This window comes from Xenopus tropicalis, chromosome 5 (genome assembly GCF_000004195.4).
Source record: "Xenopus tropicalis strain Nigerian chromosome 5, UCB_Xtro_10.0, whole genome shotgun sequence".
In the NCBI taxonomy this organism is placed as follows: Eukaryota; Metazoa; Chordata; class Amphibia; order Anura; family Pipidae; genus Xenopus; species Xenopus tropicalis.
In genome coordinates, this window is record NC_030681.2 from 111,901,338 (window position 1) to 111,962,715 (window position 61,378).

Sequence of the window (61,378 nt, forward strand, 5' to 3'; positions counted from 1 at the left end):
TGCAAAGCTGGTTACATATTCTTTAATTATGCAAAAAACACTTTTTTGAATAGGGCTTGTGCGCCACATACTTTTTGCCTCTTGTTTAAATTAGGAAATATCTATGGTCATTTCTTGCACTAAAGGGGCAAAATCTAGTAAAGTCACATTCCACTTTCTGATCCCCTCTGAAGCCCCCAGCTGAGATAAGAAGCAGCTTGTTATACAGAGGCTTTTTTAGTGTGCTGCTCACTTGATTTGTCTGCTCCTAGGAGCAGGAAGCAGAATGTGACTTTAGTTCAATTTCATTTAGTGCTAAAAATTAAAGGGTAGATACAGGTATTTCTGGATTCAAATAGACAAAAAGCATGTTTGGTATAAGCCCTATTCATTGAACTCATGTTTAACAAGCAGGGCATATACTGACTCTGAAAGACTTGTTATATACCCATACATCCCAGCCATGGCATAAAACCAAAATCGAGCACAAGAGCATAGTTCGGCTGTGTCAGTTTATTATCTAATGAACAGTATAATCCTCATGTTGTGTGCCCACTTTCCTATAACAGCATAATTATCCCCTTTTCTAAGAAAAGGAGTCCTTTCCAGCGTTTAGCCATCTATAAAATCATGGATGAATTCCTTTCATCGTTAATCCCTAGACTAGTCTCATGTTATCTCATGGTTGTTATATAATGTCATACTTTGTGATAAAACTATTATTAACTATTACTAACCTCTTATTTCATCAATCAAGATAACCAGTCACATTACTTGCTCTGCCTGGAGCTTTTCCCTCTATGCCAGGTCCCAACTGTAGGGTAATATATTCCTTATATATTGATTTATTTTATTCCTTTTCCTTCTTGCAGAGTAATATGAGAGTAAACAGCAAAAATCTTGATGTGGCAGTAATTAGATTTTTACATTTATTCTGACATAAAACAAAACATGTATGAAACATTTTCTTGACAAGAACCAATAATTTCTTTCTTGTGGATGTCCCTAGGGCCATTGAGTCTGGATGAATCCTTCAGTGAGCAGCCAGCAAGGTGTTTTCATTACTTTTCTATATTTTCAGAGAAGGAGGAATTAGATTTTTCATCTCCTAGGACATGGGCTCAGCCCTGCAGGACAGTACATCAGTCAGGGTGTGCGGATGTGTATAATAGACGGGTTGCAATGCTATTTTTAAGGCTGCTATTTAAATGACTATTAAGAGGGAGCAGGTGCATCAGGCATACGTGCCATTTAGCTGCAGGTAAACAGGAAAGATTTGCCTTTGAAAACTAATTACTGAGGCCCAAAATCTCCAAGAGGAAAAAAAATATATATCGTTAGTTGAAACAACAACTCCCGACTATTTTCATACCCATAGCATGTTCCCTACAGCCATGATGCCTTGCAGCCTCTCCCAGACAGTGCCTATGTTTCAAAGGGTTCCTTATCCAATACAGATACATAAGGTGCTGATTACCCATGAGTCATCATTTATTTGCATCATTAATTAACAGCAAAAAATGATCTTACAGTTAACAAGCATTACAGAATAAAACACATGGATAAGAGGGTCCTGCTTGAAAAGGCGAACTCCACCCAAACTAGGGATGCACCGAATCCATTATTTTTAAGTTTGTCCTAACCTCGAATGCTTTGTGAAAGATTTGGCTGAATACCAAACCAAATCCGAATCCTAATTTGTATACAGAAATTAGACTAAGGTAGGGTTAAATAGAAGAGTGCAAATTTTTTTTTTACTTCTGTGTTCATGTAACCAAAAGTCACTTGATTTTAATCTTGAAAAAAGCAGAATCTTCACAGAATCCTGGACCAAATCCTGGATTTGGTGCATCCTTAGTTTGGGTGTAGTTACCCTTTAACTTTTTCAAGCAGGATCCTCTTATCCATATGTTTTATTCTGTAATGCTTGTCATTGACTGTCCTCAGCCTGCCTTCAGCCTGCATCCTCCAAATCCCACAATCCCCTGCACACATGATGTCAATAAGAAAAGGAATATCATAGTGCAATGCATTGTGGTTTGTGTAGTTCTTGCATACTGTCTGCAAGCTGTGGAGTAGTTGTCACAATTTGTAACATCCGTGTTTTAGTCCCTCCTCCCCTACCAGGATTTCAAATGATGCAGAAAGTGAACTGTTTTGCAGCTGGATTTCAGCATATAGAAATTAAATTTTTAATACTTTTTGAAGGAACAGATTACAGTGATAGGTATATTAGGGGTTTCTGTGTTATGTGAGGCTCTTTAACACATTTTGGTTTGGAAGCTAGAGTTTCCCTTTAAATGAAAATGAGTTGCAAAATATAAACTTATGGGGTTATGCAATAAAAGGCACTAAGTTTGCCCAGGTGCAGTAACCCATAGCAACCAGTCAGCATTTAATAAGAGCAAACCTTTTATTACTTATAGGGGTATAAGTTTATCAATCTATAAAGGTTGTTCCTTTTAGGCTCATGGCACTCATGATGTTTCTATACTGGCATTTCTGCGCTGGAATAACAGTTGCCTCAGCCCAGCCTGTCATAGATGAAAATCTACCTGACACCCCTAATGCAGGCAGATTTTGGGCAGATAATGTGCACATATTCCATCATGGATTTCAGTGTTAAATAATTCTAGATGGCTCTATGCTTATGTGCAGAGCTCCCCCTTACTTTTGAGAAGTGACTGCTTGACCAGGCAGTGGTTTGAATGAGACACTGGATGATGAATAGGAGAGGGCCTGAATAGAAAAATAAATAACAATATATGTGTAGCCCCACAGTGCAATCATTTTTATGGGTAATGGGGTAAGTGACCCCCATTTTAAAGCTGCAAAGAGGCAAAAGAGTAAGTCAAAACTTTAAAAAAAAGGCCAATTAAAATGTTTCTAGAAATGGGACATTCTATAACATGCTCATTTCTTTACTGGATGGATCCATTCTGCAGAACAGGCTCTTCAACCCTTTGGACACTGGATTCTTGGCTTTCTTTATTTGCACTCCCTATTTGTCTCCCTAATCTAGCACTGGCAGAATTGCTGCAGCTCATTTTCTTGCTTCTATTTAAGTCACGTCACGCATCATCCTAGTTTCCCCAGGTAAGTTGTATGCTGCTGCTGGGCTAGTTGGCATTTAGAGGGCTTAAAGGAACAGTAACACCAAAAAATGAAAGTGTATAAAAGTAACTAAAATATAATGTGCTGCTGCCCTGCACTGGTAAAAGTTGTGTGTTTACTTCAGAAAGACTACTATAATTTATATAAATAAGCTGCTATGTAGCCATGGAGGCAGCCATTCAAAGGAGAAAAGGCACAGGCACATAGCAGATAACAGATAAAACACTATTGCATTCTACAGAACTTGTCTGTTATCTGCTATGTAACCTGTGCCTTTTCTCCAGCTTGAATGGCTGCCCCCGTGCCTACACAGCAGCTTATTATATAACTTTCCACCAGCGCTTATATGCAAAACTAACTTCTGCTTAGTAAGCGCCCTGGGAAAAGAACTCCCGGGGTTAACAGCATACAAATAAAGATCTCCGAACTCTAAAGGCATTGTTCATGTGGAACATCCTTAAGGTGAAGAACCATTTGCACTGCTTTAGATCCTGTGCAACTTTATACACATAGGGTAACATTGTGGGTCATATTTATTATAGTGTGTAAGCCAACATCACTAGTGATCTTGCTCATAGCAACCAACCAGCAATTAGAATTTAACAGCCACCCAGTTACTAACTAACTTTGTCATTCTGCATAATCCAGGGCTTGGATACAAAAATCAATGGAGCCCTTGAGCAGACCAGGGTAATTCTTCTTCTGTATTCATAAAGAACTATCATGTTCCATCTCAGGCACATCTCCAAAAAATTAAACCCAACTTTGCAGGTTCTGAAACCCCCAGCAGAGACACGGTCAAATAAACTTTTCTTTCTGATGGTTTCTGAACTAGCTGGGACAGAAAGGTAGTATTTATTCAGATCCCTGTGTGCTTTCTCAGAATTGGGAACCCCATTACAGCAGTCTGGATAACTACATTTTTCTGTAATTACAGCGTGACCTATTCGTAAGCTTTTTTTCATTTGTAATAGTAGGTAAGCCTCAGTTTGCTCAATTATACAGGTATGGGACCTGTTATCCAGAATGCTTGGGACCTGGTTTTTCTGGATAAGGGGTCTTTAACATTAAATAAACCCAATAGGGTTGTTTTGCCTCCAATAAGGATAAGTAGTACAAGGTACTGTTTCATTATTACAGAAAAAAATAAAATCATTTTAAAAATTAGAGTTATTTGCTTATAATGAAGTCTATGGGAGGTGGCCTTCCCATAATTCAGAACTTTTTGGATAATAGGTTTCCCAATTATCTCCTGTACTGGCAGATTTGAAGCTTATTGTTATCCTTTGATTTATTTACCTTTTCTCTCATTCACATGAGTCCCTGTCCCAGTCTATGTTCGCTATCACACTATGGTCAATATGAACCTTTCTGCATGTAGGAGGACATACTGCACTATAGCGTACTAAATGGCATGACAGTGAACATATGAGACATTCTTACAGGATGATGTTCAATATTGTCATAGTCCCCATGGCACGGCAAACATTGTATTTACTTTCAGCTTTAGAGAAAACCAGTTTATCTGGGAAAACAACATGGTCTGTATCCAAGCATGGGAACGTATTTTCATTTTTAATAACAGTCCCTTCCTTCAGTGCATTGCTTTTAATTGCATTTGAGCATTTGTTTATGCATCTTTAATAAACCATCATTTATACAGTTAGAGACACAGGCGTAGGCAGGCTTGGGGACACTATTTTCATAAAACGCTGTATTAAATATTTGACTAAGATTTCAGACTGATTTAAAACAGGTTCAACAAAAGTGTTCCCTATTAAATAATTCAGTGTCATGAAAAGGCCAGAACATTCCTACTGTGAAATGATTAATACATGTGAAATCATTAATAGATCACAGTGTTTTTTTAAGGGGTTATTTGCGCATTATGTACAGAAAGCATCGCACCCTCCCATAAATTACCAGCCACATTCACAGTGCTCACTGTATCTGCAATGGCTGCCAAGCATTGCTAATAAAAATGTCTAATTCTAAAAGGAAGCCTTACGTTTATGCATTGTTTTAGGGATATTTCATTACTGAGAACAAGGATGGTTTGATAGTGATTTCTCCTTAATAGTAAGAGTAGCTGATCCCACACTTCCCCCACCTTGACACCCCATGATTATGGTGTGAAAACAATAAAATATGCATTTTTGTGCTGAATTTCGCCTGGCGCCTGCCAGTGCACATACAGTCAGGGAACAGAGGGAAGGGGATTGACCCATCTGCCATTGGCCTAAAGGTCCATACATTGGACCGATTCGGCAGCATATCGGCCCGTGTAGGGGCAGAAACGATGGGCCTGCCCGACCGATATCTGGCCTAAAATTGGCCAGATATCGATCGGGCAGGTTAGGAAATTCAGTTGGATCGGGGACTGCATCGGCTCGTTGATGCGGTCCCCGAACCGACTGCCCTATTGCCGCCCACATAATCCGATCGTTTGGCCCCGGGGCCAAACCATTGAATTATTTTTTTTTTTTTACCTAAACACTCCCCGTTATCGCCCACCCATAGGTGGGGATATTGGGTGAAGATCCGCTCGCTTGGCGACATCGCCAAGCGAGCGGATCTGCTCGTGTATGGGGAACTTAAGCATACCAGGATTTCTACCACTTTCATTGGTAATATATATACTGACCAATTTACAAATATAGGTGCTAAACTGCACCAGGGCAGTTACCCATAGCACCCAATCAAATCATTTCTTTCACATTCTATCTTCTCACAGATTACTTGTCTGGTAAGGGCAACTTCACTTGAGCATTATCTAGTAGAATTAAGTCTAAAACAACTGAGCATGTTAGTAAATGAGCCCTTCCTTAATCCCTCTATAAAGCTGGTCATAGATTGAAAGTTCTGGAAGGTGCCCAAACAAGCAGATCTTTCCCTGGTATACCCACCTTGAGATGGCTGTCGGGGCCAAATGAAGATATAGACCATTGGGAGGAGGACTGTATCTACAATCCAATGCGGTCAGCACCCCAACAAGTTTTTAAAGATGTCCAATCAATATCTGGTCAATTTCCTGGCAGATATCAGTCAGAGAGTGCCCCATACATGGGCAGATAAGCTGCCAACAAGGACTGAAGTAGCTGAATGGGAGGCTAAAATCTACCCATGTATGGCTACTTTAACACAGCAGTGATGCCATTTTCATAGCAAAGAATTTGATCATTCCACCATTTATAGTTGGAGAAACAGACGTCTTGTGGTACAGCTCGCAGAAGGGAACACAATGCAATATTTGTTTCCAATATGAAGATTTAAAGATGATTTTTTTTCTGGCAACGTGCCACTGAATGAGGCATTGTTAGATTGACTACATATATTCATTGTTTGTATAAACAATTTATTAAAAGGAAATATGCAATCACATGTTTTTATCTTCTGAACATGCAGGCATTGCTAATGAATATATGCTATATTACACAGTGACACACAGAATGTAACAATTCCTTGAAGGCATAATACCATCTTATTAAATGTCTCCAACAACTAAAGCCCCTGGAGCAACCAGAAGGATTTTAACTCTTTAGACGAGAGAGAGATATCAGACTGGTGATCCCCAGATCCCAATGCTATCCTTACACTGGCCAAGGAAGGAGAGGGATGTAGGTCAGCAAACGGCCAGGGGATCACATCTCTGCTGTCAAGGGTCTCCATTAATATACAGTAACTCGCTGACTAAACCCATATTCACATTCTGCAGATGCTAGAAAAATAGCCGGAGAGCTCGGGTGTAATTCAATATACTCTTGGCTTTAATGAAACTACACCGCCAACTTTATGGTATAAACAAAATCCGCAAACCATATCTACAGCCTGTCAGTTTTTACCTTCAGCAAGTCTTTTTCTCAGTAAAGGCATCTGAGCCTGAAATCTAGTTTAAACATTTAAGGCAACCTTAAATTCAGGGTAAAGTCCAGGTGTGTGTGATGCATGAAAGGCATCCCTGGAGTTGTATAGTCAGTTTAGAAAACCTATAAAGTAGGGTTGCCACCTTTGCTTGTTTTGAAATCCAGATGAGGGGTGGGTGGTGACATCTAAGGGATGGGGTGTTGACAATGTGGTGGGCATTGACACTTTGGGTGGGGCTATGATGTGGCAATTGGCCTTTGGCCAATCGCTGTGTTAATCTAGAAGAGTCCTAGAGGCAGACAGGCAGTTTTGACCCACACAGTCCTGAAAACTGGGCTGTCCAGGTCAAAACTGGACAGGTGGCAACCCTACTATAAAGTCCTATTTCTAAACCATGGCTCCCCAGATGTTACTGGAGTAATTCAGGGTGCCTTTGTAAGCACTTTTGCCATTTACATTCATGATATATTTTAGTTTTTATTAACTGCCAATATCAGAACATCAGGACACTCCTCTGTTTTCCTTCTGAAGGTTTATCTCTGTAACTGTACAGTTACAGAAACTGACTAGTAAGTGGCACTAGTGTTACAAAATTCATTATATTGACAGTTAATAAAAACAAACACCTGAAATGTTGGTTTCTGAAATGGAAACAAAATATATAATGAATGTAAATTGCCCTGAGCAATTTTACATTCATTTTTTTTTATGGTTTACATATACTTTAAGGAATGCTGGGAGTTGTAGTCTTAGCGAGATTTGGCGACTCAAAGTTAGGCTAACGTCCCCGAGCGAGTTAGTCGCCCACAATAGATCTCTGCTACAATGGGGACTAACCACTCCAAAATGCCTTTCCACCGGCAACAACAGGGGTCGTTGGTGGAAAGGCCTACTCATTGCTTTGGCTTTCCGAATTTGTGCAAAGTTGCCTGCAGGAGGAAACTTTGTGCAAATTTGGAAAGCCAAAGTGATGCACAGGCATTACCACTGGCAACTCCTATTGTTGGAAAGGCTTTTCAGGCAATTGGTAGCAGAGATCTACTGTGGGCGACTAACTCGCTCTGTGGGACATTAGCCTTAAGGACCAGGAACATTTCACTGATGGCTCTCCAGCTATAAGTGGCAATATTCTTGCACTACACATCAGAAGACACTTCCTACCATCCCATAAGCCACAAATCTTACATCCCTGAACTAAACCATAAAACATTTCCACAAACACAGTTGTGTGATTATAAAAAATAAACTTCATGTACAGCTGTACAGAGATACTGTGCAACAAATCCAGTATAAAAATGTATTAAACATAACCCCCCCCCCCCCAAAATACACAGAATAAAAAGAAACATAAAATGACCACAGTAAAATCAGCCAGCGAATGTGCCTATTGTCCTGGGAGCGTATTTTAGAGGGCCACTCTCTGTGCGCAATGCCTAAACTTTTGCTTAAAAGACACGGGGTGCATAAGGGATGTCGGTTATACAATGAGGGTTAGAAAACTTTCTGAAATCATTTCAGCGCAACACAGAAACCTTCCATGCAACATTAACTTCAAGGTAGAAACTTCAAATGCAGTTGCGTATGCTGAGCCATTGTGGTGTTCTATTGCATAATTATTCATAGCTCTGACTGGGGAAAAAAGCAGCTAAAGATTACTGCTACAGCCTTAGCCCCTGTGGCTGTGGTCATCAAAATGGTATCGCTTATTAAGGCTTTATTTTTAAGATTAAAGCTTGACTCTGGGTGCAAATGTATAATAGGTACACTAAACAGGTAATCTCATTCTTCATCTATAATATCCATGTGCAGCCTTGTATTGATAATGGAAACCTACATTTGCTGACTTACATTATTGGTCCAAGGCTTCACCCTTAAGGGTAGGGCAAATTATAAGAATTATTCACAAGAGTTACTAGGCAGGCACTTAGCAGAGCCCTATTCAGATTAATGTATATTATTCATTTGCAGTAAACATTCATTAGCTGTTGTGGTTTAGACCAATATGTTGCAAATACCATCACTTGTGTTTCATGTTACAACACGCATTTCATTTGGTTAACAGGTTGCTTGGGGCTGCTGCTTTACTGTATACTAAGAAACAGAAAGGAAATACGGCAGGCAAGTTGCAGACAAGCCTCAAGCCATCAATACTCAAGTACTAGCAGGATCATTCTGATTGGGTGTAATGTGAAATAAAACTAAAGCTGTTGGCATGCATTGCCATAGCCAGGAAATGAAGAACTAGTACTCATGGTTATGTATTGCCACCCAGGATCCTAAGATATTAGGGGTGGATTACATTATCCCGTGAGCCTTATTTCCAAAAGTGACACTATTTATGGCAACTCAAGCATGCTGGAAGCAAAATCTTTGAACAACATTACAATATATTGATAAACAAGAAAATCCCGATTGAATGCTGGCTTCTGGGCTATGTCTGTCTATCTGTAAAACATACAGTCTGGACCTTGATAAAGCTCACATTTTAGGGGAACAAAGATTTGATACATTTTGGTTTGAGTGCTTTGGACTAATATACAAATGTACATACACACAAACAGTTGCATGCAAGTAACCATCAGCAGTAAATGGTTCCAGTGACGCTAATAACCTAATCTGTACTGATTTAGTCCAACACCAACAGTGCCAGATGCCCAATAATCTTTTGGTCATCTGACTGTGAGTAGCCAGCTGAATAAAAGAGGACAGCAGATTCCCTTTACATTCATAGACTAATGAATGCACAGAATGAGAAAGACAGACAATATCCATGGGCAGCAATATATCACCGCTCCATGGGTTTTAAACTGACCTTCATTAATGTAAGACACATAGGGGCTCTGGTATGCCTGTGTAGTAAATATATATATATATATATATATATATATATATATATATTTGGTAAACTTTACTGTTAAAAGAAAACTAAGTGGGAAAAGAAGTGCAAAACTAATGGGTTAACATAAGACCTTGCAATGACAAGTTGCACTCTTGTTTCACAAGGGTTTAAGCTACACACGAGCCCTAACACACTAAGAATTCTGGCACTGAAGCCTTTAAAGTAAATGAGAAGTTTAAGACCATTCAGGCAGTAACAAAAAAAAATGCACATCTTTCCCTTAGAGACTTCAGGCATGTGCTTGCATCCATGAAGTTTTCCATTGAAATATCTCCAGGGACAGATGCGCCAAGGTCAAATTAAGTGAATTATTAAGCAGAAAGGGAACATGCATTTGGTTTGGCACCAGCATTATATTGTACTAAACATCTAAATCTTCTGATGTTGAACAGGCAGTTGGCACTATAGCAGCTGAGAGTAAAAGGCTGTGCAGCTGAATACATTACATTTAAGTATGAACGGGATAAAAGTTGTTTTATACATTCATTTAGATCACTATGATGAGATCGATTTAGATGCATTTAAAACATATATCTTATTTGAAATGATGCTTAAAGTGTTGCAGGGAGACAGGTGAGTACAAAAATATTTACAGTCACACCTCCTTGTCCCTTGGGTAAAAACAGTGTTAGACCTCGACACAAAGGCAATGTCCCCAGAAAACGAAAACATTGCATGACACCTCTGCTAGGGGAGCTTACACCATTTATTATGTCAGTCAAACCACAGGAGCAATGTGAAATGTTGATCCTGTATTTTGACTGGCATACTGAAGGGAGACAGCCAGCTGATACTCAGAAAGACAGTCCATTAATATCTTGCACATTAAGAGTGTTTTCTTACGAAGTACATTCTATAACATCCATAACAATGCTCTTCTACATCAGGCAAACGGTTATGAATAAGTTATATCTATCATCTCTTAATCCCATGAAGCAGATGTGAAACTGAATTTAGATAGTAAACAGCGGAATATGCAGTAATTATTAATTAGACACAGTGTAAAGGCTTCTGCAAAATATGCATTTTGCTTACATGGGCAGAAACTTGGATACAGCACCATAACAACAGTCCATATGCATTAATATAAAAGCCAGGGAAAAAATATATTTTTTTTGGGCGTCGGTAGCCAGTCTGTGATTGAATTATATCAGCTGAAATTATAATCTTATAACAGAGCAACAGGGTTTGCAAGGTAAACGGCACTATCCATGCACAGTAATGAACATGCACAGTAGCTTTCTATTTGGATTATAGGAACTCTTATCAGCTAGTGAAATGCACTACAAATGGAATGCTTAAAACAATAAAAAACATCTTTTGATTAATATTCTAATGAACTCTCTATTCTCTATTTACCAGAAATAAATATATATATATATATATATATATATATATATATATATATATATATATATATAAATATATATATATATATATATATATATATATATATATATATATATATATATATATATATATATATATATATATATATATATATTTTTTTTGTAGGCAAGATTCTACTAGACTATTTCTATCAACAGTGAAAGGTGTGAATGGGGAAGCAAATGGTTTATCGTATTCTTGGAAGTGCAAGATTGGAGAGAAAAAAAAAAACCCAGCACATTTTCAATTCCCGGGCGATCAGGATCCTCGGCAGATGATAGTGTGCGACTAGCAGATAAAAGGATTCCACGAACCCGGAGATGTCTCTTTTTTTTTTTTTTCTGTTCGTACAATAAACATATCCCATTTTACCGATCCAGAGCTTTAAATAGCTGATATACATTAGCACACAGCGGTACAGCAATACTGCAGATTGTGCTTTCCAGGATAATATTCACACAGTAGTTGTCCCTGCAGAAGAGAGACAGAGCCAGCCGAGGCTGATGTGTCCTGCGGAGCTGTCCTATAAATTATACACATTCTTCAGCAGACATCAGTAGTGGGTTGATATATTCAAAGCCTTCAAACTCTGACTGGTCAATCTTCCTCACCACATCCCTGTTAAAACAAAAACAAATCACTATAATGAGCTACAGGCTCTAGATGTGTTATACAGTTAGAACACTAAGCAGGGTGTCTGCAAGATCAGCTGAAAAAAGGCAATGCCTTGTTCTGTCTTATTAGTATTATCCGTTTATTATGGTGTAAAGGTAATTTGCAAGGGAAACTATGCTTATAAGCATCAGACTACTGAAAGAAAATTGATGATATAAGCAAGCAACCAACTGACAAATTTGTATATTAAAACCTAGCAGAATTTCAAGAGTAACTTGCACAAATATGACAGACACCTGTTTTACCTATTATTACCTGCCCTGCAGGTCAAGTAGCCACAAAACAGGTACCCTTTATGGGCAAAGGCATGTGGACACCCCTCGAATTATTGGGATTGGCAATATAAGCCACACCCATTATTGGTGACACAGGGGCCACTAAAGATAATAATGACATTTTTAATATTTTCTTGTTTCCTACTTTGTGGCAGCAGTCTGGGGAAGGCCCTCTTCCTGTTTAAGGCCCCATGCATAAGATAAGGTCCATACAGAATTGCTTTGATGAATTATACCACCTGCGGGCCAAGCACCAATCCTCAACATCGATACCCAGCCTTTTAAATATAAATGGAAGTCCCACCAACAACTAGAAAGCTTGCCCTGACGGTTAAAGGGTAAAGACTATTTTTGCAGTAAAGGGAAGAACAACTTGACGTTGGACAGGCTGATGTCAGGATACTTTTGGTTATATAGTGTAAAATGCATTAGTGAAATGATTTACAACTTAGTTATGAGTAGTTAAAAGAGTTTTTAAAATATGCCAAGATCCCATTTGGCTAGCAACTAATATCTACCACTTGTATTATCATAGTAATTCTTACGGTCACACTAAAATATAGGTTATTATTATTATTAACATTTATTTATAAAGCGCCAACATATTCCGCAGCGCTGGTTAATTATGTTAAAATCCCCTTTGGCTGATGTATGTGGGTGTGCCCTTCATAGCTCTTTTGTTGCAAAACCTATTACCAAAGGATATAGAGTAAAATCCCCAAAAAAGATCATAATACTGTCAAGTGTTCCTTTAGAATAAACTCCCAGAGAAATAGCAATAAATCCAATGACATATATCACTTACTCATCATCAGGGGTAAGCTGCACTGGTTCATTAGTGAACTGAGCATCAAAGTTATCCAAACCAAATTCCCCCGATATATTGGGCTTAAATGGAGGCACCACCTGTTTTTGCTCCATCTGAAAACATAAAATAATTGCATTCAAAGAACAGGCTAGGTATATACAGGTTAATTAATTAATGGCTCCTGTCCCAAGCTTTATTTTTGGACCTTACAATCTGAACATCACATACTAGGAGAGCAGGCACCAACAATGTACCAGGGATAGCTGCTTTGTAAAGATTGGGAGAGAAGACCACAGGGCAATGCAATACCATTTTTACCATAATCATGTATTCATTTTATAGATTGCATATTATTCTGTTCTGCATAAAAACTTTGCATAGAATTTACAAATTTTAAAAGAATATCATTTTTCATGCTTTAGTTAACCTATCTCACCCCCCTTATATCTCCCCCAAGCATTATAATTGTATTACAGGCTCAGTACAGTTCCAGACAATAGACTGCCCTGCGCAATCAGACAGAGGATCAATAGTATTTTAGTGCTAATCTCAGACTCTGCTATAAACCTGGATTTTCAGTTAGCAAGACTAGACTGTTGTTTGGCAGAAATAAATGAGGTTAAGTCCTGTGAGTGGAATTAATTCTTCCCCTAAAAGTAATTAGACTAAACTAGTTAATATAGCCTTTTTACCCAGACAATTTGTTAATTAAATATTATTTTTATGCAGGTTTATTCATAATTCATTTATTTGTTCTTTTCATTTTTGAGTTAAAGGAACAGTAACACCAAAAAATGAAAATATATCAAAGAAATTAAACTATAGTGTACTGTTGCCCTGCACTGGTAAAAGTTGTGTGTTTGTTTCAGAAACATTACTACAATTTATAGAAATACCCTGCTGTGTAGCCATGGGGGCGGTCATTCAAAAGGAGAAAAGGCACAGGTTGTATAGCAGATAACAGTTAAACTCTGTAGAATACAATGGTGTCTGTTATCTGCTATGTAACCTGTGGCTTTTCTTCTTTTTCCAGCTTGAATGGCTGCCCCGGGGCTACACAGCATCTTATTTATATAAACTGTAGTAATGTTCCTGGAGCAAACACCCCAGTTTTTCCAGTGCAGGGCAACAGTAAATTATATTTGAATTACTTTAAAACACTTTCATTTTGTGGTGTTACTGTTCCTTTAAAAACTGAGTTTATAAACTTTTCTGTATTCTCTGATGCACTTTGTATATTTTGCTCTTATATTTTCAGATTCCATTATCCTTTCGTATCTTTTCCTCTTTTTTCCAGTTCTGGTTTCTTCCTATCCCTTGACTCGTTTATGACTATGGGACGCAGCGTTTTTGGGATGTTTAAGGCACTAAAAAATACTTTTTACAAAATGTGCTGAAATAACTGCTGTCTCCAATTCTAATGTAATGGGAACTGTGTGAAAATGTTAAAATGTAAGCAATGAGCATCTAAATGGTAAAGTGAAACACTCCCTTGGCTTCATTCCAATCTCTTTATTTCCTATGTAGGATTATAACAGAGCTGACACCTTGCTCCAGTACAAATTGCAGAGAGTAAATAAAATGCATTCTCGGCAAGCTGAAAAACCCTTTGGTATATATGAGCCTACGTTTAAAAATCCTCTTACCTGTGCCCAAAAGCATTGGATACACTCGGGTGCAGGCACAAGTAGACGATATCCGCCAATATGAAGTCAAAATATATTGGCGGATATCGGCTACATGTGCCTGAACCCGAGCTATCGGGTGCAGGCACAGGATTTTGAAGCATACGTAGTATATTCTTGGGAAACGTTTTTCAGCTTGCCAAGAATACACTACCTAAGCTACATGTGGCAAAAAAAGCAAAAAAACATCTTCTCAAAAAGTCACCTTGGGTGCCATAGACCATTTAGTTGATTATTATTATTATTTCTTTTTCCTGCATTTTCATTTTCCTTGTCTTCAGCTTCTTATCCCTTTTGGGCAACTATTGCTATGTTCTGCTTTTTACAGACATTCCTTTATTAAGTTTCCTTGTTACTTTGTCATGCCTTTTCCTTCCTACACCTCTTGTGCATCTTTCCTTTGCCTGATTTCAGTTCTTAAAGTTTGTTTCCTTTCTCTCTTCTTATTTGCTATTAGTCTGTGTCCTTTTTTTCTGCCCTCGCTCTTTATTGTGCAAAGCCATAACCTGGGTTGTGTAGTCAATAGTGATGTGTGATGGGCCGGCCAGGTGGGTTGGTTCCAGTATATAATTTACTGAATAGTCATTACTATTGTGTATAATATTCTTAAAAACAGTGCTTAGCAATGTCATCCGTATGACTCCCTGAAACTTGCACATGATAAAGAATAATATATCCCTGTTGTAAAATATGAGGATATTAGAATTCATGCTTTTATGTGGTCATGGAACTTACTGGTAACTTATAATATCCTTATAATTTACAACAAGGGGTGCGTTATTCCCTATATATTTATTTATAACCAATCTTTTAAACCAAAAATGTAACTTACAAGATCCCAGTCTACATTGCGGAAAAACTGATGTCCCTGGATATCTGCAAATCCTGTCTGAGGGTGACAGCCAAGGCGATCCTTTGGATCCTAATATGATTCAAAATACATGATATCAAAATACATGATATATGCTGTAAATACATGATGTATATGTTTATATGCAAGTAGATCAGTGCTGTCCAACTTCTGCAGTGCGAGGGCCGGAATTTCTCTAGCATACATGGTGGAGGGCCGCTAATGGAAGCCAGTTTTGACCACTCCCCTTTTTTGAACCACACCCACTTCAAACCACACCCATTTTATCACAATGGTGGTAGTGCAGCAAAAACCCAAATGCTTGGTCCTCACTGTGGGGATATCAACAGTTATTCATATATGAAAGAATTATATTATGTCATATTATGTCATTAAGACACACCCTTAAATCCATATGCCTCCTCCTCCCCTGTGGATAGCACAGCAACCCCCAGCAACATAATTACACACCTTAGGGACCATTTAATGGCTGTTTCCAACTACTAACAAACTCCCAGAACAAACCCATGCCAGGTTCACCTCTCACAGGCAGCATAGGGTAAGCAGAGTATGGCACACACAGGCAGCACTGTGCCTCCCTTATGCTGCCTGTGTGTGCCATACTCTGCCTACCCTATGCTGCCTGTGTATGCCATACTCTACCTCCCTTATGCTGCCTGTGTGTGCCTCCCTTATGCTGCTTTTGTGTGCCATACTCTGCCTACCCTATGCTGCCTGTGTGTGCCGTACTCTGCCTTCCTTATGCTGCCTGTGTGTGCCATACTCTGCTTACCCTATGCTGCCTGTGTGTGCCATACTCTGCCTCCCTTATGCTGCCTGTGTGTGCCATACTCTGCCTACCCTATGCTGCCTGTGTGTGCCATACCTTCCCTGCCCTATGCTGCCTATATGCCATACTATGCCTACCCTATGATGTCTGTGTGTGCCATATACACAGGCAGCATAGTCCAGGCACTACATACAATGTCTGAGGTGTGAACAGGTGAACAATGTGGGTGCTTACAGCCTGAGCCTGAGGTGTGAACACTGCAGGGGGTGAACAATGCAGAAACTAAAAGTTGTGAAAAACACAGGGGATTACATGTTTAAACAATACAGGGGGGATTTACAGCCTGAATTTGAGGTGAGAACCATGCAGGGGGCAGTTAATCTCAGTACTGATACCATTTAAATCTTACACAAAGGTAAGCCATCAAAGCAGCCAGACAGGTGGGGGTTCGCGGGCCGCCAGTTGGACAGCACTGAAGTAGATAATTCTGCCCAAGTAGCAAGTAGCCTGGCTACTTGGGCAGAATTATCTATCCCAATAAGACAAAACAACTCACCTTGTTAAGAAAGCTTTTTAAAACACTTGCAGCCTTTACTGAAAGCGACCTTGGAATACGGATTTGCTTTTCCAGAATGACTATAAATGAAACAAAGCATTACTCAGAGACTTATCCAAAGTGACTTGAAGCTGTAATTGCAACAAAAGGTGGCTATATATATATATATATATATATAGAACAGGATAATTGCTGTAGAAAAAAATAACAAAAATTGCCAAAAAAAGAACACGGATATCAAGGTGTGTTTTGGCAAGGAGTGCTATTGATATGGTACAACCCCCTAAAGGCCAAATGATATGGGCCATCACCTGGGCCCCCTTTCCAAACAATCTAATGTACCCATGTTAAAGCTGGCCATACACAAAAAAAATTTGTTCGAGCATGGATAGCCACCTTGCACAAAACAAAGGGTCTTAGAATTTCCTAGTCATTTTAAATGCAGTGTAAGAAAGTATTTAGGAATTTCAGAGCTATTGAAATCTGATCTAGAAGCTATATGAGAGATTTGCCATATGACAACTGCGGGAAGAGAAGGTTTCATGCTGTGTTTTCATTAAACAAGATAAAGCTAACAGTGTTGCTTCATCCAACAGTCAGTGGATTTTAATGAGAGACAAAAGTCAAAGTGGCATATTTATTAAAATGTGAGATTAGAGTTAACCACAGACAAATGTGCCTACTTTCTATTCTTTCGAAAGGATTTTTAGAAGTGTATTTATTTATAAGTAAATGGAGTTCACCATTTGATAAATATGCTTCTAAAAATCCAATAGGAATGAATAGAAAGTGGATGACGTTTTCTGTGGTGAACTCTGATCAATCTGATTGATATCAAAATATCAATTTTGATGATTCTGCACCTTTATCTGATCAGGTTATAGGGTCAGGATTTTGTAGCATCCCACAAAATCTGGTGGTGTAAGGTGCAGTTACATGACACAATTTTGTGGGACAGATAAATCTATCCAAGGTGTTGTAGGTCAACCCTAACAGACCTCAAAAGAGAGCTAATGCTAATAGATCATAGCTATTATTTTCTATGCGGCTACTAATGTTCGAATTAACTACTTTACTTAGTTTTGTATTATGGATTTTAAATTGTATATATGCAGTATGTTATGAGATCATGTAACCGACAGCAGCCTAGAGCATATGCTGTGGATCAGCGACCAAGAGCTGAAGCAGAGCATCTTCAGAAGCACAGATCTTAGCTGCTAATGGGTTGTGGTGGCCTTGGGCAAGTATTTAAGTCCAAAACCCCATAACATAACACATAACATACTTTTTAAGCTATAGTTGTCCACAAACTGGGGTTTCTATTAAGAACCCTGGGTATTAAATTGTTGTTGTATGGAATGCAGAATTTACACATAATGCATAAAATGCCAATACTTATAAAAGCAAAACTGGCTATGGGCTTTTGTTCTGCAGTACAAAATATATACCACTACCTGAATACTATACAATAGGCACAACCATGTCACATGGGCAACACATTTCATGTCCTAGCTTTAAGGATTAACCTAGACATACATGAATAGATCTGCTGTTTGGATCAAAACAGGGACCAAAGAAGCTTATTGGCAAAAAAGCTGCATGCATATTTGGTCAGCAACTTAATACTTACTTAAACATACTTTTTAACTTGCCAGTTATTTGTCATCCAGGCTGTAATATTTCACCCTCACATAAGGTGCCAACCTGGCAGCCAATATCAGCCCATCTGTGGCCAGCTAGTGTTTACTAGTATACATATCATTGTACTGCTATCATATATTTTAATTTGCATATATATATTTTCTCTCATATTGTGAATTCACATATAGAAAAATGGGGGCTGATATACAATCAGGGGGTAAAAGTGCATTAGTAACCTACAGCAGCCAGTGGGTATTTGCTAACCTGTTGAATATTTCCCCACCTAAGTGAGCCCTAGTGTTTTCTACATTTAAAATTATTTGAATACATTAAAATGATCAAGGCTTCTTCAGGAAAGTGGTATAAAAATCTAAACTGTCTGAAGGTTGTTTATTATGTGTTTTAAGTGCACCAATCTTGCATCTAGACAGATTTGATGATATGCTCATTAGCAGCAGAGACATTTATATTACATTTATAGTAGTTCAAATGGCTTTTATTTATGACTCCACACATAGAATATAAGACCATTAAATGCATTCAGATTTATTAGAATGCTGGATTCTTACCTTGGAAAAGAAAATCTTCTGTGTTTTGGTCTGGATTGTCTGAGCTTCCAACGATATCAAAAGGTGACCTTCCGGCCATCATCTCAAACATCAAGACCCCAAGAGCCCACCAATCAACGCTGAAACCTTAACACGTGGAAAAGCAATCAATAAGACTCCCATCTACAGATCTCTTTATCTGGCTCTAACCTGGCCTTGTAATAAAACAGTCAGTGTGGCACTTTCCTTATCACAGTGTTAGTAGTTCTTTCCTAGGCTGCTGTGAATCAGTGCTAATAACATGCTTATTTGGTGTAATCTTACTGACTGGAACTTATCTCCCCGAAGCACACACACTTCTACCTAAAACCCTAGGAGCTATTAGCAGTAAGTCAAAATAGAGAAAACATTTCAATGTACAAAGTTGAATATCAGTTCGTTAGGACTAGCAGAGGTGAAAGGATATATTTGAAAATCATGTCATTTAAACAGATGTATCCTTTTAGAAACTATGTTATGCCAAAATATGACTTTGCTAGAATGTATTTTTTAATAAGTACTGGGCAGTTTTCTGCTAGTAAAATGTTACAGTTGTTGGGGAGTTGCTTGCTTTGCATGGCTTATCTTTCTTAGCTCAGTCACTCTACTAATTAATCCTGTTAATAGCTTAAAAGCCTGAAGTAATGTTAACAGGAGGTTTTTTGAGGGGATCTGTGACAGCTCTGTGAAGAGATAGGTAGATTTTCAGGCATAAAAATGCAAGAGAAGAGCTGATCTGTGAGAATAAAGGTGGCCATACATGAGCCAATAAAACTTGCAGACAAACCAACTGTGCAACTTATTAGTCCATGTATGGTGCCCACTGATGGTTCTACCTGACCAGTGTTTATTGGACAGGTTTGAAAATCCTATCAGCTCATTGATGCGGTCCTCACCCCAATGGCCTGTATGCCTGCCATAGTAATTAAACCATTTGGCCTGTGATTCTATCGTTTGGCAATGACACACAGGAGGTTTTGTCAGCTGCAGTAAATCATGGTTAGTGCAGGCAACAAAATGTCCCATGTTTCCTTCTCACTGGCAAAATAAAACGCTCACTAAAATGCAAATCACCAGTGGGGAAACATACACATCACAGCTTCTTTCCAAAGTAGCCCTGGAAGTTTCTGTGATAGGCAATTTTGGGCTACTTCGCAAAGCCAAAACAACGTGTATGCTCGCAGAAGATCAGTCACTTATGGTTATTGCGGGTGACTAATCTCCTCGTCTGTTTTTGCCCTAAGGCTTATGTCAGATGTGACGGCTGCACTCACTCCTCTGTCTGTATTGACAGGCACTGCATCGGCCCAAGTATAGACAGAGAGTGAATTTCAGCATGAAAATAATACCCTTACTTTTTCACACCAAAATTTCACTTAGTGTGTGTACTCCCAGTGCAAACAAAGACAGTGTTTAAATGCAGGCTGAGAAACAGCCTGGTCTGGCATTAACCTGCTCCATTTTAATAACCCTCTGCAATATAATTTATACAAACCTATTGATTAGACATTGCTTTCAGCATCACTAAAATTACATTTTACCATGGCAGATAAATATATAAATAATACAGCAGAATGACAACATAAAGAGTAGTAGTACATTATATGTATACTATATGGAATCTGCAATGTGTGACCATCCAGATGTAAACCAATTACTATTGATTTACATGCAGTTCTAATGCAGAAAGTAGCAGGACCACCACAAGATGCGCATCTAAGGAACAAGACCAATTCAAAACTAACATTTACTTACAGTGTATTTTGGTTATGAATGGCTATTTTCTGAAGATTAGAAAGCTTACCATAATCCTCTCCTCGTAGGATCTCAGGAGCGATATAATTTGGAGTGCCACAGAATGTACTAGTTGTATCTCCAGGCCTCAACCCCTCCTTCACACAAACACATGAAAAGAAAATCAATTTATAGAAATTTCACTATATATACCAAATAACAAATCCGATAGTACTATACGCAGGAAGGAGTAGACAGACCTGTAACAGTAAAACCTTAGTTGACGTTTACCACTAACAATGTTTCTTTTTTTTTTGCCACAAAAGCAAATAAAGGATAAAAATATGCACAGGCCTTTGCATAGGGTTGTAGTATGCCTTTGAAAACATTCTCTAGACCAGTGATTTTCAGACAAATTTAATTCAAGCACCCATTTAAACATCCAATATTTGTCCACTATATTTTACTATATTTCACGCACACTCTCTTACAATGCTTATTACTTTTTAGTCTCTGGACTCTGAGGAAGGTATCAAGCAGACGGAGGAGGTTTACATATAAAAGTATACACACACACACTTGTTTATGTGCTTATTTATTCCATGCTGTCTCTGAAACAAGGGATTATGGCTGACTCCACTGAACATAATCAAATGAAGACAGTGAGAAGCTTTTGGAATCTGAGTTATATGCTCATTTATATCGATCCAGAATGCAGCAATCAGGAAAATGATGTCCCTGTGTAGCATTTGCAAATGATGTTTCACAAGGGAAAAATTATCATTCCTGATGAAAAGCAATTAGATCTGTTTGCTCCTGGATCAATAAATATTTTAAACTGTTCAAGGAGAACCATATAAAATGCTTCTCAGATGGTAATAAAAGTACTTGTATCTTGTATAGGGGTCCTGATCACCTCTATTATACCACAACTGATAGGGTTTTGCATTCATCTGAATAGTGGAAATACACAAATAGACAGTAAGAACAATAAACCAATGGATTGTACATTCAAAAGTTATATTGTGCCTTAAAGGACCAGTAAAAGCATGTTTTTTTTCATTTCTTCAAACATAAGGCTCACGGCACACAAAGGCATTTTTCACCCGGTGGAAAAATACTTAAACCTGGCCGTGCAGCCTGTCATTTGCTTTAATAGAAACTGCTTGTCACTGCCGTTTGCCCAGTGTCTGCAAATACAATATTTCTTGGTAGCAACAATCCTATTTTGAGAAAGACTTTCATCCCATTGGTGTGAAGAGCCATGAATAACATTTGGGCCTTAAAAGGAAAGTATAGCCCCCTTTTCAACAACAGTTCAATAGTGAATAGAGCTTGTGCTGAACATTCTTTGAACAGCCCCTCTGGTGGAAAGGAAACATAAAACATTCCTCACCTTACACATGCCGTAGTCAGTAAGTTTTATGTGCCCTTCAGAATCCAATAAGACATTGTCTAGCTTTAAATCTCTATAAATAATACCACGCTCGTGAAGGTAGTTTAATGCCAGACTGATTTCTGCAGAATAAAACCTACAGGGAGAGAGAAAAAAAGTCTATTGCACCAATGTCATTGTGTACTGAGCATTAAAAACACAAGAACATTAGAAACAATACTGTATATGCATTCCTTTATGCAGAGAGAGGAGCACATAAGGGCTTTTTCATATCATAACAAAGACAAACCTTGCATGCTCCTCGGGAAGCTTCCTTTGGCGCTGCATGTGAAACATCAGATCCCCACCATTCACATATTCAATTACAAAAAATAGCCTGAAACAAACCATAGAGAAAAAGGTTAAGTGAAAAAGCATTAGGATTGTCTCTCACGGCTATGTAAATGTACAGGGCCAGAGGAGGAGGCCAGCCAAGCATTTGGCTGCTACAATGCGAGACAGCATCTTGATCAACCAGCAATTAAAATAGTCAATGTCTTCATCAATAGGCAAGATAGACACTGAAAGCATTAATCTCTATTAGACTAAGTAGTGCATTAACAAGTGGTCATTTTGAAACCACAATATTTGAAAAAGATAAAGACATATAAATGATCAATGTGGAGAAAGAGACACTATAATAATACAGAAGCTTAATAGTCATGGCTGCACTGCTCTGCATTTGTACAGCAGGAATTCTTCCACACAAATATAACAGAGTATGTAGCATTCCATGGTATCTTAAATGCTTTTCATTAGCCTGTGTATAAAGAACATAAAATTGACTGTTTATAGCCAACTTCATTTGTCTGACTACTGTACATCACCCCTATACAATCTACTGCAATACAGTAAGGTTATCAATCTTTGTATCTGCACCAGCCACAGAACCAAGCTTTAAAGAGACCGTCACTAGGCATCTCAAGAAGGAGATAATAAGCTAAATTACTGCTGGTCAGCTTCTTCCATGTAGTGGCATATACTGTATAATGCCCATTGCCATATCATATAAAACAATTAAACAAGAATATCTTTGGAGCCCTTGGAAAGGCTGAGGGCCAGAATAATGCCTGGTAGGGCCACATCTGCTCTGTGGTGCTCCAGTTGGCCAAGCCTGTTCTAAAGCATTATTTCTGAATCTGGATGTTTAGTTTAGTTTTAGTCTTGTGAGCCACACTCACATGTCAAAAGTGTTGGTAAGCCACAGAAGAATGAAAAAAGGTCTTTGGGGATATAAAACGAGGGCTGTGATTGGCTATTTGTAGCCCCATGGTGATGGCTAGCCCACAGGAGGCTCTGCTTGGAGTAAAACTGTATCTCAATGCTTCAAAAACCTCCAAGCCAGAAATGTAAAAATGGGCACCTACTTTGAGGCCACTGGGAGCAACACCAAAGGGGGTGGTGTGCAACATAGTGCTTACAAGCTACTGGTTTGGGATCACTGCCATAAAGTATTTGGCCAAATACTGAACCCAATCCTAACCCTTAAAGGTGGCCATACACGTTCAGATTTTAGTCTTCTTCTGGTGACCATTTGGATGTCGACTGTACATTTAAATGCAACATTCTGAAACAAACAATCAGACTGAAATTGTAGGATAAAGTCCTAAAAATAACAAATCAGAGGATGTTCTGAACATGAAATAGTTGGCAGACACCAGTGACTTCCTGGAAATGCACTGTAGGTCCCCCAAGGATACTGTCAAAAACACAAAACAAGCGCAGATTTTATCGTTAACCGACTGAAAATCGTATGAAATGGGCAGCTTAAGCTGCATATTCAGATTTGTGATAAAAAAAAGCTTTATCTGCAACCAAAAATTGTCATGTTCAGAGCTTTATAAGCAATCTAAACCAAAGGAATTGATGTAAGCCCCTTGGCAATTTACAATTTCTATTTGGGGGTGGGAACTTTATTATCACGGGGGGGTAAGTTGGTTGATGAGAACGGGGAAAAAGCTGAAATTTTGAACTCTTATTTTTCATCTGTCTATACAGATAGCCAGATAATGAAGGCTTCCCTTGTAATATGCCCAGTTCTAGTAATTTAGCTACTGACGCATGGGTCACTCGGGAGGAAATTCAAAAGAGACTTGAACATGTAAAGGTAAACAAAGGTCCAGGGCCGGATGGGATTCATCCCAGGGTATTAAATGAGCTGAGCGCTGTGATTGCCAAACCTCTTCACTTAATTTTTCAGGATTCATTGAGGTCTGGCATGGTGCCGAGAGACTGGCGGATTGCTAATGTGGTGCCATTATTTAAAAAGGGATCCCGTTCTCAGCCTGAAAACTATAGGCCTGTTAGTCTGACATCAGTAGTAGGAAAACTTTTGGAAGGGGTAATAAGGGATAGGGTACTTGAATACATTGCAGTTCACAATACTATTAGTTTGTGCCAGCATGGTTTTATGCGTAACAGATCTTGCCAGACTAATTTAGTCGCCTTTTATGAGGAGGTGAGTAGGAACCTTGATGCTGGAATGGCAGTTGATGTCATCTACTTGGACTTTGCTAAAGCGTTTGATACAGTACCTCACAGAAGGTTAATGATCAAATTAAGGAATATTGGCCTAGAACATAATATTTGTAATTGGATAGAGAACTGGCTGAAGGATAGATTACAAAGAGTGGTTGTAAATGGAACATTTTCTAATTGGACCAGTGTGGTTAGTGGAGTACCGCAGGGGTCAGTCCTTGGGCCTTTGCTTTTTAACTTGTTTATTAATGACCTGGAGGTGGGCATAGACAGTACTGTTTCTATTTTTGCTGATGACACAAAATTGTGCAAAACTATAAGTCCCATGCAGGATGCTGCCGCTTTGCAGAGCGATTTGACAAAATTAGATAACTGGGCAGCAAACTGGAAAATGAGGTTCAATGTTGATAAGTGCAAAGTTATGCACTTTGGTAGAAATAATATAAACGCAAACTATCTACTGAATGGTAGTGTGTTGGGGGTTTCCTTAATGGAGAAGGATCTAGGGGTTTTTGTAGATAACAAGTTGTCTAATTCCAGGCAGTGTCATTCTGTGGCTACTAAAGCAAATAAAGTGCTGTCTTGTATAAAAAACGGCATTGACTCAAGGGATGAGAACATATTGCCCCTTTATAGGTCCCTGGTAAGGCCTCACCTTGAGTATGCGGTGCAGTTTTGGGCTCCAGTCCTTAAGAGGGATATTAATGAGCTGGAGAAAGTGCAGAGACGTGCAACTAAACTGGTTAAGGGGATGGAAGATTTAAACTATGAGGTGAGACTGTCGAGGTTGAGGTTGTTTTCTCTGGAAAAGAGGCGCTTGCGAGGGGTAGTGCTGGGCGGTATACCGTTTTTTTTAAAAAAAACGGTATGAGTTTTAAACATACCGCTATACCGGTATCTGCGCCTCCTGCTGTTTTTCTCCAATCACATCCGGGTTGCGCCCGTGCGTACGTGACGTCGGCACGCATGTGACGTCAGCGCGCACGCGACGTCGCTAGGACGCATCGCTGGAGCTGGAGGAACCACAAGTTGGGTAAGTTCTGCTGGGGGGTTGTGGGGGGGGGTTGTGGTTGGGGGGGCTGGGGGGGTTGTGGCTGGGGGGTTGTGGCTGGGGTTGGGGGGGTTGTGGTTGGGGGGCTGGGGGGTTGTGGCTGGGGCTGGGGTTGTTGGGGTTGTTGGGGGGGTTGGGGGGCCACCAATATTTATTATTTATTTTTTATTTATATACCGTCAAATACCGTGATACCGATATAATTTTGAAAAATACCGTGATATAAATTTTTGGTCATACCGCCCAGCTCTAGGGGACATGATTACTCTGTACAAGTACATTAGAGGGGATTATAGGCAGTTGGGGGATGTTCTTTTTTCCCATAAAAACAATCAACGCACCAGAGGTCACCCCTTTAGATTAGAGGAACGGAGCTTCCATTTGAAGCAGCGTAGGTGGTTTTTCACAGTGAGGGCAGTGAGGTTGTGGAATGCCCTTCCTAGTGATGTGGTAATGGCAGATTCTGTTAATGCCTTTAAGAGGGGCCTGGATGAGTTCTTGATCAATCAGAATATCCAAGGCTATTGTGATACTAATATCTACAGTTAGTACTAGTGGTTGTATTTATAGTTTATGTATGTGAGAGTGTATAGATTGGTAGGTGTGGGTTAGGTGTGCTGGGTTTACTTGGATGGGTTGAACTTGATGGACACTGGTCTTTTTTCAACCCTATGTAACTATGTAACTATAACTATGTTCAGAACTTTATAAGCAATCTAAACCAAAGGAATTGATGTAAGCCCCTTGGCAATTTACAATTTCTATTTTTAGTGGTCTTTTTAATAGACTGCTAGTATTAGACTTTCACCTCACAGTCGTATTTGAAGATCCAAGTGTCAGCAACCACAACTGTCTGTGCATTTTGTGCGCATGTTCTCAATTCAGATAAAACTACACTTGATAACTTTCAGTTCAAAACAACTGGTATTAGCAAAATGCAAATATCTCAGGAAATAATAAAAAATGTGTGTAAATTGCAACATTGCTTAGAGCAGCATTCTGAGTAATCTAACATAAAATATTTTTTATGTTTTTTTCACTTTAACGTCAAATGAATGAAGGTATTTTGCTGAACCTAATTTATACCATAAAGCTAGTGGCAACAGGAGGCGATCTGCTGCCTTCCGCTTCCTGAATGTGTGTGCGCTGATGGGATGGGATCTGCCGATCAGAGCACACAGAGCAGATGTTGGCACAAAAATCCATACTTTAGCATTCCTGCTCCGAAATCTGCTGTGTGTGCTCTATCAGGCTTATACTGCGTCCGCACACGCATTCAGGAAGGGGAAGGCAGCAGATTGCCTTTTTCTTTTAAAGAAAATCTATGTCCCCGAACAATGTAGGTCTATATATATATCATATAATATCATATTATATAAGACTGCACTCACAGGTCTTGCAAAATGGAAAAAAAAATGGTAATTTATTGAACTGACGTTTCGGTCTCAGCAGAGACCTTTCTCAAGGTTACAGGACAGGAACAAAAGCAGACATAAAGAACCCTCCACAATATGAACTCCAATAACATACTGGTGTACCAAAATATTTACCAAGGGCCTCTAGCTGCCTCTAAAGTATTATTTGAACATTGACTATATATGAGGTATCCATGGGGATTGTTAGTCATTGCCTGAGCCCCCTAACCTCCTATACCTATAATGTCCTTGCTACCACACCGAATAGCATGCCAATCACAGACACTGTTGGGGACTTCACCAAGTTCTGGCCCTTGCTTGGGCCCCCCTAGTCTGTTAATATAAAAGTAACCGGTGGTGCATTCTTTTCTCTAGACCTGCCTTTAATTTTTCCTGCCAGTTGGGGCTGATATATCCCTGAATATGACACTACTGTATGGACTCTGCCTCGCTATGAACATATATATATATATATATATATATATATATATACATACATATACATACATATACATATATATACACACACACACACACACACACACACATATAAAAGTGCAAGAGAGGCCAGCACTCACGGGGCTTTTAACACCATGTCATGAAGACAAAAAGAGTTATTATAGCATGGTTTCTTTATTAATCCGACGTTTCAGTTCCAAGCTGGAACTTTCATCAGGGAAAACAGCACTGTACATGTACACCAACATTTAAAAGCTTTTAAATGTTGGTGTACATGTACAGTGCTGTTTTCCCTGATGAAAGTTCCAGCTTGGAACTGAAACGTCGGATTAATAAAGAAACCATGCTATAATAATAACTCTTTTTGTCTTCATGACATGGTGTTAAAAGCCCCGTGAGTGCTGGCCTCTCTTGCACTTTTATTTGGATTTTTTGCATGAGCACCCGGGCATTCTCCTCACTGTTTGTGGTGTGCTACCTTTGCTGGAAGTATATATATATATATATATATATATATATATATATATATATATATATATGTGTGTGTGTGTGTGTATATTGCAGTTTTGTAAGAATATTTAATAGGCCACCTAATATGACATAAACTGTTTGTTGGCTAAGTATTCCATTAAGAAAACTATATTTGCTATTAGCCTAAGCATTCATCTGAATTCTAATCTCCCAAAAATGCTGAATCTTAAAACGAATCCTGTATATGACACATTCCTAGTGAAAAATATGGCATAATGACGGTGAAAATATTTTCTTTAACTGGGCCAGTACATATAAAGGAAAAAGAAACCAGTAGGGTTACCTGCTCTCTGTCTGGAAGCAGGAGTGTAGCCCAACTAGGAAAGGGTGGTTTGAGGCCTGCTCGAACACATGCTTCTCTGTCTGCACCCAGTCAATATCCTGAAGGAACAAAACAAATAATTACCTACGTGCAAAATAGCAGGTCAGGTGGTGTGCATTATACCAAATAATATTATTGTTTTAAAGACAAAAACTGTTATTAGCATTGGCATGTATGCAATAAGGGAATACTGCAGCAAAAGAGTAGACTAAAGCATAATAGCCAAAATACATAATCACACACACAAATACATAAGATCTGCAACAGCGACCATAGCACCTCGCTCTGCTCATTCAACCCCTAAATGGCCTGATCAGTTTAACAGCAAGCACGTGTTAGCACGTCTCAGCTGTACCCATATGCAAAGCCAATGTGACAAGATGGAAAACGAAGATGGTGCCATCACACTTTGAAGTAGCAGAAAAGGCTCATTGTGTATCTGTGGCTGGTTTATAATTAAAAGCATGTTTCACAGCTGTTTAGAGAGATCAGACGGCTTAACCTTCCAAAGCAGAAGCAAGGGTTCTCAGACATTCCCTGAGATCTGCTGGCAGCTCACATCTAAATAATACAGGATTATACAAACCAAGAGCTTTCTAGGAATCAGATGGAACATTTGTGGTGTTTGATTTACGTTTTTAACTCTTCAACAGGGAAAAAAAACCCGTAGAAAATGTATAACTCAAATTTTTTGATATACAGTATGTCTGTATGACTTGCTCTCTCTGTTTCTGTGTGTGTCCCTCCCTCTCTCTGTATGTCTCTCTCTTTTTTTCCCTCTGTCCCTGATGCATTCTGAGCATCCCCATCTCTACCTGTTTCTAGCCTTGTATATATTGTTTCCTGTCTTCCTACTCCTCTCTATGCATACATAAACTCACGTTTTCATCACATAGTTACTGAGAAACAAAATGACATACAAGTACTTTCCAGTATTTATAACAAATATGTTTATAATCAACAGTTGAAATTTGTGAAAGAGGATGCATGGTGGTGCCCAAATTGCAGGGGTGACACAATCTGCGGGGGAAAGTGTGGAAAATGATGACAGTATACGCTACACAATCCAACACTTCATGCGCAAACAAGAGCAACAGTCACAAGTCAAGGCCACCAAATGTGACAGACTGACAACTGCTAAAATTATCACCAAGCAACGCCTCTCAAATTAAGCCTGTAACTGAACACACACCTACAAATGCTCAAAATTCCATATTGCAGAATTTTTTTTAATTGCAAATAGAAAAAATGTGGTCGGGTGAGTGCTCTACATATGGGCTGGTATGTTTGATCCCAGAGTTGATAAAGTACAGGTTGATCTGTTATATGGACAGAAACCATATTTAAGAGTGATTCCATGAACACCAACTTCTCACCAGTTTCCCATCAGAAAAATAATGCATGCCAAGAAACACTTAAAGTAGAGTTAAAGGTTGAAAAAAGAAGTAGGTTAGAAATGATACATGATTTGCTTTGGGTTTCTTTACTAGCCCAAGGCTACCACAAACTGTTAGCAGTGCAGACTATGAGGATGCCACTAGTATCTTCCCATGTTCTTTACTTTTGATTTACAGCACGTTTTGGCTGATCACTTAGGATCACGATATAAAGTGTATTATATGATTTCCGATGACCCCCTATATTTTGTTTTTCATCAAGTGCACAGAAAACGCTGAACATGTGAAATATCACGGACACTCAAAATATAGCCTAACAAGATCCAAGATTCTGAGCTCCTGTGGGGAAGTCTGAAGTATGGATCATTACTGAAGTTTGAACCTATCTGTCTCTAGGCTTAGTATTAGGGATGCACCGAACCCAGTTTTTTGGGTTGGGCCAAACCCCCAAATCCATCCCAAGGGATTTGGCCAAATACCAAACCAAATCCTAATTAGAATATGCTAATTAGGATCTGGAAGGGTTAAAAGTTTTTCACTTCTGTGTTTACATGGACATTTAACCCTTCCAAATCCTAATTAGCATATGCAACTTTATGCTAATTAGGATTTGGATTCGGTTCAGCCAGGACACGACCAAATCCATACCCTGCTGAAAAAGGCCAAATCCTGGCCGAATACCGAACCGAATCCTGGATTTGGTGCATCCCTACTCAGTATATAGAATACATTATCCCTAGCCATATACATTATTGTAAAGGAGAAGGAACAGAGTATATGTCTATCTGTTTTGTCTCTTGAACAACTTCTACCACAGATGGCCATAAGCTAACTGGCATAGCTGCAATGTTCTTGTTCACTTCTGCCCTGAATCCTGCTAATATTTAAGCTTCCCTGCACCAACTATAGGCATAACTCCAAATGGCAATGTCTATTAGCCACCACAATTATGTGATTACACATTCGAAAGGCTACTGGGTTACATTGTATTGTTTCCAAATGTGAAATGGAGTGCTGCAATATAGTAAAACAAGAGTAAATGAAGTATACGAGTATGAATATTTCAAGTACGCTGCTCTTCCTAATGCAATTAGCTTTAACATAGCAAGTTCTAAGAACACAGAAGATACAGGTTGATTCAAACCAAGGCTACATCAAAAACACAGTAAAAATACAAGGTATAAAGTATACAAAAACAGAGTTACAACTGGAGACGACCATAAACAGAGCATTTTCCGTGCTTTTTTATGGGGGATTTTGAAACAGTTCAACTGAGTTCTAAAAAACTCTGTTTTGGCTCCAGAGTATCACATAGGTTTGTGATCTAGAGTAATTTTTGGGTGTACTGTTTAAAGTCACTGCTGGGTGCCTTGTCTGCCATCTACAGGATGAAATATGCATTATTTTCTACCTTCCCAGCTCTCCTCTCCACTCTCAAATTTTTGTACACATTCCCTTAGAAATTATAGAAAAATGAAACACCCACCTCATCATCATTAACAAGCTCCTTTTTGACAACTTTCATTGCATAGATTCTCTCTGTTTTCTTTAACCGGACAAGCAGAACTTTAGCATAGCTGCCTCTTCCAATGACCCGCATAAGGTCAAAGTCTTGCAGTCCCAGGCTAGACGGGGTCTTTCCACTCTCCCTGCTGTTCATTGCCTGCACAAAACATTACAAATAACATGAGAGCAGTCCCTTGCCATTAATAAATTAAACCCGATTCTAATACTAGCTGCAGTAAAAAAAAAAAACATACAAACCATTATAATGCATGAAATGTTACTTTTAGAGTGCTCTAAATGCAACACTATGAAACACAAACAAACCAAACAATTCCAAAGGCACCCTTAGGGGCACATTTACTAATCCACGAACGTCCGAAAAGCGTCCGAATGCGTTTTTTTCGTAATGATTGGTATTTTGCGACTTTTTGGAGCGCTCAATACGAAAAAGTTGCGACAATTCGCGAAAGTCGTAATGGCTATGCAAAAGTCGCGACAATTCACAAAAGTCATAATGGCTATGAAAAAGTCGCGACAATTCGCGCAAGTCGTAACGGTGACGAAAAAAATCGCAAAAAATATGAAAAAGTCGCAAAATGTTTGTTTCCAATCCGATTTTTTCCCATTCGGGATTCGGATTCGTGGATTAGTAAATCAGCTCCTCAGTCTTTAGTGATGTCTAAAAGTGATACTGACAAAGTGGCTTAATATAAATTAGGGTAAGTTACTGAAGTGTGAAGTAAAAGGAATTCCATGTAATTAACCGGTCTAGTGTCTCTACAGATCTTTGTATTTCTGACTTGATGAAGGCAGTTCTTAATCTATATAATTCACAATAAATCCAAGGCCCAGGTTTGGTCCCTTCTCCAGAGAGTTGAAAGTTTTCATTAATTTGTACTCCCATACCTTCCTTTCATTCTCTGTTTTAAAGTTTCCCTTAAGGACCAAGATTCTTAAATCGTTTATGGAGTGGTGAGGGCTGTTAAAATGGTTCCCTACTGGTGTGTCCACTCTTTTTTTAGTTATAGTAAAGCGGTGGTGTGTATTTCTCTTTCTCAGGCTTTGACCAGTCTCTCCTATATACAGTCCTCCTGTTGGGCATCAAGCACACTGTATTAAATACACCACATTGGAAGAAGAACAGTTGTACTGGCCATGGATGCTGTATTCCTCTAATCTGTCTGGAATCTGTATACCACTCCATGGAAAAGTCAACTACTGGTCTATGCTGCAGGCCAATCCCCTAGTGTGCTGCAGACTTTCTAAACTGGTTAGAATGTTAGACTGAAATATTACTCACACTTACCAGAGTGGGTTTAGGAATAGAAACAAGGGTGAAAAGAAATTGTGTCCCACACACATATTTGAAAATCCAGACCTTTGTTTTAATTACAGCAACACAAAGAAATACACCACATTCCTATATGGTGTATTTTATGCTGTTAACAAATGTGCACCGCTCACCTTTGGGCTGAAGTAATCATATGATAAAATGCGCCATTGGAAAATGAATATTGAGTCAAAATTATTGTGTGTTTCTTGTCAGATTTTGACCCGGACAGCCTGGGGTCAGGGCTTGCGGAGACTGACACACCAATTGCCATATCATAGCTCCTACCCCATAAGGGCTGTTTAAGTCATTATAGGGGTTGTCAAATAAAAGGCTTACTTATGATTATGATGATAAAATTCCTTTAACACTTTCAATTGTTGGTGCTAAAGTTCCTTAAAAGAAACAGTTCAGTGTAAAAATGAAACTGGGTAAAATAGATAGACTGAGCAAAATAAAAAATATTTTAGTTAGGCAAAAATATAATCTATAATGGCTGGTGTGGGCAGATGCCTAACATAAAGAGCCAGAACTCTACTTCCTGCTTTCAGCTCTCTAAGCTCTTAGTTAGTCGGTGACTTTAAGGGTGGCCACATGGGACATAACTGTTCAGTTAATTTATGAGTAAGCAGGTCTGATTCGATAGCAAACTAACTGAACAGTTAGGTCCCATATGGCTCCCTCTCAAGTCACTGATCCGGCCATTATGTTAGACATCTGATCACTCCAGCCTTTATAGATTTCTAACTGTGCAAAATAAAAAATGTTTTTAATGTAGTTAGTCTATTTTACCCAGTTTCATTTTTACACTGAACTGTTCCTTTAACACAGATAAAATACATGTGGTCTTTTGTCATTGTACACATTTCTCCCAATCTTTAATGTTCAAAAAATACCATGAATGTGCACAATTTAGAGACTGCAATGTTAGATGCAAGGCTATTGTTGAAATTCAGAAGGCTTGCCTTATAATTGGATTTCCGCTTATTTACATGTCTGATCATTTGACGTTTCAGATATATTAAAAAAATATTTTAGGGCAGGTATAAGTAAAGATTCCACTCACAATATGCCAAAGGCCATACAATTCATATATTTGTAAATAAAAGTTTAAAAAGCTTAACATACTCAAAGATATATAAGAGTCTGTGACATCCTTTCTTTAATGTACAGTCAATAAGTGCTATCATGCGTGACACATGCTGCTTTTCTTCCCAGAATATGCTCATTTCAAAAGCCATTCTGCGGCAGCAGGGTAATTCCCCAGTCAATAAGTAAAGAAAAACCTATTTGCACAAAGCACATTCCTGAGCATTATGCAGCACTTAGCTCTTACCTCTTTCTCTTCACCAACTTGATCTAGATTGTCTTGGCTTCTTGGTCTGTATGGCAGTTCTATAGAAGAGGGGAAATTACTGTAGTTTATTTGTACATACAAATATTAGTGCATTCCTAACAAAAAATATTGTACAGGTGTAATTTGTTACATTTTGTTTTAAAGAGATACCGACACCAAAAATTAAACCCTTTTTCACATTTTGCGTGCATTTATAATTTTGCCATTTAAGTGTACATTAATACATATTAAAGAGTAGTTTTTTTAGTGTCAGTGTCACTTTAAAGAATGGAGAAATGTGTGTTGTTAAAGCAGTAGTAAACCTGTAAATGAATGAATCTGTTTATTCATTTCTGAGCAACTGTTAGAGACAGCGCAGGGTGCCCACATAGCCAATGCAGTGTTTTTTTCTTATTATGTTAAAATATCTATGTTGGATCTATTATCCTGTTATGTTCTGTAAAAAAATATATTCTTAATTTTTAACTGATTTGCTTATTTTTTAACATAATAAGATGATAACTAATCCAAGTTGATTTTTTTTTTATTTTTAGTAGCTTCAGGAAATGGTACCACAGTACAGAAAGAACAGTTATTTGGCAATGTCATGTCCCGAGTTTTCATCCCATAACTACACTAGAAAATAGGTAAAGTCCCCTCTGGTCCCAACATAGACAGGCAGAAATTAATGGTCAATCGTGTTCTTACTACTCAGTCACACTGTTTGCTGGGGGACTTAATTGCACTACAGACTGCTGACAGGCAGTGTAGGACTCATGTACAATGAGGGGCCTTGATGTGGCACTAAACTTACATATTTTGGCCAAAATATTGTACTAAGCCCCTTATTTTTTGTATAAATAATTTTTTTAAAAGGCAAACTGAACACTGGCAATCTTTTTCCTTTTTTGTGTACAAATAACAGATTTTTATCATTTCAGAATGTGGGTTAGACCAAGTGCTGGCACTAGGTTGTTTCTAGCAGCGTGGGATAGACAGAGCATTTTCTGTGTAGGCAAGAATTGATGGTTGGGAGATGAAGAGAAAATGATTGGACCCTTTGGCGACTTCATAACAAATCACTTTAAGTATTACAACTAGCAACAGTTTGCCAATATTGGGTTTAATGTTTTTAAGGTGACATCCCCTGCACTATACCGATTGGACTGGTAAGGTGAGCGTATGTTGATTTCAAAAGTAGATGTAGTGAGTAGATGAGTATTAACACCAGAAAGTACTAACATTTAATGGACAGAGGTACCACTTGAACTAGGGAGTCTTTCTTTGGGCTTCTTGAATTTGTGGTTGCAAATGTTATGTAATATTTAGTATATTCAGACTTGCACATGGTAGTCTTGTACCCTAATTGAATACCACCTCATACCTAACAGTCAACACATAAGAACACCATCCAATTCACTCACTTTGCATCTAACTGACCTGCTTCTAGAAATAGGCAGATGGTGTCTGAAGGTACAATTACCTCACTGGTAAACATTTTTAGTGACTTAAATAAAAAAAATGGCCTAATGAAAAATATGTAATTATTAGCAATTTTCTGATATAGATTAATGACAGACTGATTAAGTCATTTGTGGTTCTGAGTTTTTAAACAATGTTGCAGAAGTCAGTTCCCCTGGCAGTGAATAGCAAGGGACAGACACTAAAAATGAAATTACAGCTGCTGATAAGAATGATATGTTCTTTTTTATGCAAATTTTTATGGTTTAGTTGACATCCCATTCAAATTGTAGGTACACAAATTATTTTGGGTTTAAACAAGAAAGGTTCTGTCCATGTGTTTTTACCTGGTTCGCTGTGATCAGAGTGCATGCCTGGTGGATCCATTGGTATAACAGGTTCCTGCAGTCAGCAGAAATCAGAGACTTGTCAAATCCTTGTGTATTAAAACACCCAGTAACACAATTTTTTCTTAAAAAAAATGAATATAGTACTTTATCTACATTAATAAATAATAACTATCAAAATATTTTCTGCTTCTTGTTTTTTTTAATTATTTTGTAAAGGAAATGTTGTGTATGGTACCTAAAGCAATTACCACTACTTGTAGCAGCTATTATAATGTGGCTACTCACCCTGGGTTTTTCTTTTTTTCACTTTATGACCCACCACTCCTATGAGTATATCTTGAAAAAATATGCTGTGTCAGCCAGATATGAATCAGACTATCTGGAAAATTCAGTTAAGTGTGGACCACATACAATAGTGAATATCTGTTCTTCTGATCGTCCAGCACCAGCCCTTATATGATCGGATTATTGGCTAGGAATCCAAATAATTGGCTCACAGCAATATGGCCCACTGCCTGGGCAGACAAATTAGCCAAAAACCCACTTAAATAGTTTATTTTGTAAATATATTTATTCAGCGTTTTTTTTTATTTCTTGTCCTAGCAGCTAAATATATAACAGGTATTTTTCTGTTAGTTTTCGCATGTTAAGAATTTGGAAAAATATTTTATGTTGGGGTTGTCAGCCATATATTCAGATAAAAATATATAGAGTACTGTGTATGCTAATTGCCCACAAATAAGAATGTGCCCTTAGGAAATAATCTAGGGCATCAGTCACAGTGGCACATATTACTTACCGCTATTGTGTGTCGGCCACATTCAATGGAAACAAGCTTGTGACATTTTTTATGAACAAGCAGTTTACAGTTGATGCATTTATAGCCCTGACGTCCCAGCCCCCATATTCGGTCAGTGCAGATGGCGCAGTGCGCTCGCTGGAAAAAAATTATACATGGCATCAACACCAATCCAAACACTTCCAGGCCAACAGGCTTCATAGTATAGCAGCCACCCACACATACATTAGTTTGCCCTGTGTAGGATGCTCTTTTTCTCTAATAGACTTTTTCATTATCAATCAAGAAATCAGTAGTGTGCCAGAGAGGTTTTATCAAGCTCTTAAGAAAGGTAATAAAAAAAAAAGTTATCAAGAAAGGTAAAAGAATACACAGAAAAATTATATTTATAATCACCCTGTTAAATCTCTTGGCCTGGAAAGTGTGACCATTTGCACAATAGAGTTTTCTCCATCTTCTGGCTCCACGTCGATATATGGACTCTAGTAACAGAAAAAAAAAACAACGATCAGTGCCTTAAGCAAAAAAAAAAAAAAAAAAAAAAGCAAAAGTCAAAGACCATTCATTTTACTAAATATACTAAATTCTAAAAGATGAAATATAAAGGGAATGCTTGTCATAAACACACACACACTATAATATATAGGAAGAGCACAGTCAGTGCTCGAAACGTTGGATTTCTTTGCTTAAATAAACGTATCATTTTTTTTGCCAAGTCCTGGTGTGTGCAGCTCACTGTCTTGCTTTATATTTTTTTGCTAGCACCCTGGGCATTTGAACTTAATAGGGTGTGCTCCGTTTGTTCCTGTATATATATATATTTATTATATAGCAATAACGAAGCTACCGGCACTCACGAAACAAAAAGGCAAAAATGTACAGGAAAAGAACTCGGAAGCCGCACTCACAGGTCTTATGAAAATAATAAATTATTTATTGCCAGAAGAGTGAACTAACGTTTCGGCTGTTACACCAGCCTTTGTCAAAGTTGAAGCAACCAATACAAAGCAGCCATAAATACTGTGTCGGGCGGGAAATTCAAATTTCACCTCTTTGTTTGAATTTCCCACCAGACACAGTATTTATGGCTGTTTTTTTTAAATTCATAGGCAGACAAGAGTGTATCCACTTCTTTTTTTATTTATTTATTTTTACTGAACTGACATTGAGGGACTTTTTTTAATTACCTGTATAACAATACAGAGCTCAGTAATGGTAAACTACATAGGCTACATATTTAGGGGACTTATTGATTCTTGCTGTTGCTAACTGAAATCTATATCCTCATTCTCTGTCCTCACATTTAGCAACTTGGGCCCCAATAGTCCTCCTGCTTCTTGCATTTTTAGGCTCAGTGCACTCTGGCACAGTACATGCCGACACGCGGGACCTTTGATGAATTGTATAAAGCACTTGACCTGTGGCCTGTGCTCTCCTATAGTCACAGAAGCCTGTTGTGACTATTTCACAGTAGGGGATGTGTTTTTTGTATTAAGCACAAATATATACTTGCATATGTATCTATATATATTAAGTAATAATATTAAAAAAAAAAATTATATTATATTATATATATATATATATATATATATATATATATATATATATATATATATATATATATATATATATATATATATATAATATAATTTTTTTTTTTTAATATTATTACTTAATATATATAGATACATATGCATGTATATATTTGTGCTTAATACAAAAAACACATCCCCTACTGTGAAATAGTCGCCACAGGCTTCTGTGACTATAGGAGAGCACAGGCCACAGGTCAAGTGCTTTATACAATTCATCAAAGGTCCCGCATGTCGGCATGTACTGTGCCAGAGTGCACTGAGCCTAAAAATGCAAGAAGCAGGAGGACTATTGGGGCCCAAGTTGCTAAATGTGAAGACAGAGAATGAGGATATAGATTTCAGTTAGCAACAGCAACCATTACTGAGCTCTGTATTGTTATACAGGTAATTAAAAAAAAGTCCCTCAATGTCAGTTCAGTAAAAATAAATAAATAAAAAAAAGAAGTGGATACACTCTTGTCTGCCTATGAATTTAAAACAAGCATACTACTTCTTCCATGTACCAAGGACTCTTCCTTCTCGGAGCCCTGTATTACAACAATAATCCATATAATAATTGAGACATAATGAGATGCACTTACTGTCTTCCCCTGCGCAGGGCATGCCAGGCCTCTCTGGTATACATGGGAACACTGCAAATAAGAAAACAATATAATGCAAAGATGTAAGGTATCTATATTTGGCCATGACAAATCTGCACAGTCAGTTCAGAAACACTAATGCTTTTTGCAGCAATGCTGATATTTAAAAAAAAATTACCAACTCTAACATATTGGTGAGATGCATATATTAATATAAAACGTGGCCTTGCATATAATGTATATGTTTTACCGTGGATAAGCAGCTCAGAATCCTTATTCAATTCATACAGACGGAAAGCTTCTTCCAGTTCCAACTGAGAGGAAACTGTGCATGGATCTCCTGCAGGGGAAGAAACATATTTCTGAATCTACATTTTGCCTCTGTTCTACAAATAATTCAACTAAACTTGTAAATATGGAATAAAGGCCTCCTTGGTTATCACTGGGGAAATGAATCAACACTACTGAGAAGCAAAAAAAAAAAACTGGGGCAAAACCATATCAGTCTTTGCATAACATTCACATTAAAAAGGGTAGCAGATGTCACATATTTTGCATTAGTAGATTTTACCCTGTTACTCCCTAAGTTTTAGGGTAAAAATACCCCCTTTTAAGACACAAGCCCATATATGTAAAAAGGTATATAAACACCTAGGCATACACGACTACTCAGATTGAGAGGGAACTGTTATAGTCCGACTCCTTCCCCTCCTTGAGCTCATAGTTTTAGAACACCCCGGTCACCTCGTCCATGTTGAAGAGATGAAGTCCCCCAGTATTCCACAGAATCTGTGTACCCACCACACAGTCCCCTTTTGGGCCACATGTCCCCTTCTGACGCACTCCCTCCTCCAATGCTTTGCATGTCAGGTGATGATTTTATGCATTTAAATGGAGCAGGTAAGTGATGTTTCGGGGACAAATCTGTGTAAGTCATATCTGTTACTGGGAAGGAGGGGCTTAAATCTGGGAGATTCCTGACAAATATAGAGTTGAAATGTCTGGGGCCTTACAGTGCCAAATACAAATCTCTCCTAAAAAAGTTGCAAACTTTAAGCAGAACATGGCACTGCACTGCAGCCATAGAATCTAAACTAAAATGAATGCTGGCAAAAGCTCTTGAGTTTGCACCATATCACAAATTGGCAACTATAAAACTATATAGTGCAAGTCAATATTGTACTTAATTTAAATATAGACCTAAAGGAACTAATAGAAAAGTGTGCATGATTAAAAGTGTGTAGAACACCTTTACATATTTCCTTTTATTTTTGCTACACTTTAGTTGCCCTTTACAAACATGATATCTTTCTCCTAAAAAATTCAATGGGGAAGGGGATGCAGAGAAGCAATGTAGGTTGCATTCATGAAACTAAAATCTTCACACACTGGCTAAAGCAGTGAATGCTAATTCAATTACATTTTGTGACTGATAAAATATATATTTTTTTCTTCACTGATTTACCAGAAACTGCTAAATTTTTATATTTTAATTCATGTTCTGTGTTCTTTTATAGATCGAGCATGTTTTCTTCTGACAGCAATATTGTGTATAGTTATATTTTAAATGCTACTCTGTTGTTCAATTGTCAACAAGCAAAAACATAAAAGGAAGACAATAGGTATACATTTAAGTGCAGGTACTTTGGTTCTGTGGATGCGCATGGTTTCCTCAGGCCTGGCAACATGCTAGCACCAGGTTCATTTCACTGTCTCCATATTCAGGGACACAGCATCATAGCATTTATCCAGCTGTATGACTGTACTGAAATAAGGCAACTGTGCAACAGTTTATTTCAATGCATACATAACGGCAGCGTAATCCAAGAATCATTTATTTTAGTCTTTACCTATTTTGTGATATTTACAGAAATTCACTCAGAGGGAGCAATCCTTTGTAAAAAGAAATATTTACTACAGAACACGGATGTTTATCGTACGTTAACCATTGTGTTGTCTGCAATAGAACTATGCACAGATTATAGCTGGTGGTGCTGTTCAGTGGGAAATAAGTTACCGCAAAAAAACTCCACCAAATAAACCTGCAGCAAGCTATAGACCACAAGTGCCTCTAACCAAATGGTATATTTATTTCTCTTCTCAGTTCTTACTTTTGCCAGAACAAGCCAAGAGAAATTCACTCTTTTTTTGGTGGTGACGTTCATCATACTGAATCCAGTCAATCTAATATTGTCAGTCTTTGCATGCGTGAAGTGAGAAAGTAATGCATGACACTTCAAAGTTATACAGACACTTCATGCACTTAGTGGGGATGCATGGAATTTGGGCCAGAACATGATGTCACCCAAGCAAAGCAAACATACTGGATAGCTGTGGCACTGTTGGCGAAATGCTGCACATTTGGGACCCTTAGTAAGGGTGTATGTACAGGTTTCCTAAAGTCTTATTTGGGGGTTCCTTGCCCTATAAATGGCTCTGTAAAGAAAAATATCCATATTACAATATTTGGCCAAAAGCAATACTTCTGCTGCAGTCAACATTACATTACAGCTCCAATTTAAATGTTTATATGTAATAAATTAAGATATGTAAAGGCAAAACTGTAAATCATTCAGGTCAAAACTATGTCATCAGAAAACACACTTCATTCAGCCACGAAAACAAAAAGTGGTAGAATCACTAAGAAAAAATATACTACATTTTTAGAATGTCTTCTGTAATGTCTTCTGTAATAAATACTAGTATTACCTGAATTACCACCTTGCCATATTTCCTGTGCATCTAAGAATCTTAACCATCCTATCTGCGCATTCTTATCATGACGGAGGCAAGATATGTATCAGCTTTAAAGGGACACTGAAGTATAAAGTAGCATGTAATTGCACATCCACAGTTATATATCATGTTTAGTACTGTGGTCTAGCAAATATTATCTGAACCAAACTGACCCTACAAATATGTTGTAACGGTGGCCACGGATACAGTATTTCAGAGATCATGTTAACCAACTTGATCTTATATAGGTATGGGATCTGTTATCCAGAAAGGTCAATCCTATTGGCGTTAATTAATGTTTCAATTATTTTTAGTAGACTTAAGGTATGGAGATCAAAATTACGGAATGATCCCTAAACAAAACAGTCCCCAGCATTTTGTATTGTATTTTGCCATTTTAAACAAACAAACAAAATTAGAACAACCCTTCTGACATGCTCATTTGGAAAAAAAAAATGCACGAACACTATCTGCTCCCTCATTTATTTTTTATTTTTTTTAAACAGACATACACCAGACTCATTAAAACTATTCCCACCTCCCCTCACCCCAAAGGTCATCTGGTTTCATTGTATATTTACAGATTCTGGATCCCTCTGCTTTCCATAGTGGGCGGTGCACAGATTCTCTGGAAAGCAGAAGGACTTTAAATCCAATAATCCATAACTTCACAATAGAAAAAAGGTGAGAGAGGGGTTTAATAACAATGTGCAACTACAGAGCATTAGTAAAGGGTCCCATGGCTTAGAGATAAACTATCATGGTTTCCTTTCAATCTGTGTAAAAAAAAAAAACTTAAAGCACAAGGAAAGGCTAAGTCACTTGGGGGTGCCAAAATGTTAGGCACCCCCAAGTGACTTTAATCGCTTACCTTTTACCCTGGGCTGGTGCCCCTGTTAGGAGAAAACAGCACCAGCCCGGGGTACCTGTAGCAGAGCGCTTTCTCCTTCCTCTCTCTTCTGCCGGCGAAATCTGTGGGCCGGCGCATGCGCAGTAGAGTGAAAAGCCGAATTTCTTGTTTAAGTTCGGCTTTTCACTCTACTGCGCATGCGCGCGCGAGCGAAGACGGAAGAAGGAAGTGCTGCAGCTACCCCGGGCTGGTGCAGTTTTCTCCGAACAGGTGCACCACCCCGGGGTAAAAGGTAGGCGATTTAAGTCACTTGGGGGTGCCTAACATTTTGGCACCCCCAAGTGACTTTGCCTTTCCTTCTCCTTTAATAAACTTATATCAAAAAGGGGGGTATTTTTTTTTTACTTTAAGTCATCTTGTATGGGGCAAGCCTAAAAGCAGACATATATACAAGTGTACCATTACAGTGGCAATAAAGTTGATTGCACCAAGGTTTACACAGTTCTCTCCTTCATTACCTTCTTCATCAATCCACTTCATGGTGAAAGGCTGGTCGTTTTCAAAAGAGCACATGTCCCGCACCTCATTGCACAGCCCATCAAAGGTTATAGAGGGTTCGAAATGTGTAATCATGATGTCACTGTGGAGAGAGAATAGTCTGGGTAAGAGTCATAAATACCATTCCTCCTCAGATAACTGAAGAAACCCCAACCTTACAATGGTTTCTTGGGACCGAAGTTAAATTTTGATATCTACAGCTATGCAGTATCGACTATAGCAAAAAAATAGATAAATTTAAAAAAAAAACACCACATTCTTTGTAAGAGCATTTAGCTGAACCAGTAAAGAAGTAAAGTGAAGTGAAGATATTGTGAGTTGCATTTTATTCAGTTCCAACTAAATGTCTCAACCCCAATGGTAAAATAAACAAAAGTATTGTGTCTTTATCCTTATGCATGCTGAGAGGTTTGACTTATTGGAGCTTTTAGCGCTAGCCATTACTTGTTGGAATTCCTTCGGATTGGGGGATCTGCTCAGGACACAGTTTATCAATTTGCAGACTTCTGAGAAACCCATGTAAACACTGTCTGACTGAAGCCCTGGGTAACACTGTGCTGTACCCTACATCCTACAATAGAAATAAATGTTTGCAACAATAACACTTTTATAAAGATAAAGAAACTTTTCCATATAAATGTCGAAAAATATTTTTGTAGTAAATATCCCTGTGTCAGCATTTCAAGGGAAGGAAAAACTAAAAGAACAGTAAGACCTGCGGGCTGCGCTTAATTAAAAAGCTGAAATCATCAAAGGGCTACAACTAAAGGGGTTGAGCAGTGGAAGGTTCTCATGCCAAAGGCAAAAGGAATTAGTGGGAGGTATGAGAAAGAAAAGGCAAGGAAAGGGACACAGCATATTTGAAGAGGAGTGACAGAACAAGAATTTAAAGGGGAACTCAACAATGCCGTGCAACTTTTAAATATACATTAATAAAAATGTTGTGCAACTTTTAAATATACATTAATAAAAATGTTTTAACAGTTAACAGTTATTTGTAAATGTAAATGATTTTGAAAACAATTGCTCTCTGGCTATATATTCTCTGTACTCATGACTCTGTAGCCGAAGACAGCTAACAAACAGACTTGAAGTAGATCAGAGAACAGAAAATGATAAACAAATACTGCTTAATAGCAATTACTTTGACAAAGAACTTTAAAGCCACTGACAATGTTTAATGTATATTGGACAGTTGATTAGACTAACAATTTCTTTTATTACGAAAAAACCTGATTTTTGGTGGATATTAGTTTAAAGAAAGAAAAACAGGTGTAAAGGGTCAAAAATAAAGGTTTTAAATAGAGCTTTTAATGAAAATGCATTCAACCTATTCTTTAATATTTCTTATTTATTTTTATTATAAAGCAGTAAAGGAGCTTTATTTTAATTTTACACATTGTACAATTAATTATCTGAGTTTATCAAGAGATATTGAGCTCTATATAAACAACCATTCACCCTTTGTTGTGGCAGTTTTGACTTACAGATAAGAAGTCCATTATGAAGGGGGATAATATGTGCACTGGTGATCTTAATTTCCCTGTTTGTGCTGTTTAGCTCCAAAAATAGAGTATATTTGACCCAATATTGACTTCACTTATGGGCAGAAAGCTATTTCCCTAGTTACTGCAAAACTAAAACTCTTACATACCTGTAATCCCATCGCTTTAACTTGACTCCTGCTAAATCATGGAGCATCATGCTTTTACCTAGTACCTTTCAGTCTGACTACCTAAGCTATGAGTCTCTTGCAATGGATGTCAAAGGCTCAAGAGGTATTTTTTCTTAATTAATCTGAAAATGTGGAAATTAGTTGATTTAGGCTAAAAACCTACAAGAAAATCTACCACGGTTTAAAAATATTAAATCCAAACATGTTTTGCTTTACAGCACCTAAAGGGAAACCTCTCAAATTTTATATTTAAAATGGAAAACAAAGCCATCTGGTGATGTAAAACCAATTACTGCTTTTATCTAGGAACACAACATTGGTCTCTTGCCAGCACAGCATGTTTTGACAAGTCTGTTTATTCTCTCTCCCACCAGTTTCACCCTGGTACTGCTGCTCATTTTATTTAATATCTTCCTTTGCACAAAAGTGCTTTGTCACATTCTCCGTTTGCACAAATATGTACCTGAACTGTTGATCAATCCAATGCTATATACTTTCCAATTAACAGATTAATATGGCAAGGAAACAGGTCTGATTTGGTAGTGCCAGTGAGCTAATTCTCTCTCACTTTATAGCCATCTGTAGCTTACCCACCTACCACTTCTGGGCACCTTTTCCACCTGAATCCTGACCACTATGAAGATACATTGTGGGTACCTGAGCTGGTCCAGCCAGTCGGCTGGATCTCTACAGAGCCAATTCCATTTAAGTGAATACATTAAAGAAGTGCTGTCCAACTGGGGGCCCGATCTTTCTGACTGCTTACCTTTTGTGTAAGCATTAAATGGTATCAGTACGGAAATTAACAGGCCCCCTCATTGTTCACACCTCAGATTGAGGCTGTAGGTCCTTGCATTGTTTACACCTTTTAGCCCATGTGTTCACACCTGTAAGCCCCTCCATTGTTCATACCTCAGATCTAAGCTGCCTGTGTGTGCCATACTCCGCCTGCCCTATGCTGCCTGTGGGTGCCATACTCCGCCTACCCTATGCTGCCTGTGGGTGCCATACTCCGCCTACCCTATGCTGCCTGTGGGTGCCATACTCTGCCTACGCTATGCTGCCTGTGTGTGCCATACTCGGCCTACGCTATGCTGCCTGTGTGTGCCATACTCGGCCTACGCTATGCTGCCTGTGTGTGCCATACTCGGCCTACGCTATGCTGCCTGTGTGTGCCATACTCGGCCTACGCTATGCTGCCTGTGTGTGCCATACTCGGCCTACGCTATGCTGCCTGTGTGTGCCATACTCGGCCTAAGCTATGCTGCCTGTGGGTGCCATACTCGGCCTACGCTATGCTGCCTGTGTGTGCCATACTCGGCCTACGCTATGCTGCCTGTGGGTGCCATACTCGGCCTACGCTATGCTGCCTGTGTGTGCCATACTCGGCCTACGCTATGTTGCCTGTGTGTGCCATACTCGGCCTACGCTATGCTGCCTGTGTGTGCCATACTCGGCCTACGCTATGCTGCCTGTGTGTGCCATACTCGGCCTACGCTATGCTGCCTGTGTGTGCCATACTCGGCCTACACTATGCTGCCTGTGTGTGCCATACTCGGCCTACGCTATGCTGCCTGTGTGTGCCATACTCGGCCTACGCTATGCTGCCTGTGTGCCATACTCGGCCTACGCTATGCTGCCTGTGTGCCATACTCTGCCTGCCATATGCTGCCTGTGTGTGCCATACTCTGCCTGCCCTATGCTGCCTGTGTGTGCCCTATGCTGCCTGTGTGCTAAAAGTAAAGTTAAGAGTATGGAACTTATTCTCGGCAAGCGTTTTTCGGCTTGGCGAAAATAAGTGCCATACGCTTTGTGTGGCATTAGCCTTAACCACTAAATATCATAATCTGGAAGAGTGACAAACCAGAATGAAAAAGGCACAAATAATTTGTAGTAAAAAAACAGGAAACTGATATGTACCATACTAGAGTTCAAAAGGGGAAATAAACAGGTTCAAGAAGACAAACAGCTTAAAAGGAACATGCTTTGTGTGGAGAGAACAGAGCTAGGGAGACCAGTTTTTCTGCTTCCCACATGCAGCACAACTTTCTAAAGGAAGAGGGTGATTATGTCTTTACTAACATTGGATTGAATCTTACTACATAAAAGTTCCATTTTAAGACAATTATTTGAAAATACTGTTTAGAACACTGGTGATTAATTATGTAATAAGGTACCAACTATTTTTAAATAAGAATATTGGAGTCACCAGATTTAATTAACCTCACCCACGCTCACTTCTAATATGTAATACATAATTTACAATAAGGCAAATAGCATCACCAAGAACTGTTTTTAAGGATACATTTTACAGATTATTCATGGGTTTTGCATATTTAAACAATAGAAAACACAAGAGCTGTGAGTATTTTGTAAAGAGCCACGAATTTCCTGCAAACTGTATCCTTACAAATTTTGCTTAGTGATATCATCAGTTATAATTAGTGCTTAGTGATGTCATTTCTGTCACATGACTTGTAAAATATCAGGGTATTAGAAGTCACCTCACCTCGACCTTGAGCCTCGTGTTTTAATATGGTCATGGAACTCCTCTGTGAATTAAAATATCCTTATATTTTACAATAGGACGTACTTTATTCACCATTTAAACTCCCTTGACTATAAGAAAAAAAAAATAGTCTAACTTCTATTCAATCCTATGGGATTTTTAGGATAATTTTATTAAGGGGTGAAAGACAGAGTTCACAATACAATAAATACAATTTGAAAAATCCCATAGGAATGAATAGAAAGTGGGTGATGTTTTGTGGTGAGCTCTAATCTCACATTTTGATAAACCTGCCCATAGGAGTCACTCCAAATACTAGGAGTATAACCTGTATAAAAGCACACACACTTCAGTCTTGTGCCTATATATAGTCATGGAACTCCTCAGTGACTCAGATTAAAAAAAGTGTTTTATTTCCTAAATTGCGACATCACATTTATCTGAGGAAATAAGGGAAGGAAAGGTAGGGGAGGAGAGGGTGGGAAAGGGAAGGTGAGGGGGGGGGGTGAGCAAGTTAGGGTCTTGCTTTCTCAGAGTCCCGACTTGCTGGGAAGTAAGAAATAAAAGTCAAGAAATTGGAACAAAAAGGGAAAAATGGTGTTGTAACTAACTAAATTAAATCAAACAAAGCTTGTTGGAATGCCTTTGTTTTCTTCTTCTCTCTGGGATCTACCTGTAAGTTTTTCTTTTTTTGTTTCAGTTCTGCCTCATCCATATGTCCCTTGGGACATTTTAAACTGCAAAGGTCCCCCATGTGGACGCACCAATCAATATAGGGGTTTCCCAATCTAATGTACAGTGCGAGTAAAATATGGGTTGCTTATTTTTTGTCCTGAAAAGACCTTAAACTCTTTAACCTTTTCAGTGTTCTCCCCATGTCTGGCTGCACTCTATCCCCCACTCTACTATTTCAATATTATTCTTGAATCAACTAATGTATTTTGTTTAGTTGTAATATTGGTGTGTAGGCGCCATCTCAGTGCATTGTGCCTGAGTCTAAGCTTTCAGAAGGAACCAGAGCTACACATTAGAACTGCTTTTGGGTAACCTATTGTTTCTCCTACTCCCATGTAACTGGAAGGGGTCCCAAGCCTGACTTGAATTTTTGGGGAGCTGCTATCTTGCTACCTTCCCATTGTTCTGCTGATCATTTACTGGGAGGGGGGTGATATTACTCCAACTTACAGCTCAGCAGTAGTAAAGTTAATAAGAGCAAGTCAAATGGCTAAGATACCCTGGAAAATGAAGAATATGGCTATCCCTATATGAAATTCAAAATTAAATATCAAAAAAAGTATTTTTGCGCTTTTGCAAAAACGAATTTCAATGCAGGATTTTGCTGAAGAAGCTCTATTAACTGATGCGTTTTGAAAAAAACATGTGTCCTACGACAGTATGAGAACTGAAAGACCAAGCAGACTCCGCTTCCTCAGGACTCTTTACATGGTAATAAGTCCAACCAACTGAAAAATGTAATGGTCAGGTGGGCTAAAAGAAGACAAGTGTAATTCACTCCAAAATTTACAAAGCCTTCTGAAAACAAAGGGTATTCTTTTGTGTTAGTACTGTCAGGAAATAGAGCTCAGTTCAAATTATGCTAGCAGATTCATTCTGCATGAGACATATGCATACACATTGTATCTACGGTCGACTACTGTCTACAAGACATGGGGCAGGTTACAAAAATGGCAAAATGTAACTTTATTACCTGCTGAAAGCAGCTATTATCTCTGATCGGTCAACTGCAGCACTGTGATTGCTACAGGTGTCTGCCACAAACTACAACTTAAAAATAGATTTATGAATTTCTCAAAACCTGCTTCCTGGTGTATAAAATGGGCCTAATAAAAGTGGCAAGAAAACAAAAGTTTTGTATATCACACAATGCCAGCAAATAACAGATGAAACAAAAGTTTGGTAATGCATCTTGGAGACAAAAGAAAACAGGCATAATGAGAAAGCCCAGAACAATAAAACAATATTGCACAAGAGGATTAGATGAGCGCCCAAGTGACTGATTCAGCCTGGGATGCAAGTAAATGATCAGAGGTTCAGGTAGAATCAGACATGGGCTGTGCTGACGTCACATTCATCTGCATTGTGCCGCTTTCGAAATACAAATAGTCTCAGAGTCCTCCAAGCATACTGATACCTTATTCATTCTGACAGCACAATGCTGCTCCCTAAACAAATCATTAAATAGCTTAATTAAAGCTATGAAGCGTATCGGAATGTTGCAGCCTATAATAGACTTTTTGAAAGGGTTTGAAATGGTTCAAAAGCAACTTATTTTATTCTTTACAATAAATTAAATAACAGTTATTTTATACAGCATCATTCACAATGGTGAACATCTAAAATACATCTAAATGTATCTATAATACAAGAGTAAGTATTTCAGATCCATTACATAAGTGTTCTACACTCTGAATATTATCTATACAGGTTTGGGATCCATTATCTGGAAACCTATTATCCAGAAAGCACTGAATTACGGGAGGGACATCTTCCATAGATATCATTTTAATCAAATAATTTACATTTTCACTGTAATATTTAAACAGTACTTGGACTTGATTCTAAATAAGATGCAGGAATCTACACTGGTGGCAAAACAATCCTGTTGGATTTAAAAGAGAAGGAAAGGTGGAATCACTAGGGGATGCCAAAATATTAGGCACTCCCCCAGTGATTAAGATCACTTTCCTGATGCTGGTGCTCCTATTAGCAGAAAATCGCACCAACCCAGGGTACATGCAGGCGAGCAAGGTAAGTAAATACAATCACTTGGGGGTGATTCCTCCAGCAGTCAACCAGCAGGATCCCAGGTGCCGGTAAACTACATTACCCAACATCCAAAAAGAAAAAGGGTGCCTGGGGCAGTAGAAGCTTTAGCTCAAAAGCTGGAGGGCCACCTGTTTTAATCAAACATGTCATATATTCATAATTCCAGTGTCAAGGGCACAAACCTATCAAGCACTGCAAAGAACAGGTTATCCCGTAATACATTTGGGCAAGTTGAAAGACTTGTCTCTGAAAGACCTACTGAGATCCGTGGTGGGGATAAAAGAGCATAATTAGGTCTCACACATTTTGGGGTTTGGTTTGTGTCAGTGCTGCTAATGAATGGCCACTTCAAATGTCCAGCAAGCAAGCATAATACTATTAGGTTTATTATTTCTCAGCAGTAGATTGGAAGCTTGTCAAAAATTAAAGAAAACTCAATAATTAGGGGAAATATGGCCTCTTAGGAGCAGTAGTAACAACATAGTTTTGAATAAAAAAGAGAGGGATTTATTCCTGTACAACAGGAATTGTTTAGTGAACAATCTATTCATTTAAACACATTAAGGACAAAAAGCTTAGTTTAATACAAAAGTATTTTAAGGTACAATTATTCAGATAGAGAACAAAATAAAACCTGCAGGTAAATATGAAAAATGATTTGATCAGTGAACTATGCCAGAGGTTAAGAATGTTATTAATGAAAATAAATAATTTGTTACAAGATAGCATTCTTGTAATTCTTAAAGGAGATGTATCCCTTATGAAAATACATAATAAAAAAAGATGTATCCCTTAAGAAAATACAAAATTTCCCAACATGAAGGAACATGAATCGAGATGTGCAGGTGATGGACCTTTCTATACCCCAATGTACATGAAAGGAAATGTCATTATCTCCATACTCAGATCATTGCTACATTACTACTTGCTAGAATAGCCCATGTCTTACAGCTTTATGCACCTATTGATTGCCAAGCTGACCTCTCACCTAAATGCTGCCCATACACTGAGTTCCACCAATTCCCACCTTGAGCTAGCCGATATCAGATGTATCCAATTGGATCATACTGACAGGATGCAGGCTAGTGCTCCTTGCCTCGGAATTTTTAAACCTGCCAGTTCAACATATGGCCGATTTTCAGACAGATATTGGACAGGTAGGCCAGTCCTATACACTGGCCAGTAAACTGCAGATTTAGATTAGACCATTGGCATCTTTTATTAGCCCATTTAGGAAAGATAAAAACTCCCAAACTATTCCATATTACGCACAACACAAATACAGTTATTTGTAAATGTGAGACAACTAGACATAGAATAGATTCACATGTTTCCCTTTTGTAATAAAGGTATGGGATCCCTTATCATGAAACTATATCCAGAAAGCTACAGTACTGCACAGAACTAATTTTTGAGACCCAACCCACAGCCAACAACCTGTGACCCAAACCCGCAACCTGTATTTTTACCTGCTTGGACCCACTATCTGACCCAACCCACAACCTGATCCACTGACCATCATTAAGTAGAAAGTGCTGTTGCTGCAAACCGGAAGGGACATCATCAGCAGTGGGCAGGGGTAGAGAGAAAATTTTAAAAATATTTAAGGGAATAAATTATAAATAATATAAAATAAGGAATATAGACAAGACTTGCAACCTGACCTTCAACCCACATCTATACTCACATCCGAAAATCCTACCTGCAACCGCGTGTTACCTTGTTTTTTTTCTGCGCGTAACCCACGGGTACCTATTGGTACCTAACCGCAGCAGGACTCTAACGAAAGCAATGGAAAGGCCATCTCCCAAAGACTACATTATAAGCAAATAATGCAATTTTTTTTTTAATAATATTTCTGTAATAATGAAATTGTACCTAGTGCTTGATCCTAGCTTAACTGAATTAAAGGACATGTCAACCCCCCAAATGTTTTCCTAATAAAAGAAAACTTAATTCTTAGGAACTTTGCAATAAACATTTCTTACATATTTGAAATGGTTTTTTAGTTATTTGTATATATAATTGCTATTAAAAGCAGTGTCTGCCTGTCTTTTCTATTCCCTGCCCTGGAGACTCTGGCATTTGTAACAATGTAACAAACGCCAGCAGATTTTACAGACCTGTCTGGAGGAGTCTGGCACTTGTGACATTGTTTAAAAAGTAACAACCAGGTGTTCAGCAAATGATGCTTTCTATTACATTTACAAATCATTTTTAAATCACTAATACATTTTAACAAATTGATATTGGAAAGTTGCTTATAACTATTTTTTCTTTAATTAGGCAAAAAAATATTTTTGGGGTTGCCATTTCCTTTAATCCATATTGTTGGCAAAATAAAATCCTACTGGGTTTATTAGAAGAGTGGTTCACCTTTAAAGGGATACTGACACAAAAAACTACTTTTCAAAATATGAATATACATAAAAAGCTACTTATAGGTCGTGTAGACGTTTTTTCGCTGACAGGTTTGGTTTTGTAAGTAATTGTTACTTGGAGTTCCTAAACCTGACTGTCTTGCCAACCTGACTGTCCCTTCTCAGCCTCTCAGTTATAGCTTCTAATGCTAACAGACAAATATGGCTGCCCCCTCATAGAGGAACACAGGGGATCAGACAGGTAATGTAAACGCATCAGGCAAATATTTTTATGGCAAAATTATAGTGGCAAAGTTCTTGCAAAGACATTGTTATGATATCTAAAAAAAGATTTACTTTCTGGTGTCAGTATCTCTTTAAGATACATTTTAATATGTTACAGAATGTACTATTCCTAGCAACTTTGCAATTCGCTAGCCAAAAATTGCTCTTTGAGTCTACAATTTTATTTATTGCTACTTTTTATTCCTTATCTATTCATTCACACTACTGTCTTGTTGTTAATGTGAACAAGGCCCTAGCAACCAGACAGGTGCGGAAATTCCAAACTGGAGAGCTGCTAAACAAAAAGTTAAATAACTAAAAAACTACAAAAAAAAAAAAAATGAAAAAACATTTAATATTTAAAACAGGGACCCAAGTTACAGAAAGGCTGCAATGGTTTAAACCAAAAAGCAAATTTGTTTCACAGGGATTTGCTCCCAACTCATGGAAGACTCTGCTGAATTGTTATCTATGGGAAAGTTTGAAGAGTCAAAGTAGAAGATTTCATGCTCTAATACATCGTATATACAGTTGCACATAGCTAAGGAGCTGCACATTGAGTTACTGCACAGATACAGGCATTATTTTGGAGCCAGGTTAAATCATGTGCTGTACTGCCACGCTTACTGAGCACACTAATCTTTTACAAACTGGCAGTGTTGTGTAAAGTTTTGGTAATGTTATTTTATAAACACACATACTTTCTTTTTGTCGCCTGTGCAAAAGAGAGGAACATTAACCTTTCCAGAGGTCGGAAAAGTGTAGGAACTCCTGAGCATTAGCAAGAAGCGTATTATTGTTGGCATATACAAAGGACCGGGACTCGGGACACACTACTCAACTTTGAATATACATCAAAATAAGCAGGAAAAGGTTTTTTTAGTGCCCCTATATAACAGATACATGTTGCAGGAGCTATATGGGGGCTAATAAAGTCTCCAGCTTGAGGAGTCTATTAGGAATCTTAGCATGTCAGGTGAAGAGAACAGTGCAGAATAAGGGGATAGATACACAAAGGGGCTGATTTATGAAAAGGTCCTACAATATAAAATATTACTTAGCAAAAGGTGTATATTTCATTTTAAAGGAGACCTAAAGAATAAAATACTGGGGATGCCAATATGTTGGGAACACCCCAGAGAAACAAACAGCTTTATGCCTGGGTCAGTGCATGTCTTACATACAAATAGCACCAGGCCAGCAGGTTATGCCATCATGTGCAAGTATAGTACTTCTTGATTGTTTACTATTAGAAATGTGCCCAATCATAGCAGTTACTGCAGGCTTCAGAAACTATTATAATTTTATTAAATACACCTTTCTAAAGTTAATAATTTGCAACCTGCTCTTTCTGTGATGGCTAGCATGACCATATACAATAAGTTTATTCATGACTACACAAGACAGCAAAATGTGTTATGGTCCTTGACTCTCTGCCCTCTTGCAGAAAAAATACTATTAAGATATCTAGGTTTGTTTGTATATCGCATGGTGTGGGTAAGAAATGTTTTAATATCTGTCCCCATGAACCTACACACCTGGAATGAAATGTCATTCTTTATGACTATACTGACATACCGTCAGTACACAGCTTTTTGGATATACTAACTAAAATAGTCTATTGAGCCAATAAACATTTTCCAGTATGTATGTTAAAAGAGCCCAATGCACACATGTCAAAACTATTACTACTATTGGTTGGTTCATATTCACCCCAAAAAAAGAAGCAGCTGTAAAGCCTTTATACCAGCAGACAGTAAGCTCCCATTTCCTACAGGCAATAACCACTGAAGAACCTTCAGCAACAGCAGAACCCCAATGCCCTTCCCATAGGATGCTGGGAGCTGCAATTCAACAACCACTGGAGGGCACCAGGCTGGTTATGCATATGCTAGAGGGCAGTAAGTAGGCTCTTCATTGCTTCAAGTCACCATCACTAAAGTTTTATAGTGTAAACCCCAGCTTGTTGTGTAATACCTGCTATATATATTATATGCTGTATACATTATATTAGGGTGGCTGTGTCCCATGAGGGCCTGGCAAGGGATCGGGTAGCCTACACATAAGCTGTGCTTCCCACAATCTCTGCACTGCAGCTGCATACTTCCCAGTATCACTAATACACAGGCGGAAAGAGGCAACCCCGAAACTGACCAGTAACCCATTAACCCTTTCATTATTCTTACAGAAACCTCTGCATTCCAAGCCCTCCACAATGCCCTGTGAGTAAGCAGACATTCCACTGCTAGAGATGGTGGGCAGATCCGGACTACATGTCCCAGAATGCAGCGAGTACAAATTAAAGGACATCTAAATAAGCGCACTTGATTCAAGTCTATCAAAAAGAACGAACATGTGTAGTTCACTTCTGATGAGATCTTATTCTTGACTTACCCCTTAAAATACGCTTTGACCCGGACCTGGTGGGAATGATCTGATGGCTGGGACATGGTGTTGTCCCTCTGTGTCGGCATGTCCTCTAGAAGGCGTTCTGGGATACCTGGCGGTTGTGAGTATGTAGGACAGAATCCCTAAAACGCTGTAGCTTCTGGGGCCTCACCCCTTCTCTTCCTTTCCCTCTCCAGATTCCTATTGCTGAGCCTGGAAGACCGTACCAAGTCGCACACATCCGGGGGAGGGGCCAGCCCTTCTCTGCATACACCCCCGCTGCCAAAATAGGTAATGAGAGGAGGAGCAGCGAGGGGTAGGGCCGAGCGACTCACACAGCACTATAATGATGCATCATATGCAACGCGGATATACTGGCGATAGTGTGCAGCTATCGTACCGCCCAACAGTGCCACTTGTCTCACAATAGTTTCGATTTTCTTATAGTCCCCAATTGCCATAAATGCCTAATAAATGTCTAGCAAACTGACTCTTTTTAATTCTTACTTAATTTTTTTGTTCTGCGGAGCAGCGAAGCCAGACCTCATCTCGCGGGAGTGTGACGCCGCACCTCGGATATAAAAGCGCAGTCAGAATCTGTGTGAGGAGGGAGGAGTGTGGCGTATGGAGGTATCTGGCTGGCATAGTCTGTAGTGTAATGTGTAATATCTCAGTTTTCATATGAACTGTAAGCAGGTCTTGCTTTTGTCAGGGTAAAGGATTTTTTGTGGTGTTTGACCGCAATGCTGCTGCTACAATAGCCCCTTGTGCCAGGGAACAAACAAAAAAAACCCACTGATTTTATTTCTGGAGAGTGCTGGCTATTGGCCAATAGGTGCTGCTGGTGTCTTTGCTTTAGTTATCTGAAGCAGGTTTTTATTATTCAGCGCACAGTGTTTACTTGTGCCAGAGAAAAAAAACAAAACACATTGTTTTTCTGTTCTGCTCACCTCATTGACCAAACGTACAATTCATCTTTTTGTCTGTGCTTGAAGTTTTGAGTTGTGCCATAGAACAAAATATATTTTTTGTTGTTGCTAGCAATACTTGCAGCCACCAGAGCCTTTTCTTCCAATTTCTACAAAAAATTTAGTTTTTGAACAACAGAGCCAGGTTTTTTTTTGTTTTTTTTTCCTGGGGGTTTTTTGTGTGCAAACTAGGGCCATATGTAACAATTCGGAGACAAAACAGTTGCGTATTTAGGAGAAGACAATCAGTGGAATTTAAACTAATCCTGAGCTTTTAGGTCTTTTTGTTCAGGTGGTGTAAGAGGGGATTTGTCACAATTTAGGGACAGAAGGGCTAATTTAAGAGGAATTCACCAAAAGTAATCTTTTACTCTTTTGTTTAATCTGGTCCTAATCTGACAAAAAAAGGCTTATTAGGATGTAATTGGTTAAAGAGGACATGTAACCCTAAGAAATTTTTTATTACCCTGTTTCCCCGAAAATAGGACATCCTCCGAAAGTAAGGCACCCCCCCCCCGATTTTTCACCCCCCTCGGAAAATAAGGCACCCCCCGAAGATAAGACACCCACCTAGGGCTGGGCGATCAATCTCGCCCAAACAATGGAATAAATGTGTAATGTATTCTTCTTCATGGAAAAATAAGACATCCCCTGAAAATAAGACCTAATACATGTTTTGGAGCTTAAAAAAATATTTTTCTTATTTTCGGGGAAACACAGTATGCTTCTTAAGCAAAATAAACTTTACTTACACTGTATAAATGATAACAATCTGGTTTTACAAGTCTTAGAATTCACAATCACAGCAAGCAGTCAAGTGCCATTTGGTGAGCATGGTTATTAAACGAGAACTAAATCTTAACTAAAGAAGTAGGGCAGAAATTTTGTACATTATGGGAACCCTTTCTTCGCACACTCACATCCGTGGGGCTGTTTACTTGTTTTAGCAGGAGATTTTCATTCTCTTTGAGTTATAAAGATACTGGGAACTAGGATTATACCGCAGTGGCTTCACCTAGTGGACACTGAGGAGCACACCTTAAAGGGGAAGGAAAGGCAAAGTCACTTGGGGGTGCCAAAATGTTACCCCGGGCTTACCTTGTACCCCGGGCTGGTGCCCCTGTTAGGAGAAAATAGCACCAGCCCGGGGCACCTGGAGCGCAGCACTTCCTCCTTCCGCCTTCCACTTCCTAAACTGCCGGTGGCCGGGCATGCACAGTAGAGCGAAAAAGCCGACTTAAATGTTTAAGTTCGGCTTTTCACTCTACTGCGCATGCGCGCGCAGTGAAGCCGGAAGGAGGAAGCGCCGGCAGCTACCCCGGGCTGGTGCTGTTTTCCCCTGACAGCGGCACCAGCCCGGGGTAAAAGGTAGGCGGTTAAAGTCACTTGGGGGTGCCTAACATTTTGGCACCCCCAAGTGACTTTACCTTTCTTTTTCCTTTAAGGGGATTTCCACTAGGAATAATCACACACAGTTGCAGAAATATCAAACTTTATATAACTGTTGAAATAGATTGTAAAACAACTTTAGGGATAACTGAATTTTCTGCTCTGAGGAACCTGTGCAGTCTATCCACTCCTGGCAAAGTCTCAGTAGGTGCCCAGTCCCAACTTGGATCCGGATAGACCACAAACCTTAAATCAGTTCAGTCCCTTCCCCAAGAGTTCTTAAGTCCCCCCCCCCCAGGTAGTGCTACCTGCCCCAGAGTACCTTCCCCTTTGGGAAGGTGTCTGCTCCCACGTAGCAGGCAAAAAAGCAATACCTGTCCTCACCAGGGGACACACACAGAGATTCCACAGAGGATTTGTAATCCTTGGCAACCCAACAGACGCTTCCCTTTTCAGTCTGAACTCACAACAAGAAGTAATGGCTGCTCACTCTGTATCTCTCTTCCAACAACTGGCAAACAACAGGGGCTCCCTTTTATCAACTGCTGGGCCCACCCCTCCAAACTTAAGCACTCCTCCTCCCAGATGTGCACTGGGGCATCCAGCCAATTGGGTCCCTCCCTAGTCTGTAGCTAGGTGGGATGATGTCACAGACTGAGAAACGGGACAGGATTCTCTGATCCCCTACATCAGTGCTGTCCAACTGGCGGCCCGCGGGCACCCCCCTCTGTGTGGCCCCCCACCTGTCTGGATGCTTTGTTTGCTTACCTTTGTGTAAGCTTTAAATGGTATCAGTACTGGCCCCCTGCATGGTTAACACCTCAGATTCAGGCTGTAATCAGGCTGTATTGTTTAAAAATGTAATCCCCTGTGTTATTCACACCTTTTAATCCCTGCATTGTTCTACCCCTGCAGTGTTCACACCTCAGGCTGTAATCACCCCCATTGTTCACCTGTTCACACCTCAGACTCAGACTGTAGGAGAAACCCAAAAATAAACCCTGCACACTATAAAAAGAACATATACTGAGGTGGTACTGCAATTAAAACATTTTTTAATATATAGTTATTGTGCAGACTGTAGGAGCAGTGCCAGCATTGCGTCACTGTAGGCTGCCTGTGTGTGCCATACTCTGCTTGCCCTATGCTGCCTGTATGTGCCATACACACAGGCAGCATAGGACAGGCAGAGTATGGCACACACAGGCAGGGTAGGGAAGGCAGAGTATGGCATACACAGGCAGGGTAGGGAAGGCAGAGTATGGCACAGGCAGGGTAGGGAAGGCAGAGTATGGCACACATAGGCAGCATAGGGCAGGCAGAGTATGGCACACACAGGCAGGGTAGGGCAGGCAGAGTATGGCACACACAGGCAGGGTAGGGCAGGCAGAGTATGGCACACACAGGCAGGGTATGGAAGGCAGAGTATGGCACACACAGGCAGGGTAGGGAAGGCAGAGTATGGCACACACAGGCAGGGTAGGGAAGCCAGAGTATGGCAAACACAGGCAGGGTAGGGAAGGCAGAGTATGGCACACACAGGCAGGGTAGGGAAGGCAGAGTATGGCACACACAGGCAGGGTAGGGAAGCCAGAGTATGGCACACACAGGCAGGGTAGGGAAGGCAGAGTATGGCAGGTTTTTGCTGTACTACCACCATTAATATGGCTATGGTCATGCGAAAACATGGGTGTGGTTTCAAGTGGGTGTGGTTTTAAAAAGAGGAGTGGTCAAAACTAGCTTCCATTATCGGCCCTCCACCACGGAGGCCGGAAAAATTCCGGCCCTCGGTACCACAGAAGTTGGACAGCACTGCCCTACATTATGTTTTGGGTTTCTGTACCAGCCCAAGCTGTAAAGATCTGTGCTTCTGAAAATGTTCTGAGTAGCTCCCCAGTCTTTTCTGCACATGCTCTATGCTGCTGCCAGTTACCAGAATTTAGAGACATACACAATTCTTTGTATACAGAATATATATTTATAGATAGATGTAAATATAATTTCAAAATAGAATGCTTAGAGATTAATTATTAGTACATAGCAGCTTTGAAACTAGCAATTAGCATCAGAATTTAATAATCACCCCATAGCATCAGCTTCTCTGACACGCAAACTTCATTTTCTGCTTGATAATTTGCGACAACCCCTAAAATGAGCTTCTTAACAGCTGCCCAGAGCACACTGAGCATGTGAGTGTCACTGACACTCCTAATAAAATCCAGGATAGGGAGCTTCTGTGACAACTTTTGATGCCTGGATCATTATTACTATAGAGGTGCTGAATCTTTAGACTGGTGCATTAAGTTTAGTATATAAAATATGGCATTTCTAGCCATATTCATATTCTGGGTTTCGTTATCTTTTAAGAAAAGCTTTTCATCAGCCCAAAATGATGTTTAAGTGGCAGAATGGGGGACCTCATGCACCGGATACACAAGTATAGGCAGTGAGTAGAGAGTGGGAATGAGAGGGGTAACTGCCTGCCCCACATTTATGCCTGAGGCATACAGATGGGACAGGCAATTTATGATGGACAGCTTAAATGTTTAAATGCCTTTATAACTGGTATGGAAGAAAATATTTAATTTGAAAAGGACTTTTATTATATACAGCTTTTATGTCTGGGTGAAAGGTCCCCTTTAACTCACCCAGCACCTGATCTGGGAATCAGCACTTATATTGTAGTGTCACCCACTGTGACCTACAGCACTTATATTTGCCTATTTGTGTCTGTAAGTGACCCTCCCATCTAGATTGTAAGCTCTACGGGGCAGGGACCTCCATCCTCTTGTGTCTTTGACTCTTAACTTATTGCAGCTGTATTTATCTTGTATCTATCTGTATTTATTGTTATACTTTGTATTTATCTATTATCATCTATCCGTTTGTATTAATTTATTCTACTGTACAGCGCTGCGTACATAAGTAGCGCTTTATAAATAAAGATATACATACATTTGTTCGGCACTTACCCATTTATCCAATCTTTCAGAACAATACTATTTAGCTATCTGTGTGTATGTTCACAAGAAAGGGTCAGTTCCAGTCATTTTTTCACAGATTGGCACCTCCCTACCTGGTTGTGTAATTGTTTTTTTTTTTATCCTATTATTATTTTGTACTGACACATTTACTCAGTACTTTGCAGAGATTTTTATAAATCTCATCAGTCAGTAGTGATGAGCGAAATTTTTCGCAGGCATGGATTCACGGTGAATTTCCATGTTTCACCATTCGCTGCGAAAAGAATTTACACGCATCAAAAAAATGACGTACGTCTAAAAAAATTCTTGCATGTAATTTTTTGTGTTTTGCTAATTTGTTGCTGTTTCGCTAATTTTTTGGCGCAGCGAAACAGAACAGATTTGCTTATCACTAGTCACAAGGAACCTTCTCCAACTTCAGAAAATGAACCAACGCATATGTTTCCCCACTGGTGTGAAAACATTTTGGGGAGATTTGTCACCTGCAGAAATGCAGATTTAACCATGGGTGACAAATCTGTGTGCCAGGAGGAAGTGCTTGTAGAAGCACTCCATGACTAAATATTTTAGTGTTCAACCAATAATTTGCAAAGCCTAAATATGTGCCCATTGTATTTGATTATCTGGTCTAAACTTAAGAAAATATTCTTCCACAAATTTATGAAATCATTATCACTAAAAAGTTGGAAATATTTAGTCATGAATATCATAATTAAATCATTGGTACGTACAAATCAATCAGTATTACAAGTGACAGTTTTGCACGTGCTTCAATCGCAATCAAGTGAATTAAAGGAGAAGGAAAGACTAATAAAGAGTTAATCTAAAACTGCAGGTATACCTTCAGTTCTCTTAATAGTGCCCTTAAGGGCTGATTGGCTCAGATCACACATTCCTAAGGGGGGAGAGGGAGTTCTTAGCATTCTTGAGAGAGGGGGTAGCAGGAGAGAGAGCTGCGTGTCTCTGGCACAGGAAAACAAAGAGGCAACAAATCCTG

At 39.0% G+C, this 61,378-nt stretch overlaps 1 protein-coding gene across 1 annotated transcript; it reads right to left on the reverse strand.

Annotated features, from left to right (window-relative positions):
* Positions 1–11,570: 11,570 nt before the first annotated feature.
* prkci (protein kinase C iota) lies at positions 11,571–55,220 on the reverse strand (the record flags this gene model as incomplete). The annotated part of the gene is given in 18 exon segments (NM_001012689.1): positions 11,571–11,863; positions 13,001–13,116; positions 15,521–15,610; positions 16,885–16,964; positions 19,095–19,220; positions 20,917–21,004; positions 22,243–22,378; positions 22,532–22,618; positions 28,499–28,596; positions 31,421–31,597; positions 34,107–34,165; positions 35,915–35,969; positions 36,717–36,854; positions 37,113–37,198; positions 38,893–38,943; positions 39,143–39,232; positions 42,997–43,118; positions 55,047–55,220. Coding segments are annotated over 18 exon segments (1,767 nt in total).
* Positions 55,221–61,378: the final 6,158 nt, after the last annotated feature.